Source organism: Hibiscus syriacus, unplaced genomic scaffold (assembly GCF_006381635.1).
Source record: "Hibiscus syriacus cultivar Baekdansim isolate YM2019G1 unplaced genomic scaffold, ASM638163v2 tig00112921_pilon, whole genome shotgun sequence".
Lineage (NCBI taxonomy): Eukaryota > Viridiplantae > Streptophyta > Magnoliopsida > Malvales > Malvaceae > Hibiscus > Hibiscus syriacus.
This window is the reverse complement of record NW_024063419.1, coordinates 1,136,499-1,208,587: the sequence shown is the minus strand read 5'-3', so window position 1 is coordinate 1,208,587 and position 72,089 is coordinate 1,136,499. Positions and strand designations below refer to the sequence as shown.

The following is a 72,089-nucleotide window of genomic DNA, read 5'->3' as shown; positions in this document are numbered from 1 at the left end:
TCACATTCTAAAATCAAATTCAGCATTCTAAGTTTTTAGTTCCAACATAGTACATCTTTTCTTAAATAATTTCACTTCAGTCCCTAAATTTTTCCATAAACTTCAAATAAGTCCTTATAATTTTACAAGTTTTCAATTTGATCCAATTCATCATCCAAATCAATATTCAATTTCAACCTAATACATCAGTTATTAGACATCTGCACACTAATCTCCATATTTCTCAAATTATACAATTAAATCCCTATAATTTCACAAATTTCCAAATTGGTTCAAATCATAATCTAAGCATGTAGAATCACTCATACATTGTTTCTAGTCCTTATAAAATCTTTCCAAAATTTTTTATTTATTTTCTTCCTTTAGGTCAAATTAATTAAAATATATCAAGCTTAATTTTCAACTTAATTCAAGCATAATTTCATCATCTACACATCATTTTCATCCATTCACAATTATTTCCATAACAAAAACAATCCAACGATTAAAGCATGGAAACAATGAAATATTATCATCAAATGATAGAGAATTTGATATGAATCATTTTCCTATTTCATAACTTAATCCAAAAATCAAAGGAAAAAGAACTAAAATGAAGAAAAAAGGAAGAAACATACCTTACCCTTTTTCTTCCATGGGTTCACGACATATATAGGAAAAGAATGAGAATTTCTAGACAAATCTACCAAAAATATCTATGTACACTTGTATGAATTCTATTAAAAATAAATTTTAAATTCATTTTAGTCCAAAAGTCATTTCTACCCTTAATGAATTAAAATATCTATAATTTTTCCATGCTTTCATCACCATACTTACATCATAATATTAATATAAAAATCATATTTATCAATTTCCATCATTGCCCTGGCACTTTTCCAAAATTTTAATTTAGTACTTTAATTTCCATTATTCAACTTTAACATGGAAAATTCACTTAATTCTATTGTTCCATGTTGATTTCTATTGATTAAAAATATAAATATAATATTTCTAACCCCATATTTCCATCCTTCAAATTTTTGTAAATTTATGATTTGATCCGATTATCCGAATATTTTACTAAATTGTACGCTTAATAGCTTTTTGCACCAATTCCAAATCGAAATTTGGATTACATAGAGAATCTATTCTTAAATATGGACTATTTCTTTACAGAATAGAATTTATTTTTGGGAAAATTACCTCTTTGGTCATGATTTTTTTTCTAAATTTCTACTTTGGACACTAAACTTTCAAAATTTATATTTTAGTCACTAATCAAATTTTTGAGGTATTACACAAAGAGACTTAAACCAGATATATTGATAATGTGAGGGACCATTTACCCTTAATTTTTAAGTTAGTGACCAAAGTCTGTCATATCCTAAACAAAAGAGACTATTCACATAGTTTACCCTTTAAAAAGTACCAATTTGGACCATCGTGAGGGTACTTTAACCTTTTACACGTATAACCGACTCATAAACTCAACTTTTATTTTGATTTCAAATGTGGACCTCCTAAATTGTCTTTTTAAATAATTTTTAAAAAATCTTCTTATAAAGGATATTTTTGTAGGTGTTAAATCATATCTAATCCAAAATAATCGATGGTAGCTCTATCTATAAAAATGCTTTTCTAAAACATATTTTTGATTGAAAAAACAGTTCCAACGAACATGATTTGCTTGATTGAATTTATCTACTTTAATTAGTATAGTAGGTGTACCACAGAGTTAGTTTCATAAATATTAACGTTCATATTGTCTTTAAGCACAAATTATAGTTTTTAGTTGGTGATGGGACAATATAATTGAATATATATATATATATGTGTGTTAAGACCCTTATTGATGTTTTGATATGTAGACTCCATTTTATTATGCATCGATTTTATATGCTTTGAATAAGGAAGTTCTGAATTTTGTAAAAACCTTTTGATACTTTGACATTATATCAAAAATTGTTATTTGATTTTTAATTAAGTGTTTCTCAATCAATTAAAATAGAGAAGTGTTATGTGTCTAAATTGATGGTTATTTTGGTAACCTAATGTGATTATCTGGATTTCATAAAATACAAAAAGTTTATTTTAGTTAAGTGTTTTACAAAATCTCTTTAAAAGCCATAAAACTTCAACGTACAAAATATGCTTCTTCTTTTTTTAAGTTTGTTGGGTTTGAGTAGATTCACTAAACCATTGTCAATGAAGATCATAACAAACCAAAGGTCAAAACTTCAACTTTTTTTTGTTGATTTTGTATATTTTTTTAAAAAAAAAAGGGAAAAGAAAAATCAAACCAATAATAAGAGGTGAACATTTTGATGTAACTTTTGTCATAAAAGACAAGTAACAATGGGTAGCATCAATCGTAGGGAGGTTAAAATTTTTATAATATTAAGCAAACTGGATCTCTTAAGTAAAGTCCAGGATTCAAATCCTGGCAATTGTCAATAGAGCAAATTGGATTAGGAGAATTGTCCTTGATTTTATAGTACTCAATCCGAATTAATCGATCAATAGAACGGATACACATGGTTATACTAAAAATAAATTTAATTACTTATTATGGTATAAATTCAAATATATAGAATTATATAAAATAATTAATAGAAATTCACTTTAAATATACAAAAAATTCAAATTTTATTATTGTCAATATTAACAAATGTGAAGTTTTATGGTAGGAAGTGAACTCCAAAACTTTTAGGAGCAAATGAACTTATAAAATTTTAGAGGATTAAAATAGATTATTAATAGAAAATATAATGAAAATATTTAAAATATAAGATAATTCGAAATTTTCGGAAGACAATTACTTGCATTCTTTCCTCAATACATACTGACAATACTCTTTTGATATTAATGGTTTTTTTAACAGTGATTCCATTTTCAATCCTCAATGACACGATTAAATTAACTATTATTGTTATTTTTAACCTCAGAGAATCAAATTACCTCGAAGAAGTAGAATAAAACTTGGTTTGGATGGTTGAGAAGGATGGCTATAATCATATCGATTCTGGCTCTCACCTGATGGAAATAAGTAAGTGTTGAAAACATTTTTGATGTTTCGATATAACAAATTAAGTTAAATGAATTTTAAGATTTTACAAATAATTTTCTAAGTATATTCGATATAATTATTTGAATATCAAAATATTACTCTAAGTCTTTCAAAGTTCAATTTTAATCCTTACTAAAGTGTAAAATTGTGTTTTATACTTAAACTATTTTTGAAACAATTTTCACAAAGCATTTCGAACCAAAAACGAGCCAAAAATCAAATTTGTGAAGGGATGCACCGATGCACTCATTGATACATCGATGCACACCCCATTTCGAATGCATTTTATGCATCGATGCACTCAGGATTTTATTAAAACATTAAATGCATTTTATGCATCGATGCACTCCAGGCTTGTTTAAAACATTTAATGCATTTTATGCATCAATGAACCCTTGGTGTATCGATGCACTATGTCTTCCAACGGTCGAAATATTTGAATTTTACACTTAATGCATCAATGCACCTTGACTATGCATCGATGCACATCCTAACTGATTTTATTAATTGTTTTCACACACTAACGGCTCTATTAACTCCACTAATGATCCCCCAATGTTCAGAAATGATTCAAGGAGTATTTAAACAAGCTTAGAAGCCATTGATAAAAAACAAGAAACAAAAATCAACAAGAATAAAGAGAGAATCAAATAAAAAGCATCAAACCTCAAGTTTGAGCATTTTCAAGCCTATTTCATTCAATATTCATTCTTGCTTTTAAGAACACTTGTTGTGCTCAATTATATTATTCTTGAGTGTTCTTTCTTTGTTCTAGAATTGTGCAAACATCTTTTCTTGTGAGGATTTTCTTGTAAGTTTGCAAAATTTGTATTGTTCTCTTTGGGAGAGAGTGTTCTCAAGAATTTGGGGTATAATTCTTGAGGGAGTTGTAAGGTTACTCTTTGTCCTCAAAAGAAAGAACAAATTAGTGAATTTGTTGGAAAATCCTTAGTGTGGTAGCTAAGGTAGTGGACGTAGACTTTGGTTGAGAAAGTCGAACCACTCTAAATCGCTGTGCAAATATTTTCTATTTTATGCAAAAGCTTCCACCAAAATTTTAATTGTCAATTCACCCCCTCTTGGTTATTTCGTCAATCGATTAACTCAACAATTGGTATCAGAGCCTCACTTATTAGAAGGTTTAATCGCCTCTTGAGTCGATTCGGGAAGAGTTACATCGATAATCAAGCCATCAATGGTCTCCATTTTAAACTCCGGCTTCGGTCTTGATTCATTGCCCGTCAACAAGCCTCATTTCTTCAATGGAGCTAATTATGCTTATTAGAAGAATAGGATGATGTATTTCATTCAAGCAAGGGACAAGGGAGCATGTAATATTATAGAATATGGATACATCAAATCTTCCACTCATCCAAGATTGTGGAGTGAAGGAGATACGAGAATGTTCCAGCTCAACTCCAAAGTTATCCATATTATTTTTTGTACTCTTGGACCGGATGAATACGAGAGAGTTTCATCTTGTACAACCGCCAAGGAGATATGAGACAAGCTACAAGTCCCTCATGAAGGCACAAACGAGGTAAAAAAATCTAAAATTAGTCTTCTAACTCATAGCTATGAAAATTTCAGGATGAAACCGGATGAAGATGTCAAAGCTAAGATGGGTAGATTCTCCACGATTGTTAATAGTCTCAAATCATATGGAGAAATTATTCCAAATGACAAGCTTATAAGGAAGTTAGTTTACTCTCTTCCAAAAGCCTGACAATCAAAGAAGACGACAATCGTCGAGGCTAATAACTTAAAATCTTTGACCCTCGATGAGCTTATTGGCTCTTTCCTCAGGCATGAAATGATGCTTAAGGAAGAGGAAGACCTCGAGAAAAGAGACAAGCCAAAGAAGGAGTCAGAAATAAAGAAGAACGTGAGAGTTTCTCTCAAATCAACAAAAGATGATAGTGATTCGGATGAAGATGACAAGGAAATGTCATTGTTTGCCAAATGGTTCAGAAAAATGATGAGGCCTAACTGAGGAAGAAAATTCAAACGAAATGAAGGCTTCAAGAATGATCCAAAAGAGAATGAGCCGATCATTTGCTATGAATGCAAAAAGTCGGGGCATGTCAAATATGATTGCCCACAATTGAAGAAAAATGGTCAATCAAAGAATAAGTACAAGGATCACGTGGCTATATGGAGCGATGAAGAAGGTTCCGAGGAAGAGGAACAAGAAGTTGTAAACTTGTGCTTGATGACTATTGGGGAAAACACCCAGGTAACCTCTAACTCATTTGATTTAGATGATTTATCTTATGATGAGTTAGTAGATGAGTATACTGGTTGGCTTCGGATTATGAGAAATTATTTTTAAAATATAAAAATGATATTTCAAAATTGAAAAATGAAAATAATCTCATATCCAAGATCAACAATGATCTTGAAGGTAAAATCAAACTAGAAGAGTTTGAAAAGAAAAATTCTGATTTGCAAAATTAACTTTCAAAGGTCAATGATGATCGTCAAAAGAAAGTTGATGATCTTAAAGCTTCTTTTGATAAAGTTGGAACAAAAAGTTTTGGAAATTGAGAGAGTTCAAAATCCAACTTTGTTAGAAAAAGTTTTAAAAACTACAATCATAGAGGTCCCCGAAAAACTTCTAATGGAAAAATTGTTAGAAGTATATGGGTTCCTAAAGAACTCATTACTACTAAAGATAAGGATATCCTACACAAATGGATACCTAAGGGGACAAGAATTTTGAAGACTAATGAATATGGACCCAAAAGAATTTGGGTACCAAAAATAAAAAATTAATCTATGTTTGTAGGGAAAGGAACATTGCTACAACGCACGGGAAACAAATTCAAATTCATGGTACCTTGATAGTGGATGCTCAAGACATATGACTGGAGATAAGAGTCAGTTTATAGAGCTTAACGTCAAAAATGGAGGAGATGTGACTTTTGGTGATAATTCAAAAGGTCACATTGAAGGTATAGGTGCAATAGGTAATACCTCTTCCATACATATTAAGAATGTTTTATATGTGAATGGATTAAAGCATAATGTATTGAGTATTAGTTAATTATGCGATAAGGGATTCAATGTCATGTTTAAAACTAATGGTTGTAAAGTCATTGACATTGCATCTAATCAGATTATGCTTGTTGGTCATATAATAGGAAACATATACATGGTGCATTTAGATTCTATAGACATGACTAATTTATGCCTAGTTGCTAAGGATGAGCATGATAATTGGTTATGGCATATGAGACTAGGACATGCTAGTATGAGTGTTTTGCAACGATTAATTCAAGGAGATTTAGTTCGAGGGTTGCCTAAACTAAAATTTGATACTGATAAAATCTGTGATGCTTGTGCCAAAGGAAAACAAAAGTGAATTTCTTTTAAATCCATTAATGACGTATCCACTAGTATAGTATTACAATTGATCCATTTAGATCTTTTTAGACTATCTAGGACTACAAACTTGGGTGGAAAACATTATGCATTTGTCTTGGTAGATGACTACTCTAGATATACTTGGGTTCTATTCTTAAGTACTAAAGATGAATCATTAGAAAAATTCATCACAATTTCAAAAGTAATCGAAAATAAAAAAGGTTTCTCTATAACTAGTGTTAGGAGTGATCATGGAACTGAATTTGAAAATCTTGAATTTACTGAATTTTGTAATTCTAATGGTATTAGCCATAATTTTTCAGCACTTAGAACCCCAAAAATAAAATGGAGTTGTTGAGAGGAAAAATCAAAATTTAGAAGAAATGGCTAGAACCATGCTTTGTGAAAACAATTTGCCAAAATATTTTTGGGCGGAAGCCACTAATACCGCTTGTTATGTTATTAATCAAGTAATGATTAGGTCTATTTTGAAGAAAACTCCATATGAACTTTTTAAAAATAAAAAGCCTAACATTAGCTATTTTCATCCTTTTGGATGTAAATGTTTTGTTTTAAACAACGGTAAATAAAATCTTGGCAAATTTGATGCTAAAAGTGATGAAGGAATTTTTCTGAGTTATTCTTAAAATTCGAAAGCTTATCGAGTATTTAATAAAAGAACTTTAGTTGTAGAAGAATCTATACATGTTGTTTTCGATGGTAATCCCCTTCCGAGGAAGGATTCTTGTGTGAATGATGATGTAGGTATTATAAACATAAATGACGTTGGACATGTCGTTGGAGAACCATCATCAAAAGAAGAAACGAAAGATGAGGAAACTCAAGATCCTCTCGAGAATCCAACCATTGAAGAAAGGAACGTCTCTTACCCAAGGGAATACAACTATATCAAGGATGGTGAAATAATAGGTGATCCATCCAAAGGGGTAACAACTCCATCTTCTCTTAGAAATATATGTAATTATGTTGTATTTATTTCATGCTTAGAGCCTAAGAATATTAAAGAAGCATTCAATGATGAACATTGGATTATGACTATGCAAGAAGAGTTAAATCAATTTGAGAGAAGTATACTATGAACATTAGTTGAAAGGCCTAGTAATAAATCTATTGTAGGTACTAGATGGGTATTTAGGAATAAGCTTGATGAAAGTGGTAATATAGTGAGAAACAAGGCTAGACTTGTTGCTCAAGGGTATACTCAAGAAGAGGGCATAGACTATGATGAAACATACGCTCTCGTAGCTAGGATGGAAGCAATTAGAATGTTATTAGGATTTGCATGTTTTCACTAATTTAAATTATATCAAATGGATGTTAAAAGTGCATTTTTAAATGGTTTTATAAAAGAAGAAGTGTAAATGGAACAACCTCTAGGTTTTGAAGATTCAAAATTTCCAGATTATGTTTTTAAATTGACAAAAGCACTTTATGGTTGTAGACACCAATTTTCGTCCATTTATATATATATATATATATTATAGTTTGAAATCATTTTGAAAAATTATATAATATATGGGATTTTGAATGTTTTGAAAATATATGATATATAGTTTTTGAAAACATTTTTCAAAATATATATTATATCGTTTTGAAAACTTTTTTATATATATATATATATATATATATATAATATAATTTTTAAAAACATTTTTGAAAATATATATATTATATAGTTTTGAGAATTAGTTTTTAAAAATATATATTATATAGTTTTGAAAACATTTTTGAAAAACATATATATTATATAGTTTTGAAAATTAGTTTTTAAATATATATATTATATGGTTTATATGGTTTTGAAAATTATTTTTTAAAACATATATTATATAGTTTTAAAAAATGTTTTTAATTTATTTATCTATTTATTTATTTATTTTATTTCATTTATTTATTTATCTATTTTCTTCTTTTTTTTCTGGTTCAGGTCCAAAGGTAGGGTCCAAATGGTCCAAGGATGAGCCTAACTCGGGCATCCTATAGTTTAGATTGGGGTTCTAATAGTGCCGTAGTAAGAGATTAGGGTTTACAAACCCTGAAACATCATTTGTTCAGGCAGATCTGGACCGTTGGATCTGACCCAATCCAACGGCCAGAAGCAATCTCAAGCATCATCGAGCCAACAACACAGTCAACACCCAACTCACTTTCCGTCCAAGCCAACGGGACTGAACCCCGAGGTGGCCGACGTGAAACAAGAAATCACAACAGCCCGTAACAAGAACAACCCCGAATAATCCAGGATCGACCCCAAGATAGCCGGAAACAGTCCCCGTCAGGGCATTATAAATACGTACATAGAACCACCAACACAAGAACACGGTTACCACCACGAGAGAACAAAACAGTGAACAACCACTGCCAACAAACCATCTACACAGAACCCACAAGGCACCACAACCAGGACATACAAATATCAACAATACACAACTAGAACGAGAGCCACAAAAAATACCATTGTAGCAACAAAGAAACATAACATAAACATATAACCCACGATTACGCCGAACATCAACCATCAACAATAAAAAGAAGACATTCGGAGTAACACAAAATCAAAGAAAAAACAGCAACACAGTCACCGGAAATCGCAAGGGTTCATCGGAAAAAAGGTAAAACCCGAAAGGGTTTTTTAGATCTTCTCTGATAGAGGTGTTTTTAGGACGTTTGAGGCTCGATTTCGGGTACACGGTAAGGCGGTGCGACGAGGATACCACCGGGCGGTGGCCTGAATTCGACCAAAGAAGGAGAAAAGGGAGAGAGTTCTCACACTCTCTGTCCTTTCAATTTTGAAGTGAGGAGAAAAATGAAGCAGGTTGGGCCATTTTGGCCTTTGTAATACAAATATACAATTGGAGTTGAAACGACGCAGTTTTTGGCCAACATGTACCCGTGTTTTCGAGACTTTAGGGGGTAATGGCGTTTTGGTCCCCGTATGTTTGTATACTTTTATTTCAGTCATTTCATTAAGTTTCATTCTATTTTATTTTGAGTCTTCATATTTCAATATTTATATTTTCGTCACAAACGTTTTTTTTCTTCAAAATTTAACCATTTTATTTATTATTTGTTCTTCTTTTATTTTTCTATTTTTTGTGTGTTTCTTTTTTATCATTTTTTTACTTAACTTTACTTGTCTTTGGTTTCACCTATTTATCTTATATATATATTAATATTTTTTTACCTTTTTTGTTTTCCTTTTTATTTAATATTTTTTTCTTCTACTCATTTTTTTACTTATTCCATTTTCCCTTTAATTTATCCAATATTTGTTTACTATTTGTTATCTAACATTTTTTACATTTTTTAGAAACTCCAGCCAATCAAAGGTGAACAATTCGAATCTAATACTTTTAAATTTTAATTTTAATTTTAAATTTTCACGATTAAGACAACCGACAAATTAATTGGTACCGAAAGGACGGTTCAAGGGTGCTAATCCTTCCTTGACCGTAACCGACTCCCGAACCCGACACGTTTCCCGTATAATGCAGATCAGGTAAGATGGTGTACAACCCACCTAAATTCGTTTTAAAGTGGTCGGTGGTGACTCCAATTCACTTAATTTAAGTCGAAGCCCAATTCCGGGGGTCCATCCGAAAGACGGTTACGATAATGGTTTAAAACAAGCTCCTAGAGCTTGGTATGAAAGATTGTCAAACTTTTTAATTGAAAAAGGTTTTTCAAAAGGGAATGTTGACACTACATTGTTTTTAAAGCATAAAGGTAAAGATTTATTAGTAGTTCAAATTTATGTTGATGATATAATATTTGGTTCTACTAATGATGTTCTTTGCCAAGAATTTTCTAAGCTAATGCAAAGTGAATTTGAGATTAGCATGATGGGAGAGCTCTAATTTTTCTTTGGACTCCAAATCAAGCAAAGAAAAGATGACATATTCATCAATCAAGCTAAGTACGTCAAGGATATGCTCAAGAAGTTTGGACTGGAAAATGGGAAACCTTATGCCACTCCAATGAGGTCATCAACAAAGCTTGACAAAGATGAAGGAGGTAAATGTGTGGATGTTAAATTATATAGGTCAATGATTGGCTCTTTGCTCTATCTAACAGCAAGTTGACCGGACATTATGTTTAGTGTTTGCTTATGTGCTAGATTTTAATCATGCCCTAATGAATCACATTTACTAGCTGTTAAAAGAATCTTTAGATACATTAAGGATACTCCTAGTTTAGGACTTTGGTATCCTAGAGACTCTAGCTTTAGTTTACATGCTTTCTCTGATGTGGATTATGAAGGATGCAAAATAGATAGGAAAAGCACCTCCGGTACTTGTCAATTCCTTGGAAATATGCTGATTTCTTGGTTTTCAAAGAAACAAAATTGTGTTGCATTATCTACCACTAAAGCGGAATACATTTCAGCTGGTAGTTGTTGTGCACAAGTTTTATGGATGAAACAACAACTTTTTGGTTATGGAATTGAAGTTGGTACCATACCTATCAAGTGTGACAATACTAGTGCTATTTGTCTCACTAAAAATTTCATCCAACACTCTAGAACTAAGCATATTAAAATTAGACATCATTTCATTAGAGATCATGTCGCTAAAGAAGATGTAGTTCTAGAATTTGTTGATACTTTGCACCAATTAGCGGATATCTTTACAAAACCTTTAGATAAAGAAAGATTTTGGACTCTTAGGAGAGAATTAGGTTTAACCAACCTACCTTTACTTAGTGTTTAGCATTTTTAATTAGAATTGAGAAGTTCTTATAAAAATAACACTTTTGATTGCATTTTCAATATATGAGTTGCCAATACCACTAGAGCTAAATAATTTATCTTTTTAAGTGTCTAAAACGGATTTTTGACATTTTTGTACATAATGCATCGATACACTATCTAATACATCGATGCATCCTTTGAATATGCATCGATGCATCATGAAGATGCATCGATGCACTCCTTGAATGTGCATCGATGCACTCAGCATTGCATCGATACACCCGTTGGGTTTAAATGCCTTATTTTCTTTTTTGTTTTAAAACCTCAACCCTAAAACTCACTCTATCATCGTACCTCTCTCTCACACCTCTCTCAAAATTACTCCAAAATCAACATTTTTGATCGAAATTCGTTCGCATTTCAACTCACAATCCTACTTCAATCATTAATTCGCGCAAAACAACCTCTCATTCCCACTCAATGCGAAATTTCAAGGTAAATTTGTCTAAAACCCCTGTTTTAATTTTTGATCTTAGAACTAGTTTTGTTTAGTTCTAGGATGAACATTACATCGGGCATTGTTTAGTGTTTAGAAACTACATTTTACAACTAATTTTATCAAAAACACTCAATTTTTCAAGGATATTTTTTATTTTCGAAATAAAAAAATCAAAAAACAATGGTTTAATTAATGTTTTTAATTCAATTATGTTGTTTTCATGAAAACTATTCATATTATGATCTTCAAACATAATTTTTCAAATAGTTTTCAAAACTTTGCCCATTAGGACTCGGTTTAGAGAACGTTGAAATATTGCGGACTCAATTGAGTTTTGAGATTGATTGAATTGCATACATGTGTTTTCAATATGCATGCTATATTCCTTATTTCGACTTCTAAAATCATGTTAAACCCTAAATGACCTAAATCCTCTTTGAGTTGATCAAACCATCCTCATCTTCCTCATCCACCACAAAATCAAACCCATAACGAACCCGAATTGACAATTCTCAACTCTTGCTTCAACCAACTCGATCGTCGTAGAGTTGAATTATATGATAGGTTCGTTAGTCATTTTTAATCCTACAAAATTCGAGAGGAACGTATCCCTTCCATTCAAGTAATGGAAGATATTGACTTCAAATATCTTCATGTCCTTCGTTCCTGGAAATTTGATAAGTTGTATCAAATTCAACCCATTGTCTATCAGCAATTAGTTCGCATTTTCTATTCTAATAGGATTTGTGTTCAAAATGCTCGTTGTACCGAAACTATAGGCATTAGATCATATCTTTTAGGCCAAACCATTTTTATCAATTCAAAAATAATTGCTGATATTTTTGGTTTAGATGATAATGGGATAGATAATGAAAAAGATCTTGTGGCAACATCCTATAAGTCTAATGATAGTGTTAGTACCTTACGAACTCATCATGATCGTTTTCTTCATTTGATTATCTCTTGGTGGTTTAGACCATCCGGAGGTAGGTACTCCAAACTTAGAGTCATAGATTTATGGTGGATACATTGTATCCAACATAATAAGAAAATTAATTTGCCACAAATTATCTTTGGTGAGCTTGTCGATACCGTAAACGTCATTCCTTCAAAAAATGTAGAAACTTTAGTTTACGGTTGTCTTCTTTCTAATCTATTTATCCGACTACGACTTAAGGTCTCGGTTGACATTCTCATGCCTCTCCAAAACCAAATCAACCTAAATTCCTTAAAGAAAGCCGGATGGAAACAAAATAAGATAACTGGTCAATGGGAATATAGACCCACTGAGCAAACTCTGGGAGTTAGTTCTTCACGAGCTCCTCCAGCACCTAGCTCTTCTCGTGCTCCACCTCCAGCCAGCACAGCACGAGGAACCAGCACAGCAAAAAGATCAAACGCCACCATATTTTCGATCATTCTTAGAGTCGTTTGATCTGAGGTTTGCCTCCATGGAATCTCAGTTGACTGAGTTTCAACGGGAGATGCGTGAACGTATGGATGCTCTCACACTTGAAGTACGAGCACATTATCCTCCTCTTCCAGATCCTCCTATGGACGACTAGACCCACCTTGCTTTGGTTTGCTCGATTTGATCTTTGGATAAATACTTTGGATTGTTAAAACTTTTGATGTTTTTGATTGATTGTTTTAATGTTTGGATATTATGGATGTTGGATGTTTGAACTTATATACTTGCCTTGGTTTAAATTTTCAATTTGAGCTTAATGTTTATTAATTTTTGCATTATTATGACCAATTTTGCCATTTCAAATTATGATTATTGAATTATGAAACTAATGGCTAACATTTCTCTTGATTTTGATCTTAGCAGCTTAAGCTATATTTATAAGTATCAATTGGCTATGTTTCAAAAAATTTCTTTAAAATAGTTTTAATAGAGTGTTTTTTATTTAACAAAAAGGGGGAGACGATGCATTATAGTAAGGGGAGTAATTTCAAATTTGATTTTCTTATAAATCTTAAAATTACTCAAATGTTTTGTTATATCAAAAAGGGGGAGATTGTTGAAAACATTTTTGATGTTTCGATATAACGAATTAAGTTAAATGAATTTTAAGATTTTACAAATGATTTTCTAAGTATATTCGATATAATTATTCGAATATCAAAATATTACTCCAAGTCTTTCAAAGTTCAATTTTAATCCTTACTAAAGTGTAAAATTGTGTTTTATACTTAAACTATTTTTTAAACAATTTTCACAAAGTATTTCGAACTAAAAACGAGCCAAAAATCAAATTTGTGAAGGGATGCACCGATGCACTCATTGATGTATCGATGCACACCCCATTTCGAATGCATTTTATGCATCGATGCACAACCATGCATCGATGCACTCAAAATTTTATTGAATCATTGAATGCATTTTATGCATCGATGCACAGACCATGCATCAATGCACTCCAGTCTTGTTTAAAACATCGAATGCATTTTATGCATCGATGCACCCTTAGTGTATCGATGCACTATGTCTTCCAACGGTCAAAATATTTGAATTTTACACTTGATGTATCGTTGCACCTTGACTATGCATCGATGCACTTACGCTCCCAACTGATTTTATTAATTATTTTCACACACTAACGACTCTATTAACTACACTAAAGATCCCCAACGTTCAGAAATGATTCAAGGAGTATTTAAACAAGCTTAGAAGCCATTGATCAAAAACAAGAAACAACAATCAACAAGAATCAAGATTGAATCAAAGAGAAAGCATCAAACCTCAAGTTTGAGCATTTTCAAGCCTATTTCATTCAATATTCATTCTTGCTTTCAAGAACACTTGTTGTTCTCAATTATATTATTCTTGAGTGTTCTTTCTTTGTTCTAGAAGTGTGCAAACATCTTTCCTTGTTAGGAGTTTTTGTATTGTTCTCTTTGGGAGAGAGTGTTCTCAAGAATTTGGGGTATAAGTCTTGAGGGAGTTGTAAGGTTACTCTTTGTCCTCAAAAGAAAGAAAAAGTTAGTGAATTTGTTGGAAAATCCTTAGTGTGGATAGCTAAAGTAGTGGACGTAGACTTTGGTTGAGAAAGTCGAACCACTCTAAATCGTTGGCCAAATATTTTCTATTTTCTGCAAAAGCTTCCACCAAAACTTTAATTGCCAATTCACCCCTCTCTTGGTTATTTCGTCGATTGATTAACTCAACAGTAAGAACCCATCATCTTCAACAACAATAAATTCATTGGATGTAAAACTAAATCAGAAAATAAAGTAAATAGATATTCTCTACCTAAAATATATCATAAAATTCAGGATATAATTAGCAAACCATCAAGGAAGAATGAGATGGAAATTGTAAACACCCGTTTTAGTCCAGATTTTACTTTAAATATTATTAATAATAATATTATTAAGTATTTATTATTATTATTAAAATTATAATTACATTCTTGCAGGCTTAATTTGAAGCCCAAATTATAACAACAACCAAACCAGATACAGAACCCAACTGGAGCCCAGTAGCAAGACCCGAGGCCCAAGATCCGACCTCGTCCAGACCCGCTGATGAGCCCAAATCAGCTAGGGTTTTTCACCTTTAATTCCAGTGGCCCCGATCTCCACCATTGGATCTGGACCCATCCAACGGTCCAGATCACCCCAAGGGTTTGGGTTTTTAACCCAAAATATCAAGCCAACCGCCGCCGCCAACAATGACTAGCCACCCATACCGGTGTGTGAACCTCACCGCTCATCTCCTCGCCGCGTGAGCCGCCGCTGAAGGATTCCCGAGCCGTCGCCGTCATCAAAACCGACCATATAGTAAAAAAATCCAACCAAATCAATCAATAACAAACCAAATCCTAAACCCTATTAAAAATAATCCTAAATCCCAAAAATCAGGGATTTCACCTACCAAATCAGGGAGGCCATGCCCCTACTACAAGATCTTATTATCTCACCCAAAATCAATCAAGATAAGATACAAGCAACCACCATTCAGGGAAAAGATACGCAGAGGGATAAAAAAGAAAACACAGAGAGAGATCTAAAAAAAGAAGAGGAGAAGCATTCGGGAAAAACAAAGAAAAAAGAAACCAATAAAGTGAGAACCATTCGAACAAAAAAAAAACTTACCCTTTCATCAAACCCAAAACTGCCCGGTTTCATCGGAGACAGAGAAAGCTCATTATCAAAGGTGAAGGTTTTTGTTGTCAGTAAGATAGGTCTTTGGGTGTTTTGAATTGAAGGGTTGTTTTGTTTGTGTTTTAGATTTCTAAAGGTCGGGTTTTTATGGGATAAGGAAAAAGAGAGTGAGAAAGGAAAAAAAGAGGCTTGCAAAGTGTTCTTTTACTTCCCGAGACCACCGATCTATGGTGGCCAGGAAGCCTCGGCTGTTTATCTCTCAATGGGGAGGAGAAAAGTTGAGAGAGTTTGTCTCTCTCTCAACAAAGAAGAGACGAAATGAAGCAAGTGGGAATAGGGATGACCGGTTTTGGCTCTTGAATTTTGTATATATATGGGGTTGGTCAAACGACGTCGTTTAAAGAGGACCTAAAGAGCAATTTTCGTGCATGGGTTATTTATAAGAAAGGTCCTCCGTGGCTTGTAACTTTCTATTCTGGTCAATAATGCAATTTTAACTTTCTTTTACTTTGAGCTCCTATGTTGCTTTATGCTATGATCTCGTCCTTATTTACTTTTAAATGTTGTTATGGTCTTATTTACGTTTGGGTCATTGTGTTTTAGTTTATTTATATTTCAGTAATACATGTTTCGAATAGTTCATTTTAGTCATTGTTCCTAATAGTTCATTTTAGTCATTGTTCCTAATTATTATGCTTCTAATTAAATTGTTGTTGGTGGCAGGATGTTTTATCTCTTTTTATTTTGGTCCTGCATGTTGCTTTGGGATTTATTTATGTTTTAGTACTCTTGTTACATGATGTTTGCACTTTAGCTATCATTTTTAATATGCTTATTATTATACCTCTAAAGTTACCATTCTTGCTATTTAGTCCTTATTTACTAGGTATGATTAGATTCTTTTATTGGTATTTTAGTTTATCATGTTTGCATATATGCATTTTGGTCCAAAGTTGTAACTTTGTTTTATTGCCAGTTATAATTTCATGTATGCATGTATATATAAATTATGAAATTGTTTTAAGCATTCTTTGTATGAATTTTTTATTTCTATGTGTTTTATTATGCACATATTTATTTATATATTTCAAGTTATATGTTTTAGTATCATAGTTCCTTTACATATTTAAATATGTATTTATTTTTAGCTATTAATTTTTACTCATTTATTTGTTATTACTCGAATGTTTTTCAAGAACATTTATTTGTAGAATGGGCGTAGAAAGCACCGCTTGATCGAAACAGTGCGATCTGATACGACATTCAAACGAAGGATGAACTTGAATTAAATCGATCATCTTTTAAATAATGATAATGCAAATTTCGATTTTTTTCTAAATAATTTAATTTTTTAAGAGAGAATATTCTTTTACATATAAGAAATAGGTGAGATAGCTTTCCCGATGGAGGATTGTAAATATCGAGATTTCTTTTCAAGTTAAAGAATTTTCTCTGATAATTAATTCGGAATAAATTATTTATCGTTCAATAAATGAATCATACTTTAATTATCAATGCAAATTCATGATTTCTACCATTTACGATAATATGTAAGCAACTAAGTACCAATTTTGGTTGTTGTGGGGATGTTAATCATTCCTCACGTGTAATCGACTCCCGGACCCATTAAATTGGATTTTTGGTAAACGTAGACTAATTTTTATCTTAAAAAACGATTTTAGGTATTCAACCTAACTAACTCAAAGGTCGATAGCGACTCCAATTTAAAATTTTCAAATTAATTCAAAATCGTCAATTTTTCAAATAAAAAGTCATAATTATTTTTTAAAATGTAATTTTTTTTTTAAAAGAAGAAGGTTATGACAGATTAAAGATAATATTCTTCCGGCAAGCATTCACTTTTATGTTTTTAGAGATAAGGTTAAGCCATGAAGTTTTCTCTCTCTCTCCAGCATCACTTCCTAAAGGGGAACACCACGAAACTGCCAGTAAATTCAAGATTTGGTTTAAGTGGTAAGTAATTTGATATTACTTAAGCAGATTTCAAGTTCGAGTTCTTTGGTATGTAGAAAATCACCATTAAAAGACTCACCCACCATAAAAAAGTGTGCAATACGGCTCATCCGAATTAATCAGGATAAAATCCTAACGAACAAAGAGGACAAAAAAAAAAAGAAAAATTCAATCATGGCTTTATCAAAGTGATCTGGTTTACTAGCAAAGTTTCATTAATCCTCAAATGGGCCTGGCCCATATACACCAATATGCCGCAACATTTTTAGCAACTGGCCATCCCCAGGGGATTATTATTTTATTCATCACCATTAAACTCCATCTTAAACCCCCATTTTAGACGAGAATAGGAACTGTTAAGTATTTTAATATTTCACCAACTACTAATAACGTTTAACAGTTTAAACAAAAAAATTAGATTGATAATTTTTTCAATATATAATTTAAGTTATCCGATCGATGGATAAGATATTATAATCATACCAAATATATTTATCAAACATTTTTATCCATTTATGACTTTGAAAACTCAAAAATAATATTCTAATTATACATATACTAAAAGAGATAATTCTTCATAGTTTAAGGGCACCTAAAGCTCTTGTACCTAAAAAAATCAATTAAACCCTTCATGAAAAACACATTCAGTTTAAAGGTTCAAATTCTAAAATTGCTTCAAGTAAGCACTTGGCTAATGAAAACCATCTTTGACGCAAGAATTATATTACTTTTCCATAAAATTAGATAATTTATTTAATCCTTAAAAAAAATTTAAAAATTATTACAATTCAAAATGATTTGAAAATCATTGGAACTCAAAAGAAATACTAAAAGTATTTAAAAAATATTAAAAAATATTTAAAATAAAATTACTAATAAAAATGATATACATACTGTCGTAACCGGTTTTCGCCAGGCATGAAATTTTACTTGACGGAAAAAGTAATGTGAATAAATAAATGGTTTTTTAAAGAAATATTTTGGAGTCGCCATCGGCCTTTTGGATTAGGTAGGTCGAATACCTAAAAATCATCTTTTAAAAGAGTTTTTAAGAAAACATCAGTTAAAAGATAAATTGGTCTGTGTTTAACCAAAAATTCGTTCTTTTTAATAATAAAAAGGGATTCGTGGTCGATTACGCTTGGGGAAGGATTAGCACCCCCACAACGCCCAAAATTGATCTCTGTCGATTATAAATTGTATCTAATAGTAAAATTTAAGAATTCGAATATAAATTTAATTTATGATCCTGTGATTTCAAATTTATTAGTATAATTCCAAGAAAATATATTAATTTTTATAAATATATATTTTTTATATTTTTATAAATAAGATATTTATTTACTTAGAAATATCAGAAAAGGACTTATAGTTGCTTTAAGATAGCCCCTTTCTTAATATTAAAAAATAAATAAATATTAATAAAATATTGTTCTAAAAAAATAAATTAAATTTATATATATAATTTATAAAAGTAGGATATTTATTTATTTAAAAATATCAGAAAATGACTTCTAGTTGTTTTAATACAACCCATTTCTTAATATTAAAAATAAATAAATATTAAAATATGATTATTGGTCCTAAAAGTAATTTATATAAAATTAAAGCAAATATATATATTTTATAAATAGGATTTTTATTTAATATATATAAAACAATAAATAAATAAATATTATTTATTATATATATGTTAATATGACTAAATAATAATAATATAATAATAATTAAATATATTGAAAATAAAAGGATAATATTAAAAATAAATTGCAATTTAAATAATAAAAACAAATAAAATTAAAAACTATATGATTAAAATGAAAAATATATAAAATTCATGGTCAAAAATGAAAAGAATAAAAAAAATAGTAACTAAAATATAAAATATAAAACCTAAAGGTCCTAATTTGAATTATTAAAAAGATATGTACTAACAGTGTAATTTAGCCTTAATTAGTTATTTCGGGGTTAAAATATTAAATATTAAAATCTGAGGGACTAAATATAGTATTTACCCTTAATTATTATATAAATATTCGATCAGGACTAAAAAGAAATAAAACCAAATTGAAATGCACAGAAAATCAATTCCAGTGACTAAAATGTAAAATTACGAAACCTAGAGGGATTACGAGTGTGGTTTAACCATGTGTGAAAAATTACACATATACTCTCCCCAAAACGACATCGTTTGGGGAGGATTTTATATACCCCAAACCGACCATTTTAGGCCTAAAATCTCATTTCTTTTTTTTTCTTCTCTCTCTAGGAGAGATTTACTCTCTCTTCTCTATAAGTTTCCCTCGTCTGAGGGAAACCAATCGCCGACCGACAACCGTGCTCCGAAGCCGATCGAACGATGGCCGAATTTTTTTTAACCTACCCCAAATTAAAGCCCTGGTTACCTTAAAGCTAAATTCGAGATTATCTTAACCTAAAACTCTACCAAACGTTGTGGATCTAGACTTTTTTTACCTTCGACTCTTCAGTTCTCTGGTGATGCCTGGAAGCTCCGATGATGTGGTAAGTTGCTCGGTATTTTTTTCTTTGTTTGGTTGCTGTTGATTGTTGCTTTCGATTGTTGCTTTCGATTATTGCTTTCATATCTCCGTTCTCTCTCTGTTGTTGTCCGTGTGGCTTGCTCTCCCTCTCTTTATCTTTGCAGGTGTGGTGGCTTTTATAGCCACCACCGAGGATGATATCGGACCGGATAATAGAGGGTAATTCGGTGAGTCACCGAACTATGGTGGTGACTCACCCCTAGAGCAGCAACGTGGGCAGCCATCTGGTGCTTCTGGAGAATTCAACGAGGCAACAACAGCTGGCTAAGGCACCTGGCAGTGGAGGCGACCGCTGTTGGAAGAGGCGAATGGAGATGATAACCTAGGGTTATGAAACCCTAGGGCCATCTGGGTTGGGCCTGGAATTATATTCGGGCTGTGGGTTTTTTTTTGCTTGTAATATATATTTTATTTAATAATAATAATAATAATAATATAATATAAATAATAATAATAATAATAATATAATATAAATTATAATAATAATAATAATTTAAAAAAATGGAAAAATTAGTGTCTACGCATACATATTTATATATTGGTACTTGAAGTTAGTCTCAAACTTCGACTTGTTACCTTTTTTTTTTATCTAATTAGATAACTTAAATTTAATCTCAAGGTTCAATTTAATATCTAAGATTGATACCGGACTTGGCATTTTTGCCTAAATTAATACTTACAATAAAACAATTAATTTGAACAATGAAGTAAAATTTAAGTACACAAAAACAAAATTCACATACTGATCGGACAAATCTTTTGTTACCATATTGAGCCTTGAGGTCAAACGTAGATATCTAATTGTGTCAACCAAAAAAGAAAAAAAAAAACTTGAGTATCAAATTGAACTTTGAAACCAAGTGCGGGTGTCAAAAATATAATTTACCTATTAAAAATTATTAAAAGTAATATAAAATAAAATAAAATTATAAAAAATGTTTTGAGTACTAAAAGTTATAAAAATATAAAAAACTAAACTCTTCACCAGACAAATCTACTAGGCCATTGATAGGAAGTATGAAGATTAAACTATATACGATTTTCACAAAAACGATATATCATTTTCTCAACATTCATAGATTCCAAAGACCCTAAAAAGAATCCTGATATACACTATCAATGTACGTCTAAATTTAAAAAATATAATTATTTCTTCAAGAAAAATCTTTCATTTGTTTAGTCGTTTATGATATGATCTTCACTATTAATGTACGTCTACAGCAAACTCTTGTATGGTTGGTGTATTATCAATGTATAAATCAAACATAAACTCCATTTCAAAATAATAATAATAATAATAATAATAATAATAATAATAATAATAATAATAAAGATATAACATCCAAATTTTCAATTCAATGTTTAATATAAGACATGATTTGTTTAACAATGTTCCCCCCACCCCTTCAATTGACCGTATAAAGCTGAAATTAGAATTGTTGGTGAAAAGGAAAAACAATATTATCTAGGATGAACTGCACGTTTAGAACTGTAATTATCACTTTTGTTATAATTTAATGACTCAATTATTTTTATTTCAAAATTATACCTAACATTATGTTTTAATTTTATTTTGACCACTCACAATTAAAAAAAATTAACGATAATCATAACAGGTTACCATAAGATAATATCACATCATTAAAAAATATAAAAATCTCACATCAACAATTATGTTAGTTTTTTTAACAATACATAATCAAAATAAAACCAAACCATAGTTATAAGTTTAATTTTGAAAAAAAATAATAATTAGATGATCAAAACAGAATAAATGTTATAATTAGGTACTAAACGTAACATGTAAATATAGACGGACGTGACTTCTGAATCTGATAAAATTCCAACCAAACCCGACTTGTAAGGTCGTTTTTTTTTAAAAAAAAATAGCAAGTCCAGATGAAGTTGGATTTTTTGAAGTGCAAGGTAGGATTCGAATTTAAAATGAAAAATTCCCAACATAAGATGATAATATAATTACTTCTTACATATTTGAAGATGTTTGCAATAAATAATATCCTTCTATATATTTTTTCAATTAAGTCTATTTTACCAAATAAAATTAAAATTAAATATATATATACACATATATTTGCATCGGGTCGGTACAAATTTTTATCCTAAAATCCAGGTTAGATTTCAAGTTGGGTGGAGCCTTCATAAAGACAGTTAAGTCATGTAATAAGTGAAGAATATAATACTCCGGTCGAGTTCAAGTCCACCAAAAACCTAACCTAATTCATGTCCATCCCTACCTATAAAAGGCACCAACTCATTTCAAAACAAATAAATTCAACCATTTTTCTAATTGAATAAATATAATTATTTTCGTATGCAATAAACAACGGTATTATGTGTAAAAAAATTAAATCATAAGTGCACATATCATATTTTATATGGTTCAAAATTCACATCTAATTTCAAGATTTATATACCCTGCCAAAAATCAATCCCAACGAGATGAACAAAGACTATATTACCACCAATTTTTGGAGCGAGGCCACAAAGTACTAATCAAAACGCTTCTTACAAAAATGCTTTTCCAGTTCTAGGGGTCTCCAGTTCTAATAATAATAATAACAATTTTTTTTTTTTGACAAACAATAAGAAAAAATTGTTTCTCAAATCCTAGGGGTTTTGGGTGAGGCCACAATGTACAAAACAAAACGCATCTTATCCTTATAGGGTGGAGAATATTTTTCCAACCCTAATGGCCTACAGTTCTAATAATAATAAGAAAATGCTTTTCAAATCTTTGGGATCTCTAATAATAATACTAAGATAGAGATACCTCAAGTTAAAATCTAATATTGCTAATAAAACTAGCAATGATGAGAGATGCAAATTCATGTCATAAAGAGAGGTAACCTTGACCATGACGGATGGCTAGATCTACTCGTGACCTATGCTTATAAGTTCTCAACTATATGTAAAAACTAAAATTATGATTTATTTCAATGTCAACAAGTTGGGAACATAATTGATTGTACACAATAAGCCGATTAGTGTTATTAAACTTGAAATTCAATTAAGAACTTAATCTAGTAAAAGATCAAATTTAGAAAAACTAATTGAATAAGTTCAAGTTTGGGAAGCTCACAACATCTCCCAAAAGGATATTGTGGATAAGATTATCTTCACAACATAATGTTCAACAATAAACATGTCTTAATATATCTCCTAGTTAAAAAATCTGGAGTTGTTCAAATTGGTTGGGGGGATTCTAAAAATTTTATTATCAATCTAAAGTCCTCTCATTTTTCACTAAATCAAGCATTGACTGGATCACGTCAAGTACAAGCCTGGGATTAAAGATTTAGTGTTTGACGAAGAGTAACACTTTGAAAAGTGCTTCACATGAGCAAATAGACTCTGCTAATGATTGAGAATCAAAATCTTGAGAGAGTAAAAAACGTAGAGAGAGAAAGAGTGAAAGGACAGTCTTCCCCAAGGAGAGCTGGACTGTTTTCGACGATAATCTTAGTAAGAGGGTTTCAAGAGGAGAGTTAGGGGAAATATTTCATCATTATGGTCAAGTTGAAAGGGTATTCATCCCAAATTTTACAGAGAAACCGATATATAAAAATTCTACTTTTGCGTTTGTTCAGTTTGCCAGTGAAGAAGGGAGAAGGAGAGCTATACAGTTTGTTAATGGAACTTGGATTGACGGGAAAAGAGTTACAGTAGGGGTAGAAAAATATCAAAACAACCAGAATGGAGAAACTACTGAAGGCAGGACAAAGACGGATGGATCAAAGTCAAAAAGGGTTGAGAAAACAGTCGGAGAGAGCCATGTTGAATCCTTGAGAAACTTGAGGGATGGTAGATCATACAAGGATGTGTTGAAAACGATTAACAGAAAGGGTAGTGAAAATATTAATGGGGAGAATAGGGAAAGGTCAATGAAGGCTGCAAACGGGTTAAGGAATGTCTGGGAGTTGCACATCCCCTCTGAGGATTCAGAGTGGGTGAAAAGTTCCTTAACAGGGATAATAGAGTCCTCCTTTGAGCAGGAATTGGTTCAGAAAGCTTTGGCGAATGAAGGAATTCAGGTAAAAATAGCGAGATGGGGTTATGTTCGGAATGCCTGTGTCGTTACATTTAAATCGATTGAAGAGTATTCAGAAGTATGGACACATAAACAAGATGATTTGTTCTTTTGGTTTGACTGGCTGGCACCATTGCTGAACGATGAGGGAGTGCCATTGGCGTTCTGTCTTGTGGAATTAATGGGATTACCATTATTATGCTGGAATGGGGAGTTTCTGGAGAAGCTTGTTCAGAAATGGGGGAAGTTCATAAGCATCAATGATTCTTCAAAGAACAGGTCAGACCTATCATCGGCGAGAGTTCTGATCAGGGTGGCGGGTCCATTTGATGTCCTCGAATCGGTCCCAATAGGGTCTTACGGTAGATCATACAAAATCAAATCGGTTATTTCAAAATCTGATGATTTTTCCGGGGAGATGGTTGGTGAAATTTCAAAATACGGGTACAGTGAAGATGATTTTTCCGAGGAAGAGAGAGGCCGCCGATTGACTCTGGAAGAAGTTGAAAATCAGAAGCTATCTGAAGGCTCTAGGCTGAAGGTAAATACGAGGCTTGAACAGGAACAGAGGAGTAGTTTGAAAGTGGGGGATGAGGGACAGTTTCTGTCAAAAAAGTCAAACAATCTAATTATGGGCTGTCAGATATTCTTGGAAAAGGAAAATCTCCTACAGGGGATCACGTGGTACTTGGGTTGAGGGAAGAAATGGGCCTAGATTTTCAAGCCCAAGAGGATGACAGTTTGGGTTCTAATTCAGATTTGCAGAAATTGTTACCTGCAGGGCCTGCTTATAATTTAAAATGGATTGCTAGAGGGTCCAAGGGCAGATTTCTGCCCCAATTAAACTGGAAATTATATAAGTCAAATGATGAAGTTTTAGAGGAAGTAGTGGACTTGGACAACAAAGTTAGAAGAGTGGAAGAAACAGAGGAGGAAAGTGAATCCATACCAGTTCAGCCGGTTGGTAATCAGGTGCTGGAAATCAATAGGGAAATGGTCTCAAATGGTCTAAGGAGTTGGAGTCCTTTGGATCATCTGTCTAGAAGTTTGTCTATTAGAAGTGTTCCAGTTGGAAGGTGGAATAGAGGAACTTTCTCTAGAGTGTATAGAAGATCTAGAGAAAGAAAGGTATGGTTTAATCCGAGTAGAGAAGAAGGGTTATTGCAAATAGTGGAGTCGACATACCAAAACAGAAAAGCATTTAATCCTATTTCCAGCATTCAATCCTTCCCAACTTTCTTGGAGGAAGGTCTCACTTGTGTTGATGAGGAAGATGGTTTTCTTCAGAATTCAGCAGGGGACCAAGTACAGCATTCTGGGAGTGCAGAAAAGTTTAGAACAGGATGTCAGTCTGGATCAGTGGCAGGGAAAGAGAGTAGAAGAAAGAGAAGGATTTTGATTAGGGAAGCTTTGGATGTGGTCAGTTGTCCTACAGTCTCTTCATCTTTCTCGGTGTTTTTGGAGGAGGCTTTGGCTACGTGGGAAGTCAGTAGGATGCTGGGGATTTCATTCAAAGAGGGAAAGAAGGCCTTCTTGGAAAAAAATTTAAATCTTGAGGAGGGTCTGGGTGATAGTAGGGAATTGTTGAAATCAGGGGAATAGGATTCCTTTTGCTTCTTTGCTCTGAGGCTTTTGGTTTTAATTTTGTCTTTATGAGAAATATTAATATTATTTCGTGGAACATAAAGGGTATTGGGAAGAAGGAAAAATCCAGAGTTGTAGCTAATATGGTCAAGAACAACAAGCCGTGCATCCTTCTCATTCAAGAAACTAAGCTAGAAAACTGTTCTATGGTTCTTAGGAGAAGTATAGGGGGGAGATTTCTTAAGGGAGGAATTTTTTCCCCAGCTGTTGGGTCTGCAGGTGGCTTACTGGTTATGTGGAATGATAATGAATTTGAAGCTTTCCTTTAGCAGCTAGCTCATCAAAGAGTGGCAGTCAAAGTAGAGTTGGTTAACAGATGAATGTTCCTAGGTGAAGATATCCTTTGTCCATTTTGCAAGAAACATGAGGAATCAGTGCAACACTTGTTTATTTCATGTTACGTAGTTTGGGAATTATGGAATAAATTAGTAAGCTTTTGGGATTTATACGTTGTTTTACCACAGGACCCTCCTTTTCTTAGCTCTTGGAGTGATTTGAGGGTGAATTCGTTGATTTGGAAGTTTATTCAGGGAATCCTATTTTGGTCTATTTGGAAAGCTAGGAATGCAATTGTGTTTGAAGGATTATCTCTTGACAGGCTGTCTCTTTTTTTCATTGTCAGATTTAGGATATCTAAATGGTTTCTAACCAAGTTCCCTAAGTTTCCTATACAGGAGGATGTGCTGATTGGCAATCCATCTCTTGCAGATGGTATTTCAGTTCCTAAAACTAAGGGTTGTTCTGTGCTTTGCTGGCTCCCCCCTCCTGTTGATTTTTTTGAAGATGAATGTTGATGGAGTTGTAAGGTTAGATGGTTCGGTTGGAGGTATTGGAGGTATTTTAAGAGACTGGAATAGCAGCACTCTTCTGACTTTTTCAGAGAATATTGGCCAAGGTCCCCCACCAGTTGCTGAATTAAAAGCTATTAAAATAGGCATTGAAATCTTTATGTCTTCACGTTGGGTTTCCGGTGGTAGGTTGATTGTTGAGAGTGACTGTAAGTCTGCAGTGGAGTGGATTCAGTCCCCGTCTTTGGCTCCAGTTTTCTTCTCGCCTTTAGTTAAAGAGATTTTGTCACTCATCTCTGAAAAGGTGTTGTTAGTTAGGTTGATTCCAAGAGCTTGTAATGGGGAGGCAGATAGTTTAGCAAAGAAGGGGATTGGTTGATTGTAAGGTTAAATTTGTATGTTATTTTCTTTTCGAGTTAGTAGGTGTTTGTTGTGGGTGGAGTTGTTAAAGTCTTATGTAATTCTGTTTGGTGTAATTGTTAAGTCTTATGTACTTCTAGCATATTAATAAAATGAGGTATTCTTTTCCTCTTTCCGCTAGTTGATTCTTTCTTTCGGGAAAGGGTATCTATGAGGGAGGTTTTTAACGAGGCCTCCTACTTCTATAAAAAAAATGACCAGCTTTAACCGTTAAAAATTTTAGTTGAATTGTGTAACTTAAGGTGAAAGAATGCCCTCAACTAAAACTTTCATCTTAACCCAAACTCATACCATGCTTATCAATGGTAGCAAGATTTGATCTTTATAGGGAAGGTTTAAACAAGCTTTTAGAAACTAGAACTTGGGGCAAACCTCTACATAGGTCATTGCTAGTTTAAACAAGCTTTTAGAAACATCCTTGAGTAAACATGAAAACAAAACAAAAAAATATACCGACTAAAACATCTCACTCAACCCAAACCTTACATTGGTTACCAAGCACCTACAAGAAAATTGAATATCTAAACTCCGATGCATAACATTCTAGTAGCTAAGTTCACTAAAGAATATAAATTTATAACTAGTAACTGAAAGAAACAAAGATAAAAACAAAAAGAATAAATATACTCCATGAGATAACATATTAATATATGAGACTTCAATTCTTTTTACTGAAAATGAAAGATTTCCATCCAAACTTCATATATCCCATTTGTGTGAAAAAATAATTCTCTATTCAGTTTTAACCTACAGAAAAAGATGCAATCATAAATATACAAAAGAAACAAATACAACATTTTAAAGGGAGTGAAATTATGAAATAGTACCACACAATGAAATGTAGTATTCATAAACAAACAATGATGGGACCCGAGAAATAACTTACAAGTTACAACATATGCTATCTTTAGCCCTTCTTACCCATAACTCTACCACCTATCTTGTTTGAATAACTACAATTGTTCAATCAATATTAAGTGCGTCATGTAAGAATTTTACCCTCATATAGCAGTCGTAATAAATATCAGTAAGAGGGATAAGAAATTGGGTCACTTGTTTCGTAACGTCGTGACCTAGGGCGACTAAAGCTATCCAATGTTGCCCCCAAAACCCTTCGACTGTATTCATAATTGGTATCATTGAAATGTGATCCATACCCATTAGAGTGGTGAGAAACACCAGGTGGAGGTAACACTGGATCAAAACAAACTTCTTAGCACTCATGGAGCTAAATAGGCAATCAAGTGACATTATCTCTAAAACAAAGAAGATAACAGACACAACAAACAAGAGAAAAATTATCACCTTGGGTGTAACGAGCGCGATAATCTGAAACCCTAGAAGGGATTGATGACCTCTTAAGTTGCTGAGAGACTTCCATGTGGTTAACTACTTCATGGTGATGCCTTGACTTGTAGGATGAATTTGTAGCAGGCATGGCTGCATAGGGAGGGTTCTGTGAAGTCTTGTCTTGCCCAGAAATCTGTTAGGGATTTCAGCCACTATTTAGATACTTATACAAACAAACTAGGAAGATCAAGATTATGAATCACACAGGAAACAAAAATATCTCCAATTACACAGTTTAATAGCTAATTTGCACTAAATCTGGCGTGCACTTGTTTAGGCACAAATTCAACATAAAAAAAATGAACTTACAGCAAATTTCAAGGTTCGTTTACAGAGAGTAACAAGGCCAGAAAAAAGCCTGACAGCATAATCAGCAACTTCCCCATTTTCGAATTCCACAAAGGCAAATCCTTTGGGCTTATCGGTTTCCTTGTCTCGAGGGATATACAAATCTACTACCCTCCCTGCTTGGATAAGAATATCATATAGAACTCTGTCGCTTACCCTCTCATCCAAATTACCTTTCATTCCCCCAACCCCCAAAGAAACAGGTAAGTTCAAGACCTAAATTAAAAAAAAATATATACATAAATAAATAATAATAAAGATACTGATTCTTAAAGCAAAAACCGACCTATGTATACGCTGCAGCTAGAATTCCCTGACATAGTTACTGGAAATACCTACAGAATCAACGGCAAGCAATTTCCAACTGCAACACCACAATAATAATAACCTTAGGGATGTTCCGATGTGGAGTATGAAAGGGGACTATTGAGATAAGCTTTATAGGCCGTAATCGGAGACTTGAGTAGGAAGCAATACCAAACTTTCAATCGAGATCCAGGGCATCTTAGGGGTTTTTTCCTGGAAGAATTTATCTGGATCAGGTGAGAAGGGAGGACAATGCGATTCGCTGGATGGAATTTGGTAAATATCCCAGTTAGAGGCAACCGGAGACGGAGACCAGCGATGGACGACGGTTCCGGTGGCCGATCTATGGGATTTCACGCTGATTTTGATGATTCAACGCTAGGAGGGCTATAGAACGAGGGAGAGAAACAATAAACAAATAATGGAAGGTGAAGGGGTTCGAAGTTTTGACTTCGCTAACCGAAACTTTTTCTTTCATTTCAATTCCTAAAATAATAGTGTCAACAAAAAAGCCTGAGCCAATGACAATGCACCACTCGGTAATCTATTAGAAAAAATTGAAAAATGATAAAATGTATAAAACTTCTAGGGTAAATTATATGTTTAATACCTAAACTATCATTTTTGTTCTGTTTTAGTAACTAGATTTTATTATTATTTTCAAAATCATATTTAATGTTTAGTTTAGTTTAGATTTTAATTTGATATCTTGAGTTAAAAACTTAACAACACCAGCGATGTGGAATTTACATTACAAGACACGTGGAATATCAAAAAAGGGAAAATAGTTCCACGTCATCACTATCACTAAGTTTTTAATGATAGGTACCAAATTGAAACTTAAACTAAATATTATGTATAATTTTAAAAAATAAATTTTATTACTAGAATTGAATAAAATTGAAGTTGAAGTACTAATATGTAATTTATCCAAAATTCTAAATATATACACATTGGAAATATGAAAAACCATTAAAAAGGGGAAAATTGAAAGAAAGAATCCAGATTTTATGGGGATTCAACTTGTTAAAATTGAAAGGAAATTATTACAAATCAAATATTGTGCGGTATCACTCTTAATTTATTTTTATCATTTAATTATTTTTAAAAATATATATATTTAAGATTATGTTTTAATTTCACTTTGATCATCATCACTAAAAAATTAACAACATTATTTAAGATTATGTTTTAAAAAATATATTTTATTTTTTTCAATGGTGATATAATATTATTTTATGGTGACATATCAGTATTGTAGACACTCATTTTCATCTGGGACTTATTTAGTATATATAATGAAATAATATAGTTTTTGAAAATATTTTTGAAAAACATACAATATATAGTTTTTAGAAAACGGTTTTTGAAAGCAATATAATATATAGGTTTTTAAAAATTGGTTTTGGAAAACATATAATATATAGTTTTAAAATATTTTTGAAAACGTATATATAATATAATTTTTGAAAACGTATTTTTGAAAACATATAATATATAGTTTTTTAATATTTTTGAAAACATATAGTATATAGTTTTTAAAATGGTTTTTGAAAATATAATATATGTTATATGGTTTTTCGTTATTATTATTATATTATTTATATTATTATTTATTTATTTATTTAACCATTTCAGGTCCAAATCAAAAGTAGGATCCAAGTCCAACAGTCCAATCGGGTCCAACAATCCAAGAGGCCCAGCAAGGAGCACAACCGGGCAGGCAAGCCTGACCCAGCAAGCCAACCTGGTGAGCCCAACAAAGCTAGAGTTATGATGTTTAGCAAAGGGCGTCGCAACACGTCAACCGTTAGATCTAGCCCTCGTGATCTAACGGCCCAGACCACATCAGGAGGGCAACGGGTAATGCGTGAGAACCAAGCGCCAAAAAGGTCGGGATTTCCGTCACTGAAATTCAAAAAATCACAACACCCTGGGACTAAAACATCCCTAAAATTTTCGTCCAACAAACCAACATGAAGAAATCGAAGCCCTCAACCCCGAATAAATTGGGAAACAGGGGTAAACGACCCCCGAAGCGAACGAGATTAACCCCGTAAAATCATTTTGAGCATGGCTATAAAAGCCCCTGCAAAGCACGAAGGAAAACACGAAAAGAAACTACACAACAAACAAAAAATCAACCAAGAGACACATTCGAAAACAACAAATAAAGTAAAAAACAATTAGTGCTTGTGTCAGTTTTGGCTCGAGAGAAGAGGAGACGCCGAAACTTGAAGGGACGCCGGTTTCAAGGGGCAATTTTTATCAATCAAATGAAAGTAATTTGAATCAAATATTTAAATTTCAATTTAACTTTTAATTTTCGCAATTAAGACAACCGAGAAATTAAATTCGTACCGAAAGAGCAATATAAGGGTGTTAATCATTCATTGGCTGTAACCGACTCCTGAATCCGACATATTTTTGGTAAAATGCATATCAGGTAAGATGATAAATTAAGGTGTCCGGTCAATATAATTTTAAAAACAAATGATCGGTGACGGCTCTAACATGTTTTATTTAAGTCGAAGCTCAATTCTGGACCCAACCGAAAGACAATTACGACAAGTAACAATAATGATTTTTTAATAATAATTTACAAAATTGAAATCAAAACGTAATATTAAGTATTGTAAAAAAAGTTAAATGACCAAAACTAAACAAAAGTAATAATTGGATACTAAAACTCCTAGTATACCTAGAAATGTTAATTTCATTAAAAATTAAAATATTTTTTTAAATATAAGAAGGTGTAATCCAATGCCCGTTTATGTAGAATCAGTGTCATTGACGGAAAAAAATTAAAATGAAAACGTAAAAAAGAAGAAGAAAAGAGATCCTGTTTCGTCTTTCTCATTGATGTGTTGCTCTCAGCGATCCCTTTCTTTTCTCTCCTCTCCTCTGCTTTTGATTTTCTTAAAAGAAGAAGGAAAACACAGGTAAATAAATTTCTCCTGCCTTCTTTATCCTAACTCTCCACGTCCTTCTCTTGCGAGCATTTGTATTAATAGCTTGATGGATCATAAATCGGCTAGTTCATTTTTTTATTCGATTTCCCGACTTCTTTATCCTAAACTCCTAGTTTATCTAGAAATGTTAATTTCATTAAAAAATAAAATATTTTTTAAATATAAGAAGGTGTAATCCAAGGCCCGTTTATGTAGAATCAGTGTAGGCTAATCGCTGCCCATTGACGGAAAAAAAAATGAAAATGAAAACGTAAAAAAAAAAAAAAGAGATCCTGCTTCGTCTTTCTCATTGATGTGTTGCTCTGAGCGATCCCTTTCCTTTCTCCCCTCTCCTCTGCTTTTGATTTTCTTAAAAGAAGAAGGAAAACACAGGTAAATAAATTTCTCCTGCCTTCTTTATCCTAACTCTCCACATCCATCTCTTGCGAGCATTTGTATTAACTGCTTGATGGATCATAAATCGGCTAGTTCATTTTTTTTATTCGATTTCCCGCCTTCTTTATCCTAAACTCTTAGTTTACCTAGAAATGTTAATTTCATTAAAAATTAAAATATTTTTTTAAATATAAGAAGGTGTAATCCAAGGCCCGTTTATGTAGAATCAGTGTAGGCTAATAGCTGCCTATTGACGAAAAAAATGAAAATGAAAACGTAAAAAAAAAAAAGAAGAAAAGAGATCCTGCTTCGTCTTTCTCATTGATGTGTTGCTCTCAGCGATCCCTTTCCTTTCTCTCCTCTCCTCTGCTTTTAATTTTCTTAAAAGAAGAAGGAAAACACAGGTAAATAAATTTCTCCTGCCTTCTTTATCCTAACTCTCCACGTCCATCTCTTGCGAGCATTTATATTAACAGCTTGATAGATCATAAATAGGTTAGTTCATTTTTTTATTCGATTTCCCGCCTTTTTTGGTTCTCTTTTAATTATTCAATCTTTTGCTGTTTTATGTTTATCGTAGTCTTGATTCTTTTTTTCCCCTTTTCTGTAAATCCGAATCCCCGAGAAAGTTAGATTCTCTTGTAGAAAAGTAAGAAGCGATTATTAATTGGAATTTTTGTTTGCTAGTGTTTTTTTATGTTAATTGAATTACATAGCTTTTTCCAGGATGATTGTAGTATTTATTGCATTTGCTTGCATTTTCTCTTTTGGGAGAGTTAATGGTCTTCAAATGGTTATAGTAACAACAACTTTATGCGTTGAATTCTTGAAATTTGAAATAAGGGAGGCTGTGCTTTTCATGCTGATAAGTCCCTATTCTTGTTGTAAATGAATTAAATTGATTTACTTTGGCTTGAATTTGTACCTTGTCAGATGGGGTAGTTGTAAGTGAGATTAGCAGGAGGGATAATGAAACAATTGCCATGCAGATCTACTACCGTGGTTGGGTTATTTCGCAGATCCAGTAATTGCACCTTTTATCGTGCGGAACTTGCAAAAAGGCGTTATCAGCTTACTGATATAGAGTCTTTTGGTCCTTTCAGTTAAGTTGGTATCGTCTTTACAAACATGCCATATTATATACAGAGGCTTTATAATACTTGCAGAACGTCATTCTCTCCCAATGGCCCTCTTTCTGATGAAGCTCTTGAAAGAGTTCGTACTATGCTAGGTATTCACTGTTGATTCTTTCTTTGTTCCTGTTTGTTCTTTGAGCTTATGATTGAACAAGCCTGCTATGTTTTATTAGTTATTATAACTGAGATATAATCATGTTGAAAGTAATTCTTAATTTTCTGTATGTTATTGGAACTAGTAGTTTGTAAATACTATGGAAGCTAATGTTTGTAGCATTTAGCTGCGTTGTTATTTTCCAACAAAATTGAAACATGTGATTTATTATCAGGTTAATTAATTTAATTCAGTTGGATCTTTCTTTGGATGACATCAGCTAACGAAGTTGCTTCATGCAACTCCTAGTATCTTAATTTCTTGGAAAGTGCATGATCTGCCTAGAAATAGTCCCACACCATTTTGCCGATCAGAATACCAAGTTTCCATGTGCCTTAGTAATTAAAACCAAAAAAATTTATCCGTCATTTTTGGGATGTTAAGCTTGTTTTCTTTTAAGTTCAAAATTTTGTCCTAGGAAGATACTCTGACATAATTTAATTGGTAAAATGTTTCCAGATTTCCACCAAATTTAATTACAAAACCACGGACTTTTATTGACAAAGTTAATTTTAGTAGTGTGAAAAAATTGCTATCCCTCCCAACCAGACCTATTTCAGAACTTCATTATGCTTTTAAGGAAGTAATCTTCCTTTCTATTATTAAAGTTATTTTTTTATAAGAAGGAAGGCCTCGTTACAAACTTCCTTCATAACCGTCAAGCAAGAAAGACTCAACAGACATTGGAAGGAAGAAAAGAGTGCCTTAGAAATTTTATTGCATAAGAACCAAGTACAATAAGATCAAACTACCACCCAAAAACGATGGCAGCTCACTCAACACAGTGCAAAACAACACTACCTACATGAATATGTTTATACCCTACAACAAAACTACCTTATAGGTTAATCAACCAATTACAAACAAATATCATTCCTTATTGTTCCCGATATACCAATAATAGAAAAACAACAACCCAATTAATTCCCCATCATTTAACCAATCCCTTGTTTGGCAAATTCATTCGCTTCACAATTAGCTACTCTCGCCACATAACCCGTAAGAGGAGGAGACCAACTGACTACCTTTTGTGATATTTTTTCATTGAACATAACACGATCAGCTAGTACCAGATCCCCCACAAGACTATCGAAAGAGACCATTAATTTAGGAAATTTTGAAGAAAATCATGATGCCACTCTATACCTTGATAGAAAAGATAACAAAGTGCAATCTAATTTCCTATTATTAAAAATAATATCATTCATCATTTTCCAAATTGACCACAAAACCGCTCCTGGGATGAAGGCCCAAACGCATGAGCGTGGAACAAGATCAAACCAAACTAAAAATAAGGCTACAGGGCACTCTGGAATTGCAAAAGAAACCTCCCACTGGCGTAAAAAGCTAGCCAATAACCCCCAAGACACTTTGCAAGAAAAGAATAGATGAGAAACCGTTTCTTGAACCAACCCACATAACAGACAATAAGGATCTCCTATACCTTGTAGCCCACGTTTTATTAACTCTACCTTGACCGTAACCTTATTGTGCACCACTTTCCAAATAAAATATTCAACCTTAGGAGGAGTTAAACTGGCCCAGACATTTTTTTCCCAGGGAAAACTATCGAACGAGGTTCCAAGAAAAATTTCAAGACAAGATTTCACTGGAAACATCCCATCTCATTCTCCCGCCCATAGAAGACTATCATCCATCGATGACGAATGATTTAAATTATACAACAATGGCATAAGCTTATTCCACTGCATTAACTCTTAATCGACAAGGTTTCTCTTCATGGCAATATCCCAGAAACAGCCTGACGAATTAATTTTCCTGAAATCGGCGATCTTTCCCTCTTTGTTGATTGATAATGTGAGCAAGTGAGGAAAATGTACCCTCAATGAAACTCCGTCCAGCCAAGCGTCATGACAGAATCTTATTGAGACCCCATTGCCCGCCTTCAACAGAAAGTTACTTCGCAAATATTCCCCAAACTCGTCATCAAAACAAAAATTCTTCGCAACCCCTTTCCATATCCAAGAAGCTTTGTAAGAGGTCGAACTATCCACCCCCATAGTATTTGAATTAATATTGTTTTTGCAACAAATTATCCTTTTCCACCATGAGTTTTTCTCGTTGACAAACTTTCAGATCCACTTTCCTAACAAAACTCTATTCATAAGCTCAAGATTTGGAACCCCAATCCCTCCCAGTGCATTAGGCTTGCAGGCAATCTCGCAATTAACCTAATGATTTTTTTTAATACACGACTTCCCCCAAAGAAAATTTACCATAATTGAGTTTAGCCTCTTCAGAACACACCTCGGTAATCTAAAAATCGACATGAAGTATATTGGTAAAGAGCAAAGAACCGATTTAATCAACACCACTCTACCAGCGATGGATAGGGAGACAGACTTTCACCCGGTCAATTTTTTGTAGAACTTTTGAATAATCGGATCCCATAGAGAAACTGAGTTTTTCTTCAGCCCAAGAAAAAGCCCCAAGTATTCCGTTGGAAAAGAACCCACTATGCTCCCTATTGCAGCAACCCACTCAGAAATAATCTCATCGTTCACGTTGATACCGAATAACCTACTCTTTGAAAGATTAGTCTTCAATCCTGACATCAACTCAAAAATCAGAAGCACCCTTCTTACTTTTTTCAATTCCCCAATAGTTACATTACAAAAAATTAACAAATCATTTGTGAATTGAAGATAAGAGAGCTCAAAAGAATCTCCCGGACTCCCAATCTCAAAACCTCTAAACAAGCCTAACCTCACAGCTTTTGACAACATCAAGCTCAATAGTTCGGCAACCAAATTGAAAAGGAGCGGGGAAAGAGAGCAACCTTGATGAAGACCCCTCGCAATCCAAAATTCATCTGATGGAGAACTATTCACCAACACCGAAATGGGAGCCGTAGAAACATATTTTCATCCAAGATCTCCATCTCTGACCAAACCCATGCAATCCACTAATTTCAATAGCAAATTCCAATTGATTGAGTCATACACTCTTCGGAATTCAACCTTAAACGCTACTCCTTGAAGACCTTTCCTCCTCCAACAATATATCCCCTTATTCGCGATAAAGGAACAATACGTGATTTGCCAACCCGGAATGAAAGCAAATTGGGAAGGGCTAACTATTGCATTCATACATGGACTCAATCTTATGGAAACCACCTTTGACAAGATCTTATATAGTTCACCCACAAGGCTTACCCTTTATCCCAACTTTTCCCTGCAAAGAAATCACAAAAAACTTCATGTATCCTCTTTTATTTCCTGCTAAAACTTTTTGAAGAACCCCATTATCAGCCCGTCTGGTCCCGGTGCCTTGTTGCTATCCGACGACGAAATTGCATCTCAAACTTCTTCCGCTGAGAAGAGTCTCTCTAAAAATGAATTATAATCTACTGAAATCCTGGAGAAATTAAACTCCATCGCCTCCACCTCCACTGTAGGGTTCTTATTGAACGCTTCTTTGAAATAAGCAACCACATTTTCTTTAATCTCATCAGGATTCGACGTCAAATGCCCCCCCCCCCACTTTCAACACTTTAATAACATTCACCCTTCCTATGTTTGATACACACATATGGAAAAATCTAGTATTGCGATCACCCTCCAAGCACCACTTAACGTGATTTCTGTAACCACACTGCTTCTACGTTTTTTATATAGATCCCAAAGATTCCTTCTAGCCGGACCCAAAGATTCTATAGAGATAGTAGTGGAACCTTGTTGCATTTGCAGCTCTGATTCATGAATTATTTTTTCCAACTCCACAATTGATCGTTGCATACTGTTGAAACTGAATTTTGATCATTCCTTCATTACCGGTTTGGAACTTTTAAGAATACTGTATATTCCTTTCATTCTACTTCCCAGCCTTGCTCTCTGGAATTCCTCAACCATTCTATCCTTGAAGCCATCTTCGTCCAGCACGTAATTGAACAATCTGAAAGGTTTTGGGCCCCAATCCAGGTCGTTACTTTCCAAACTAATTGCATTATGGTCCGATAATGATCTCATGAGCAAAATCTGATTCACAGATGGAAACACCGACAAGAAGTTAAAATCCACTAGAAACCTGTCCAATCTGAAAAATGTTGGATAATCCTTATTATTGCTCCAAGTAAAGTTACCACCCGACATAGGGAGATCATTAAGGCTAGCCTTTTGTACAAACTCATTTAAAATGGTCATTGAGAACCTATTGTGTATCCTCTCCCCATTTTCTCTTCTTCTGACAGGTATGCATTAAAATCTCCTCCCAAACAAATAGGACATTCCAATTGCCACACAAAGTCTAACTACGCCTAAAAAAGATTATTTTTCCATATCAACAGACGGTCCATAAACTTTAATAAACCAACAAGAAATAGACATTTCTTTCAGATTACTTTTAACTGCAATAAACCTGTCATGTACATATTCAGTCTCCACCTCCAATTTACTTTCATCGCAAAGCGTTAACAATCCTCCTGATGACTCGACTGCTGGAGATTTTACAAACCCGTTCAAAAGATTTCCACCCAACCTCCTCCTTAAGGAAGGAATGATACTCTCCAACTTCGTTTCTTGTATGAACATTAACGTTGACCTCTTCCCTACGATGATATTCCTCACAGACCTAGACTTTTCTTTCCTGCCCAACCCCCGCACATTCCACGTTATCATACTAAAACTCGACATAAAAAGAAAAAAAACACCTACTTCCCACAAAAACATCAGAGTCCATCCGCCATCGTCTTTTCCTCAAACACTGCCTTCACATTTTCCATGAAAGCTTTTCTTCCTCCTCGGAACGTAACACCCATCAAGTTGCTTACTTCCCAACTAGCCCGAGCTTCTTCCTCCTCATCCGAACAATGCCCTAAGGACTTTGCTTTTTCCTTCATTTTCTCTCTCGAATTGCTCCTTCCCCTGCTTCTACTATATACTCTCTTATAGAATTTATTTTCGATTTTGCTACTTGACGCCTTCCTTTCTATCGAGCGACCACGATTTGGAGGAGAGCCTACTAACCTGAATTTCTTGCGAGCATCAAGCTTAATTGAACCTCCTTCAATGTATCCTAGAGCAGTCCGCAAGTTGGAAGTATTTTTATTAGGAGAATTATTCTGATAGACCCAATCTCACTATCTCGAATATGCTCGTTATTCTCCTTATTTGAACCCGACAGTTTCTGCATCATTAGGATTTCATAATTGTCCTGATTAGTTATATCCACCTCCACCGAATTTAGATTTCTTGGAACCAATTCCTCAATAATTCTAGTAGCAGAAGCAAGGATGCCACCTGTTAGCAAATCTGGATCACACGGAACCAAGCTCGCCTTGTTCATCACTCCAACCTCTTGGGCAACATCGTCCCTCAAAACCTCAACATCGCATTGATTCTCCGGTGATTCTTCAACCCATTCATCAGAAAAGTCTCCATCGCTCTCATCATTCGTTACCTCTGAATATCCATCAATCGACAGCTTAACTTGGACTTTTATCACTTATAACCTACCATTGGTGTTTATTGAAATTGACTCCGGGAGATCAAACGGACTACCCACCCTAATCAACATCTTCGTTGTTGTGTAGTCCAGCTTCATCAAAGTTTTCTTCCTAATCTCTATTAACTCCCCACGCCGTGAGGCCAAGCTTGAAAAGAAGACCTCATTCCAGCAATTTAGAGGAACTCCGATTAACGAAACTTCACAAAAGGCCAAAGGGCCTCCCCCTTCCGATAATACTTGTCTCAACCAGTTGAACCAATAGTTAAGCTCCAAGGCTTTTTCACTCAGGGCCTTCAACTTGTCCTCCTCCGACAGAAAAGAAACTAGGCAGGAGTTCCTAGCGTACCCCCATTTCGCAACATTAGCGACAATACCTTCACTATACAACGCTCTCTGTATTAATTCCGTGTCGTACTATTGCTTATGAATTCCAGTCATCGACCTCCTTAACCATTTTTTCTCCTCCACCGGCATGAAAACATAATAGGGCTCTTTTGCAGCTCCATCTGGACCATCTCCTCTCATTTGCTTGTTCGACACGAAAACCTATTTGTACGATCTATTATCCCTGAATCTTCTAAATTACTCTTATCCCTTCCTCGAATTTCCTATCGCGCCACCACCAATCTTCTATGTAATCCCCTGAACGTTTTCCTTAACCTCTACCGCCTTCCTAATTCTCTTATATTTGGCGACCCCACAGAAACTCTCAAACCATCAATCCAAGTACCATTGGTTTTCTCAATGGCATTCCTCATATCATTTTCAGTCGCAAATTGGATGAACGCAAGTGTAGAAGTTTTATACCTTGGTTTATTCAAGACATTTGGGATAAAGATCCTAACAACAGGACCACGACACATGAACAAATCCCTTAATTCTCTTTTAGTTACTCTCTTGGAAAGGTTGTTGACAAAAATTGTCCATTCTTCACTAGAGGAGGAACGACTTTTCATACGACATACCGCTCTTTCTCTATTATGCTCACTCATATTAAAACTCAGCAACCAAAACTTAGACTAATGCACCACCCATGGAACAATCACAAGAAAAGTTATCCTGTGCGCAGCCAACCACCAACAATAATGTCGGACGACGAAACCGACTGCAATGGATTACCGATTCAGACAGATTATGAGCGGACAGCAATGAGGAATTAAAATGCAGTTACAGTGTGGCGAAAAAATCAACTGATCTGTCGGAAAAAGGGGAAACAGTACGACGGCTAGGATTCCGACGAAACTTTAACGGCTTTTCTACGGCAGACGGCAGCTCTGTTCGGCAAATCAACAAAGGGGTTTTGGTCGGAATGCACCGGCGTTTCGAATGGGAAGGGCGGTGACTGCACCGCCGGCCGGAGCAAGGAGGATCGGATCCGATGAGAAATGGTCGGTAATGGGTTTTCTAGGGTAGATCTGCGCCGATTTAGTGATTTTCTTTAAAAACTAAGCTTGAAAATGGATTCACTGTGACCAGACGAAGTTCCCTGTTAAAAATGTCGGCGAAAGGTTGTCGGAATGTGGCGGCAGACGACGGACGGTGGACGACGGATGACGGACGACGGACTGACGATGATTGACAGGTGAACGTTGCTTGCAGTGATGGAATATACCTGACAAAAAGCTTTAAGAAATTCAAAGTGATTAGAAATATGGTAGTTTGAGTTCAAATTCGTAAATGACTACAATAATGCTATTTGTTTCTGTGAGGGAAAACAATGAGTACATTATTAAAGTTAATCATATCATCTATCATGTCTGATTGTAAATTATCACTGCTAGACGTCTTTAGGCACTGAAAATCAACCTTCAAAATATGTATCACGAGTATAAAAGCTTGCTGATTGACAAGTTAAATTTTTTCTGCTTTCTTCACATTGAGTAGCAGCTCCGTTATGGTGGAACATTCTGGTTTTTACTTGCTAGGCATATTGACAATTATTTAACTTTTAAGTGCTTCTAGATGTAAAATAGAAAACAATGATTGCGTTGTTCTTTATTTTCCCTTTTCTCATGCGGTCTGAGGACTACACTAATTGCAATTCCTTTTTTTCCTGTAATAGACGTGCGTCCTTGTGAGTATTGAAACTTATTGATATTCTAATGGAATCAGATTAAGATATCAGTGAGAGTGATTATATTATCCTAAGTTAGTGTCAAGTACCGGGGTATAATATAACATTAAAGTGCACTTCTTGGTAGGTGTTATTATTACAACTTTGGTTTTATTTGATTAACTGTACAAAATTTTAACCCCAGAATATGAAGCCCCCAATTTTTTTTTTCTCATGAAGTGATGAAACCTAGTTCCATAGCATATTCAATGCATTTGAACACAAAATTTCATTTTATTTCAGATAAAATTAAGCCTTCTGATGTGGGTCTGGAACAGGAGGTGCAGGTGGTACGTAATTGGTCTGGTCCTGTAAATGAGCGGAATGGAAGCCATCCGTCATTGTCTCCAATCAAGTATATGCACTTGCACGAGTGTGATAACTTCTCTGTAAGCACAAACTTTATGTTACCTATCACCATTATTTGTGAAGATATTTACTTACTATTGAGGACATAACATTTTAGAGTTTTAAAAGCGAGGAAGTTGCATTTAGCTGGAAATGTCCTAGAATTGATTAAAATGAACACATACCTCGAAAATAAATTTAAACTTTTAAAATTGAAGTTGCATTACTAGCTATCATCAGGCCTTCATTTTTTTCTCTTTCTCTGCAGATAAGATTTTTTTGTATGGCACCTTCCTCTATCATACCTCTGAACTATCATCCAGGAATGACAGTGCTTAGCAGGCTTATCTATGGCTCATTACACGTAAAGTCATATGATTGGCTTGACCCAACAGAGCTTGAAGATCCACTACAAGGTGTGTGTTTTCTTACATATTTTTGTGTCTTCGATGCATGTTGCATGTTAACTAAACCATAACCGAGGATGTCCATAAAATAATATGTTCTTATGTATAATTTTGATAGCAAATTTATATGTTTGTTTCCCGTTGACCCATTAATGATAGCATCCTTTATATTCCTTGAAACATTATGAATCCCATTTTTAATAATTATTCTTTTCTAAATACCTTTGTTTTAGGGGTTTTTTTTCCTGGTAATTTGTTCCAGAAGATTTAGTACATAAAGTTCTGTTAATCTTCTGATGTTAGAAATCCTATGTAACTGCCGTTCTTCCCAAATATATATTATAAGATTAGTATTCATATAAGACTTGATAGCGAAATGAACTTCCATTTAAATCTATATTTGCTTTGTGATATACAGCTTTTCTTGTATAAGCTGCATTTAATTTAGTTATGTGCTGGTATTTTTTGTTGTTGAAAATAACAGAAAATATTTTGTGATCAAAATTAACTTGATTGAAATGTTGGTTGGAATAAGAGGAAGAAGACATAGGTAAAGTGTACCCGTCGGTGGCTGTCTCTTTGTTACATCTAATGACAGTTTAAATATGGTAGATGTGAAGAGCCTTTTTGCTAGCATCTAAGGAAGTGAGAGGCCTATTCAATTCTTAATCTTTGTGTAGATGTAGTTACTTCCTGCATATTGAGAATGCTAGTGACATATCTCAACTGGTTTGGTGAAATATTTGGAGGCTCCTGTACTTAGCTAGGGATGTGTACAGTTATATTCAATTGGAACTTTCATATATATAAAAAGGAAACAAAAAAACTGTTTGAAAGCAAACCAGAACAAATTAATGACTATGGAAGCCAACTGAAGCTTATCTTTTGACCTTTGATGAGATTTCAACCGAGTTCTGCGTGGGTTTCATATTACAAATTTTAATGGAATTTGGTATCGTCCAAATATTTCGACCCTAAAGAGAATGAACAGAGGATGGGGTTGGTTTGGTTGCGTGGTGGTAGTAGGTGGTGGTGCCACAATTGAGCTATTTCAGTGGCCAAAAAGATTGTGGCCTTGAATTAGCATAGATACCTAGGCTTTCCAAATGGTGATATTGTGACTGTCAGACTACTTGATTGGTAGTTGCGATGCTGGATGAAATTCTACCACTCTGTTGTTCTTGTGAATGCCTGGTGTTGTCAGCATTGAGAACAATTGAGTTGGAGTCCATATTTAGAGAGTTACCTCATCTATATCACAACGAAACTACTACTGGAAAAGTATGCCAATAAACTGAAATTACAAAAACAACAAACTAACTAAATAGCTAAAATAAAGGAAATCAAATGAAAAGAGATCAGCCTTATAAGATACCAGGGTACATCTGTTAGACCCCCAATTCAAATTAGAATAATTCACTGAAACAGGGATACAGAGATGTGTCGGTTGTAAATTTAGAGTCAAATAGTTTCTTCTTAAGGTACATTTATTTGATTTCAACTTGGTGCTCACAAAGTGAGTGCAGGGAATTTGATGAAGAAACTTGCTAATGAAGTAATGTTACTATTCAATTGAGGTGTTTTATGATGTAATCTGACATTTCATGGGGTGGCTCCCCAGTGAATGCTTCTTTTATTTATTTAATATTTAATTAATTTATTTTGCTTGATGTCTGGTTTGCTTAGCATGCAAAATGGAGAGGAAGCTTTTGAACATATGGGATCAAATAAATAGGACGTATTAAATCTGGACTAGATCTTTTTCTGATTAGCTGAGATCTGTCTCCATTTGTGACTAATTTAGTGGCTTTTCAACAGATGTAGTAATATTGATAATTTATTCATAGAGAAAGGATTGAGATATCTCTGATTTTGAATGATGCATGTTCTCTTCACCCTTCCAAGAGTATAGGGAACTAATTATATAATCTTCAATCTTTGACTTGGATTTTCTTATTCTTGGTGGTTTGTAGCAAGAGCTGCAAAGCTTGTCAAGGGTACTGAGATGACAGCTCCTTGTGCGACAACAGTGCTTTATCCCACAAGAGGAGGCAACATTCATTGTTTCAGGACACGGACTCCCTGTGCCAATTTTTTATGTTTTATCTCCATCTTACTCTTCGGAGCATGGATGACACTGCACTTACTTCCAGAGATCCCCAAGAAAGGATTTACCTGGTAAGAAATATAGTTTTGAACCTAGTTAACAATGGTAAGGCTCTAAAATATGCTGAGACATGAAGATGAATGCAGCATGCTAGTTTCTTATTCATTTGCTTGTTTAAAATGAAGGCGAGATCAAAACGAATGAAGAGACGTTCTCCGAAGTGACTTGGTTAGAAGAGTTTCAGCCTCCTGTCTACTTTGTGATTCGGAGAGGGCTGTACAAGGGTCCTGTTATTAGAACTTGAAATATTCTTGTACCATGCATCCAATATTCTTAATGAACTACACCAATGCAAACCTGCGATTTCACTGACCTCACATTTTGTTAGTGGGACAGGGTAAGTTGAGAGGAACTTGGCACATAATGACTTTTCTTTTTTGCTTTGTTCATTTCAATTTGTTTGCCGAATGGTAATGAGAGTTCGTGATTATATCTTGTTTGTTGCCTCTTTGTGGTAATATAAACGCAAGCACGCATACATGTTCGATTTTTATCTTCCAATCCCTTTGGAGGAGACTCCTCACTTCCAGGTTATCGACCTCAGCACCATCCTCCTGACAGTCCCTTAAGGACCCCCCAACGTTCAGCCTCTAATGCCGAACACGAACATATTGATTTAAAAAATCCCATCATCTATCGACCTCGTTTCGCGGCACATCTCTTCAAGAAGCCATTCGATTTGCCCTATTGCTAGTACTGATGTTCAGCTTCAACCATCCTATCGGAGGCGGCTGCCATCGAGCTTCACGTCTTTCCAAAAGTTGATGCTCTCGCCATCCTTTAAATCAAAATCATTTACATTATTCTAGTCATTTTTTGTGGGCTGCGACATCGGCCTTGGTGCTGGTTGTTGTCGTCGGTATTTTTTTCCATTTCATATCATTGTTTTTCTTTATTTCTAATGACTCCGTGTTTGCGGCAATATTTTCTTTGTATTTTGGCACGCTTTTTTTTTTTAGATTGTTTGTTGTTTATTTTTCAGGGTTGAATTTAATGTCATCACGACTAATCAAGATGACGCTATTTTGTTATATCGCTGATCTTCCCTGCTTTGGATCCTCGAATTGGATTTGAATACGTAACGATCGTAAATAGTTATCTCATGATACTCGACTCTGCTTTACGTTTTGTCGGTGGTGTTTCGGTAGTTTAATCTTTTGTCGTGGTTCATTTACTGTAACGGTGAGATCTGTTCATATCTACCTTTTGCTCGAGTTTATTTGGATGAGACTTTCACATTTTCCTTGTATAGTCCTTATATGATCTTGAAGCAATGTTTCATTTATTATTTTTTTAACGATATATAATAAGACTGATTTAAAGAAAACTCATTTTCAGATTTAATAACTATAGCCCTTAGAATTATATCTGCCTCACTCTAAACAATCATTTCAATTTTGGTTGATAAAGAATTTTAAGTTTCATTAATGGTTGCAATATGTATACTAAAGTCAGCATGCCATACATATACAAAATTATGATGACACATTATGGATTAAAGTTTTAAAGGTACACACATGCATTAATACTATTAACCAAAAAAACTATAATAAAAAATAGTTTTATGAAAAAAATTTATGTCACTGTTTAAAAATTTGTTTGAGACGATACAAAAAAAATGCTCGAGTTTGCATATTTTTTCCTCAAAGTGCCACAAAACCCGTAGGTTTCTCCAAGTAAATTTTCTCATGTGTCACACCATTCAAAAAACCAATTTTGGCTCATGCTATGTACAGGCTCATCTAAAAATATATATAGGTTTTGCGCTATTTTTTAAAATAAGACCTCTACAATATTTTATAATAAGGATTATTTTGTCAAATTTAAAATTATGAGGGATCTACAAGATCTTTTTACTAAGATTAATCATGAAAAAAGATTAAAGATACTATCAAAATCTTCGTTTGTAACTTTTTCTCCCACTTTCCCGAAAACCAAACGAAAAATTTATTTTCACTTCGAAAAAATGATATTTGGACACAAATATTGTATATTAACGGACATGAATATCATTCAAGTGTAGGACCCCTTAAGTTTTGGGGTCCTGTAACATTTCACAAGCCACGTGTCGACAGTCATTTTCGTCCGAGACTATATATTACAATTATTATTATTATTATTACAAATATTACAAAACCGGGGCCCAGTTACAAATGAAGACCTGAAGGCCCAAGACCCGTACCAGGCCTAAAATCAAAGCAAACTCGAGAAGCCCAAACCCGATTAGGGTTTTCACGTCTCATCTCAGCCGCCAGCATCTACAACCATTGGATCTGGAGGGATCCAACGGTCCATATCCAATCTAGAAGAAACTCTAGGGTTCATCAACCCTAGAGATATTCCGGCCACCGCCTCCAGGTACCGTCCATGGTCCCTATATTCTATAATCTTCCATTATAGTCACCAAAATCAAGTTCTTATATCTTTTAATTTTGTCTTCACATTTTATTTATTTTTATTTTAGTCACCACCCGTATATTTACATATATTTAAATAATATTTTAGGATTATTTACACTTTTAATATATATATTTTATAATATTTCAAATATTGACCAATAATTTATATATTTTTTAATTTAATCCTATATTATTATTTTGGTTAATTATTTAATTGCAACTTTATTTTATTTTTATTATTATCTTTTATGTTTAAAATAAAATAATGAATAATTAAAAATAAAAAAGACACAAAAGTAATACCATTATTAAAAGTAATAATAAAAATTAGAAAGTGGAGCACTATAATTATGGATGTTTCATTTTAAAATGTATTTACATGTCCACTAAGTTTTGTCCGCAAATATTTTAATAAACCCACGTTTTTTATTTTAATTAATTATAATGCTTCATTTTATTTTATTTTCTTGAAATATGTATTTTATTCTCTTAATTTTAATATTTCTAATATTTTCATATTATTAGAGGATTATTTACAACTATAGTACTTTGCATATTAAGTAGTTGTAATAGTAACCTTAATATTTATATTTTCTTGATTAAATCATTAAAATTATAATATGTAATTGGGTTATATTATTTTATACAATAAGTCATAAAATATTTTCTTAACTGTTTAGGAAAGTATTTTAAAAGATTTGTTGCTATAAAATAATATCCTTAATATTTTCATGGGATCATAAATTGAAATAAAATACAAATTTGTTAATTTATTGCAAAGACATTAATTAATAAACAAAGATACCAATTTTGGGCGTTGTGGGGGTGATAATCCTTCCCCACACGTAACCGACTCCCGAATTCATTTTCTGGTAAGCAGACCCTTTTTATGTTATTTTAATATTATTTTTATAAATTTTATTAAGATAACATAACATTTTTGGTGACCAATCACACCTCGATAAAATGATTGGTGGCGACTCCACAAATTGTGTTTTATCTTATACCAGAAGAAAAACACTTACTTTTCGAGACGAGATTTAGAAAGCAACGACACTTGTTTTCACCGGGCGAAAAACTGTCTCGACAGCTTAGCGACTCCGCTGGGGACATTTTTTTAAAGTGAGTCAAGCCATCAGTTTATTAATTAATTGTCTTTGCAATAAATTTAAATTTGTTTTAATCTAGTTTTTTCCCTTGATTATTTTAATAACCATTTTCTGTATAAATAATTGTACTAATTAATTGTCTTTTTATGTTTTTCCTCACATACTGAGCATTGCATTCATGACATGAGCTAAAACCCCGCTCTTATCCTATTTAGCTTGAATGATAAACTACTCCCTCGTGTGGTTTTCACCTCCGTATGGGATAGGTGACCATTCTTCGAGCTCACACCTTATTTTCCTCGTGTGGTTTTCACCTCCGTATGGACATAAGGAAGTGTGTTCCTTCGATTTGAACTTAATCCGAAAGTCTGTAATGGACCATGATTGAGGGTTTGGCAGTCCAAGGGGACACCAACAAAGGACAATTCGTTGACCTTTTTTACCCTAGAGCCAAAACCCAACATATAATAAAGCCTAGAACTGGAGTCTAGGTGGAGCCTAATCTGATTGAGTTTTGTAAGATTAAGTACACAAGGAAAAACATGTTGTGCCTTTCAATTTACGCATTATTACTTTATTTTCTGAATAAATGCATGCAAACTAGAAATCATGCGGTTTAGGTTATTTTTCCAAGACAAAGTATGTAACTAGAAAGCATGAGGTTAGGATATGATTTTTCTTACTAACCAGTTTTGTATATATTCTGAAAATGCATATATTAATTGTTTTGTTTGCATTTGCATAATCATGACATATTCAAGGGTGTTGATTCAAGAGTGGTTATCAGAATTAAAGGTATTCATTATGAACAAAAAGTTTCATGATCAAATAAACTGTGATGCAGCCAAAGAAGGATATCTTGAGGAAGCTTTTAAAATCATGGAGGGGTATGCACATAAAAATCCTGTTAGATTGGTACCGAAAGCTTTTTATGGTAAAAGCATCAATAGGAGCAGTTACAAGGGAGAGAATTTTTATGAAACTCAAGCCCGTTTTGGAAAGACAAAAATAAGAAATTGAGAACAGAGGTTGAAGTCATGCTTGACGATTTCCGAAAAGTCAGTCAAACCTTTAAAGATGTTGGACTAGGAAATACTCCTGAAGAATGGATGACAGAAATTATTAAATTAATGTGTGATGCTGAGTATTGGAAAAAGATACATGAAGATCAAACAAAGAAATTCTCCTATGATTTTCAAATTGTTGAAGAAATGTACAACGCAACCATCACCAATTTAGAAAGATGTCAAGCTGAAAACCAGATATTGAAGAAGGATGTAGCCAACATGGAAACTTCATATCTAATTCGTCAAAACAAGATTGATGCTGAACTAAAAGTTATTAGAATTCAGAACCACACATTACTGAAAATGGTGGATGATTATGGAGATCTGGTACAAAAACTCATTGAACATAAATGTTCATTGATAAAGGAAAATGAGCAATATTGTCTGCAAATCCAAGAATTAACATGCAAGATGAAGGAAAAAGACAATGTCATGGAAGAAGTTGTTGTCCAGACAAGCAATATGGCTCATAAGCTGATAGACTTAGCTGACTTTACACGGAATTGAAACAAATTGATAACTCAACTTTTGAGCATGAATGGAAACTAACTTGGCTTTAGAGAAGTTAGGAGTAAAAGTTTTCCCTATATGTAAAGTTTTGTTTGATGTACCGAAACTTTTATGTTCAATGAAGGCTGTTTTAAGATGATCACTCTTGAGTAACACCTTTTTCATACATGCATTTGCATTTTGCATCTTTGCATTCATATTTTTATGTTTTCTTTTACATTGCACAATTTGCATTCTTATTTTTGTATTTCTACATTTTTTGCATTTTCATTCACATATTTGCAGTTGCATTCGCATTCGCATCTTTGCATAATTACATTTTGTTTCAAACTATTTTACATGCATTTAATCATAAAAATATGGGAATAATTCATGGAGGATTCCATGACAGAATTTTCGAAATCAAATTGGAGCTAACTTGGTCTTCCTAAAGAAGGATAAGAGTCATGAATGAGATTTTAGCAAGGGTTGGTAGAATCGAGAAACTGCAAGAGCAATTTATCAAGATTCAACAAGAAATGACTGATCATGCAAAAAAGTTACAGGATGATTCAAAAGAACAAATGACCATGTTAATGGACCTGGTGAATGTTGTTATCCATGGAGAGAAACCCTTAGAGGATCCCGCTGTAAAGGCTATGAATGAGGTTCTGAATGATAATGATGAGTTCGAAGTGATATTATCTAATGATCAAGAACCTATTAGGGAGTATAGTAATTCAAGATAGCTTCAAGATTTGGTCCCAGGGGGCATTGGTGAATTAATGGTGAATGAAGAATCAATGAAAGAAAAAAGTTCCCTTGTGAGAGATAAGCTTTACCCAAAGAAGAGGGGCATAGAAAAGGGTCAAAGACTGATCAAGAAGAAAAAGAATATGCAGGGTTTTCAATTCCATCCCTTCCACTTTTCGAGTGAAAAACTGCATTAAAAAATGCTCTCAGCAGAATTAATTACTCCACAATATATCCAACCATAGTGGCCTCCAAATGAAAAGTGGACCTATAGGAGGTTCCTTGGATAAACGAGACTGGAACTCCAAATTGTTTAGCTAAGGTTTCTAGTAACCTTGAGGGAAATTTCCAAGATCCTTTAAAGAAAGCAATTCAAAAGTGCAATGTAGAAGAAATGGTTAAGTTCAATGCTCAGAAATCATTGCCTCGATGGAGACTAATGTGATCAAATCTTGTGAAGAATATCATATGCAAGAAAATGAGAAAAGAAATCAAAGTAAAAAGGCTCTCATGGATGTAATTCGAGATTGGCACATAGGTTTAAAAATAAACTGGGAAGATGCCATCATGAAAACATCTCAAACACCCATATCAGACTTCCCGAGGACAGGTGGGGCTTTGGGCAGTTTAGAGAACATGACGAATACTACGCCCATCACAGCTGCAATATGTGTTCAGAACAAGGACAAAACTATTGTCACAAATGAGAATTGTTTTGAGCCCAACTTCCAACTGATAAACGAGGAGATGAGATCTGACCAAAAAGCTGCTAAGAAAGAAGTAGAAACTGGTGCGTCTGAGGAATCATCCAAACGAGCCCAGATAAGAGAAATGATCAAAAGATGGGGGGCAAGTGAGGACAAAGACGCTGTTCCAATTATAAACCCAACATTCTAGGAGTAATGGGGCGCATTATAAATAAACAAGTGGAAGTTGTTATATACCACTGTAGTACTCTCTACTTTCAGCATTTTGTTTAAACATATTTTTTGTTCCTTTCTCCGCCTTTTTGTGATAAATAATTTTGCTTTTATGGTTATGAGCAATGAATCAAATTTTAATATTGAAGTTTTGATTATCAAGTAAATTAAATATTCTTTTAATTTCTCAAGAATCGTAGATCTTTGGCAAGTGGTAAAATTATATCTTTCATATCCCGTCCAAAGCCAGAAATACAGAAATGACTATTTTTGTCCTTACAAAATCCAAATCCTGACACTACATTTATCTGAGACTCTGAAGTAATGTCTCTACCTGTTTTTGAGACACCAAATCCAGATGTTTACCTTCTTGGGTAGAGTTGATTAGTTTATAACATTCCACCATATACACGACTTCAAAAGTCACACATTTTCCCTTCCAGATACAAAATCATCATACTGGTAAAACCAAAAGACCTCAAAAGAACCAAAATTTTAATTATCCGTGAATCTTCCTGCAAGAAGAGATGAGATGAGGCATCATGGACGAACTTATCGAAGATAATTGCGAGTAATTGGGGCATGCTCGAAACAAGAAAAAGAATAATAAATAAAGATATTGATTTAAATAAATTATATCATGCATTAATTATATTGTTTTCATGTACATAAAAGTTAATTCTGAATATTCATCCCCCTATGGATACCTCTTTTTACAAAGGTTTCTGTGTATGAAATGATGAATGGCCTTCTTTCATTTTCCCTTTTGCAAAAGAAGAAAAATATATCATTTGTTGTCCCCATTTGAGCCTGAATGATTTTTCTTCTGATTCAACCATAACCAAGGATCACCCTCCACATTGGGGGGCAAGGTGAATGATATCTGCTCACATGAATAAAGATAATCAATCCAATTTTATTACAAAGACAAATATCCATGAAGTAAAGAGAGTTTTGAACCACAAGGAAGATCAAATATGAGGTGCTTAAAGATCAAATCCAGTCAAGAATAACAAATGCAAAAGGAGGTACTCAAAGCAATTGAAGTTTTATATTCATCCATTAGAAAAAAAGAGAAAAAACAAAAAACAAAAAAACAAAAAAGAAAAAAGAAAAAGAAAAAAGAAAAGAAAAAAAGATGACAAAAAAGGAAAAGAAATTGAATCAAGATGGGTGATTCATTGAGCCTCAAGTTATAAGGTTGATCAAGTGCAATTAGTTCAAAGATTCATATTCAACAAGAAGCGCAAGAAATGCTGGAAACATAAGAAAATGAAAATGAACCCAAAAATTGTCAGTCTAGATGGATCCAGAAAAAAATGATGAAATACAAGTAGCAAAGCAGATCCAAGTCAACAAAGGCAAATTGAAAGCATCAAAATGAATTGATCATTGGTTCAATTACCCTTAAACACTTGTTTGAACCTTTTTATCCCTTTCTTTAATAACCATAAACCCTGGCTAACGTTACGTACCTGAAAAGTCCATTCTAATAATACATTGATTTCTATATGAAAGAGACTATCTTCAGATTTCATTCCGCTTCTCAGAATTGATTTTTTATTTGCTAAAATTGGTTTTAAAATCTTTAATGCATGATATGTAAATGAAAAAAGGGGTTCAAGATGTAAAATTTCTAAATAACATTTTGAAACCGAATGAGGATTTGAGTTGAAAACCTGAAAAGGTGGCTCGAATATTGAATGGTGTAACAACGACATAAGAGATGATCTTAAGCTCTTGATGAAGCACCGCACGTCCCAAAAACGTTCCTGAGAGTTTGGAACCAAGAAGTATCTCTATGAGATAAGCATAACAACCATTTCTTCAAGTTAGTGGACACTCAAAAAGACATATATTCTAGACCAACCTGAAAGACCTTACTTTATCAGAATCAACTTACACCTTAAATCAGTCAATAATTTTGACACTTGCCATAGGACTATGATTTTTGAATGATTTAAAAGAGTAGTTGATTTATTTAATATTCTTTGAACTCATGCTTATGATTTGATTCAATTGTGAACCTGTAAGGGGCAATATTTTACAAAATTCTTCCATTCTTTGATAAAGAAATGAGAAAAACATTTTTAAACAGGACAGTCTCAAAGGAGAAAGGTCTTTGAAGCAAGTTGATGCCTATTCTACCTCTATTGGAAAAAAATAAACGATTCCAGAATGATGAAGCATTTCACATTTTTGAAAGCAAGTGATCTGAGAGACCAAAAAGTCTGGAGAATTGAACTTGTAACACTCTCTTGTGACATTATCAGCAATTCATCAACAAGGATCACCTCATTCAAAAGAGGCACATATCTCATACATTTTTGTCAGAAGAATTGATCACCTCTTAAGTTTGTGTCAACATGAAGAGAATCCCTCAAGTTACTTGACAACACTGCTATATAGTAACACTAGAACGAGAGCATTCAAGATTAAGAGATTCGACACCAAGAAAGCCACAAATACCCACAATGGGGCATTATCAAAATTGGACCTTATAGGAATCATGAGATTCAAATTAAACAGACATTGAGAGCAAGCCTTACAATTTAGAATGTTCAAAAATTTTGAAGGCTCACATTAGTATGGAAACGCTGGGGCATGCTGAAAGTCCATTTTAATCAAGAAACGAAAATATGGGGCATGCTGAAGGCCCATTTCAGACAAAAATGATCCATGAAGGGCATTGTTGAAGGCTTATATCAACAAGAAGCAAATGATGGGGCATGCTGAAAGCCCGTGTCATCTTTAAAAAAGTTGCATTATTCTGGTAATTCGATGCTGGCAAGCCAAAGTATTCCACTTGAAGTCCTATTGAGTTTTGTTCTCGTGACATCACACAAAAGCTCTGAACCATGCAAAGAGTTTCCCTGATTGAAAATCTAGGCATAAGCCACAAGAAAGGATGAACGTGTTATCAAATGTTTTACAAACCAATGATTATGGTGCTAAACCAATAGTATGATCATATGGTTTCAATTTGTTTGTCTTCTACAATCCCAAGGATAAAAGTGAGGAATGATGAAGATTTCTTTCCACGAAGGGGCGCTGAAATTTTAATAACAATAAACTAATGGAGCCAACTAAGGTTGAACGATAGGTTGTTGTTAAACATCTCGACATGATATGGTCTGAATGGCTTGCTCGAGATCTGATTATATGTGGAGACATGAAAGGAATTAGGATAAATCCTCCTTGTGATGTGTTTCAAGAATCAAATTAGAACAAACGACGCTCTCCTAATTAATCTCTGTTGAGTTTGGCATAGTTATATCTACATTCTTCAAAATGATAAATTTTCTTTTCAAAGATGAAAATCTTTATTGGATTTCTACATAAGTTCAAATAAAGAAAGTCGGTTTTATCATAGACAAAAAGAAGCAACAAGGTCATAATTCTGACTACAGCTAGAGCTTCGTAAATGAAACATTTCTTCTGAGACTTTAATGCAAATTGAGACAAGGAAGACACAAAGATACAAGTTGATCAGATGTTTTTTCAGAAATGCATGTCTGATAGCATAAGTTGCTACACTGATATTTGGAGAAAACCCTGAAAAGAAATTATTAAATGGAAGAAGATTGAATTCGTCACTCTGAAGTCAAACGAAGATTGAATCGACATTTTGCATTCATAAGAACATTATTTGCATAAAAGATCATGCATTACATTTGATTGCATTTGCATAAATACATTTTTCACATGAAGATGCAATGACAAAATACCTTACAAATGTAAGGTAGAATTCAAATCCCAAATACAGGAACATGTTAGGAGAGACAAACATCTGAAGAATAGATGAACGCAATCCACAAATGAAGCATTATTTTGAATTGGGGCATGGTACCCAACCAACAAGTTTCTCATTTAATCTTTTTTAAAAAATGAAATTCTTGAAAAGTAAGAAGTTTATTACCAGTAAAGTATTTCCCACAAATTTGTAAATCCTTCGGGTCATCTGTTAGTCTTTCGAGCATGATGCTTAAAACCTTCGGGTCATCTGTCAGTCTTTCGAGCAAGATGATAAGTCCTTAGGGCCATCCGTAAAGCCTTTGGGTAGGATGTTCACATATGATTTTCACATGAAAATGAGATAGCGATTTTCAAAGTTTCTCATTTAATGTTCTAGAAAATCAAATACTTGAAAAGTAAGAAGTTTCTTACCTAGTAAAGTATTTCCCACAAATTTGTAAATCATTCGGGTCATCTATTAGTCTTTCGAGCATGATGCTTAAAACCTTCGGCTCATATGTCAGTCTTTCGAGCAAGATGATAAGTCCTTAGGGCCATCCGTAAAGCCTTTGGGTAGGATGTTCACATATAATTTTCGCATGAAAATGAGATAGTGATTTTCAAAGTTTCTCATTTAATGTTCTAAAAAATCAAAATTTTGAAAAATAAGAAGTTTCTTACCTAGTAAAGTATTTCCCACAAATTTGTAAATCCTTCGGGTCATCTATTAGTCTTTCGAGCATGATGCTTAAAACATTCGGGATATCTGTCAGTCTTTCGAGCAAGATGATAAGTCTTTAGGGCCATCCATAAAATCTCAGGGTAGGATGTTTTAGCATGAAAATAAGAAAGCGATTACCAAAGTTTCTCATTTAATGTTCTAGAAAATTAAAACCTCCGGGTAATTTGTAAATCCTCCGGGTCATTTATAAAACCTCAGGGTAGGATATTTTCGCATGAAAATGAGAAAGCGATTACCAAAGTTTAATGTTCTAAAAAAATTAAATCCTCCAGGTCATATATAAAACCTCAGGGTAGGATGTTTTCGCATGAAAATGAGAAAGTGATTACCAAAGTTTCTCATTTAATGTTCTAGAAAATTAAAACCTCCGGGTAATTTATAAATCCTCTGGGTCATCTATAAAACCTCAGGGTAGGATGTTTTCGCATGAAAATGAGAAAGCGATTACCAAAGTTTCTCATTTAATGTTCAAGAAAAGTAAATCCTCCGGGTCATCTATAAAACCTCAGGGTAGGATGTTTTCACATGAAAATGAGAAAGCGATTTTCAAAGTTTCTCATTTAATTTTCAAGAAAATTAAAACCTCTAGGTGATTTATAAAACCTCCGGGTCATCTGTAAAACCTCCGGGTAGGATGTTTTTACTTTAATTTCCTTATAAAAACTTGCCAACAGGACGAATTTTTTTTGTCATTTTGTCTTTGCTCTATTCTTGTTAACACAAAAATGGGCAAAGAGTGACAGCTTTTTACAGTCATTTTCGTCAGAGACTATAAATTACAATTATTATTATTATTATTACAAATATTACAAAATTGGGGCCCAGTTAAAAATGAAGACCTGAAGGCCTAAGACCCGTGCCAGGCCTAAAATCAAAGCAAGCTTGAGAAGCCCAAACCCGATTAGGGTTTTCACATCTCATCTCAGCCGCCAGCATCTACAACCGTTGGATCTGGAGGGATCCAACGGTCCATATCCAATCTAGAAGAAACTCTAGGGTTCACCAACCCTAGAGATATTCCGGCTGCCGCCTCCAAGTGCCTCAACCAGTGACTGCCACGACGTCGCCGCCTCCAACAGAAGGATCCAGAAGAAACAAGGAGAACCGCACACCTCGCTCCCTATGGTGAATCACCATTGTAGATCCGGTGACTCACCAAAATGAACGGTTGTTCGAGGCCTTCCGAGGCCTATAAAAAGCCGAACCTGTAATAGAAAAAAAGAACAAGGAAGGAGACACGAAGAGAAGCAACGAACGACTGAAAGAAACAAACAGAGGAAGCACAAGAAAGGAGAAGAGATCTTACCTCCGTTGAAGCTCAAACATCATCGGAAAAGTGATTTTACCGAAGGTAAAATCTCAGATCTAGTCCGATTTACTAGATTTTAGCAAAAAAGAAGCTTAGATTCGGGTCGAAGGAAAGTCGATCTACGTTTTGAGGTACTTTTATTTTTTTGTCCACCGTGAATAGTGATCGGTGACCGGAATAGTGCCCGGCAGTGGCCGGACGGTGGTCAGCCCTCCCTCCGGTGAGGGAATTTAAAGAGAAGGGAGAGCTTCTCTGAGAGAGAAGCAAAATGAACAAATGAGAAGAATTAATGATTTAGGCATGTTTTGGCTTATTTATACCCAAATCAAAACTACGTCGTTTTGGGGAGGGAGTGTCTGTGTAATTTTAGAATTGGTTTAACCTCGTCTGTGGTCCCTGTATTCTGTAATCTTCCATTATAGTCACCGAAATCAGGTTCCTATATCTTTTAATTTTGTCTTCACATTTTATTTATTTTTATTTTAGTCACTACCTGTATATTTACATATATTTAAATAATATTTTAGGATTATTTACACTTTTAATATATATATTTTTATAATATTTTGAATATTGACCAATAATTTATATATTTTTTTAATTTAATCACATATTATTATTTTGGTTAATTATTTAATTGTAACTTTATTTTATTTTTATTATTACATTTTATGTTTAAAATAAAATAAATTAATGAATAATTAAAAATAAAAAAGATAATATCATTATTAAAAGTAATAATAAAAATTAGAAAGTTGAGCACTATAATTATGGATGTTTCATTTTAAAATGTATTTACATGTCCACTAAGTTTTGTCCACAAATATTTTAATAAACCCACGTTTTTTTAATTAATTATAATGCTTCATTTTATTTTTTTCTTGAAATATGTATTTTATTCTCTTAATTTTAATATTTCTAATATTTTCATATTATTAGAGGATTATTTACAACTTAGTACTTTGCATATTAAGTAGTTGTAATAGTAACCTTAATTTTTATATTTTCTTGATTAAATCATTAAAATTATTATATGTAATTGTGTTATATTATTTTATACAATAATTCATAAAATATTTTCTTAACTGGTTAGGAAAGTATTTTAAAAGATTTGTTGGTATAAAAAATATCCTTAATATTTTCATGGGATCATAAATTGAAATAAAATACAAATTTATTAATTTACTGCAAAGACATTAATTAATAAACAAATGTACCAATTTTGGGCGTTGTGGGGGTGCTAATCCTTCCCCACACGTAACTGACTCTCGAACTCATTTTTTGGTAAACAGACCCTTTTTGTGTTATTTTAATATTATTTTTATAAATTTTATTAAGATAACATAACATTTTTGGTGACCAATCACACCTCGATAAAATGATTGGTGACGACTCCACAAATTGTGTTTTATCTTATAGCAGAAAAAAATACTTACATTTTCGAGACGAGATTTAGAAAGCAACGACACTTGTTTTTGCTGGGCGAAATACCGTCTCGACACCACGTTCGTACATGAACGACTCTGATGATGAACAATCAATTTTTTAATGAAGCTAAAGCTAATATTATATGAATGGTTAAAAAATTATGAATTTTAGGCGATTTCATATATTTTTTGGCTATAAAATATGGATTTGGATGAACAAACGATTTTTTTTATGGTCCGTTAATCTTAAGGGTAAAATTATGATAGAGGAAAATTTGAAGGGATAATTGAACAAAAAAAACTTTAGGTTAGAAAGTAGAAAGAAGGGTAAACTTGGAGGGGGTAATTTGTAAGAAACGAGCAACTTATCTCATGGAATTTTATGATTAAATTTAAACTTTAAAAAATATAAAAAGAATTTGTTTTAGGCAAAGGGGCAGTTAATGTAAAATCGAGGTGATATAAGCTAATCGCAGCCTCCCCCCTGCTTCGTCTTTTCTCACTGTTGCGTTGTTCTCATCAGCGATCCCTTCCCTTCCATTACTTTCTTCTTTCCTCTTCTCTTCGTCCTAACTCTCTACGTCCATTTCTTGCAAATATTCATCAGAGTTTGATGGATCTCAAATTGGTTAGTTCCTTTTTTTTTTCCGATTCTCCATATTGTTCTTCTTTTGGTTTAAATTTTTGCGCAAGTATTTTTCAATTCATATATTTGCTATCGTATCCCCCATTTTATGTTTATTGTTTAAATTAAAAGCGATAATTAATTGAAATCTGTTCACTAGTACTTTTTAGGTTAATTGAATTACTTTTAGATTTTCTCAGGATGAGTTTAGTATTTGTTTTATATGATTGCATTATCACTTTTAGGGTTAATGTTCTAGTAATAGGAATATTGGCAATGAACATATGCATTGAATTCTTGAATTTTGTAATAAGGAAGGCTCTGTTTTTTATACTTGTTTATTCGCTTCTTTTTATTGTATATGAATTAAATTGATTTACTTTGGCTTCAATGTGTGCCTTGTCAGATGGGGTGGTTGTAAGTGAGATTAGCAGGAGGGATAATGAATTAATTGCCATGCAGATCTACTACCGTCGGGTTACTTCGCAGATCCAGTTATCACTGAATTGCATCTTTTATCGCACTATCAACTAGTGTGGTGCTTGCGTAAAAGGCGCTATCAGCTTACTGATATAGAGGCTTTTGGTCCTTTCAGTTAAGTTGGTACCGTCTTTGCAAATATGCCATATTATATACAGAGGCTTTATAATACTTGCAGAGCGTCATTCTCGCCCAATGGCCCTGTTTCTGATGAAGCTCTTGAAAAAGTCCGTACTATGCTAGGTATTCACTATTGATTTCTTCTTTCTTCATGTTTGTTCCTTGAACTTATGGTTGAAACAAGTCTTCTATGCTTTATTAGTTATTATAATTTATAACTGAGATAAAATCATGTTGAAAGTTATTATTAATTTCTACATGTTTCTGGAATTAGTAGTTAGTAAATATATGGAAGCTAATTTTTGTAGCGTGTAGCTGTGATGTTATTTTCAATCAAAATTGAAACGTGTGTACTCATTAACTAATTTAAGTATGTTGGATCTTTCATTGAATGAAATCAGCTATTGTAAGTTGCTTCATGCAACTCCTTGTATGCTAGTTTCTTGGCATGTCCATGAGCTACCAATAAATAGTTCCATTCCTTTTGGCTGATTTGAATACCAAGTTTCCATGTGGTTTCGTAACTAACAAAAAAAAAACTATCCTTCATTGTTCAGGATGTGCAGGTTATTTACTTTTAGTTCAAAATTTTCCCCTTTAGGAAAAAGCTCTGACATAACTTAATTGGCAAAACATTTCCAGATTTCCAACAAATTTAATTACACAGTCATAAACTTTTGTTGACAAAATGAACTTTAGTGGAGTGAGAACTTTGTTATCCCTTCTGCCAAGACCTATTTGAGAACTTCACTATGCTTTTAAGGATTTAATCTTCCTGTTCTCTACTTTTAAGATCTACTTCTTTTGATTTGTATTAAATTTTATAATTTTACCTATCATCTCTGATTGTAGATATACCTTCAAAATGATTGCTGCTAGTTATCTTTGAAGCACTTGTATTTTGACCATAAAAGCTTGTTATATGACGAGTTAAAATTGCAATTTGTTGTGCTTTACATTGAGCAGCTGCTCCATTATTGTGGAACAGTTTCAGGTTTCTACTCGCTAGACACCTTGACAGTTATTTAGCATTGGGGTTCTTCTAGATATAATATAGAAAACAAGTTGTTGGGGTGTTCTGTATTTCAACCTGTCTGTATACTAATGGTATTGGATCAAGACATCATTGTGAGTGTTTACAATTATTCAAATTTGAAGTACTCAGTACAAGGGTATGCTATAACATCGAGAAAGTGTTCTGCTTGGTAGAGGTGATTATTACAACTTTGGTGTTATTTGATTAACCATGCAATTTTCTAAACCACTGCGCATGAAGCTACAATTTTTTTGGTTTTCTAACGAAGTCATGAAACCAAGTTCCATAGCATATTAACCCCAAAATGTCATTTCATTTCAGAGAAAATGAAGCCTTCTGATGTAGGTCTGGAACAGGAGGCACAGGTGGTACGTAATTGGTCTGGTCCTGTAAATGAGCGGAATGGAACCCATCAGTCATTGCCGCCAATTAAGTATCTGCACTTGCATGAGTGCGACAGCTTCTCTGTGAGCACAAACTTTATATTAACTCACTTTTATTAATAATGATATCTCCTACATTGAGGACAGAACTTTTCAAGTGAGGAAGCTGCATTTAGCTGGAGATCTACTAGAATTTATTAAAATGGACACTTCTCTTGAAATTAGATTTAAACTTTTTGAAAATTGAAATTTCGTTATTAGCTATTATCAGACCCTCATTTTTTATTTTCTCATTTTCTGCAGATAGGAATTTTTTGTATGCCACCTTCCTCTATGATACCTTTGCACAATCATCCAGGAATGACAGTGCTGAGCAGGCTTATCTACGGCTCATTACACGTAAAGTCATATGATTGGCTTGACCCAACAGATCCTAAAGATCCACTACAAGGTGTGTTTTATGGTCCATATTACTTTGATGCATGTTAACTAAACTATAACTAAGTATTTCCATAGAATAATTTGTTCTTATGTATAAATTCGATAACAAATTTATATTTTGTATCAAATTGACTTACTAATGATACCATCCTTTATATTCCTTAAATTGACATGGACTTTTGGAGCCATACCCCAAAAGCTAGTTATTGAGATTGGAGAGCTTAGGTGCATATAAACCCCACAAGAATATCTCATACTTTCCTATGTGGGATCAAAGTCCCATACCTTGCAATCAGGCACATATAATTCTACCATGCTTTGCAACCCCAGCGCCCATGGGAGTCAGCTTTGCTAGGGTACTTGATTGAACACTGCAGTACCAATGTTACCACTCTGGGTTACTAATTAGCTGGCTTTGATGCTAATTGATATTAACCTTTGGCGAACCACATCCCAAATTGGAGAGCCTAGATCCTTACAAACCCCCACAAGAAAATCCCATACTTATCTATGTGGGATCCAAATCCCGTAACTTTCAGTTGGGCACTCGAAAACCTCACGAGTCCCTTTTTTTTTTAATTATTATTCTTTTCCAAATATCTGTTTCACGAGTCCTATTTCACTTCTGTTCTTTCTCTTTAAATTATAGAAGATCTAGTATCTTTTTAATCTATATTTGCTTTTTTATATGCAGTTTGTTTTTTGTATAACCTGCATTTAATTTAGTTATGTGCTGGTAGCTTATTTGTTTAAAATAACTGAAAATATTTTGAGACTGAAATTTACTTTATTTAAAATTCGGTTGGAATAGGAAGAAGAAGACATATGTAATACTAAATGTGGCCGACTCTTTGTTACAGATAATGACTCTTTAATAGGGTAGATGTTAAAGCGTCTTTCTGCTAGCATCTAAGAAAGTTAGAGGCCTATTCAATTCCTTATCTTGTGTAGATGTAGTTTACTTCTGGCTTATTGAGAATGCTTGTGACATATCTTCCCAACTGATTTTTGTGAAATATTTGGAGGCTATATTGTACTTAGCATGATGTCTGGTTTGCCTGTATCATGCGAAACGGAAAGGAAGCTATTGAACACATGGGTTGAAATAAATAGGAGTTATTAATCCTTATTAGATCTTTTTTCTGAGTAACAGGAGTAATTATTGGTGGCCTATGGCAGCTGAACCTTCCTGCCTGTCACCGGCTAAAGTAGTTGTTTGTTCAACAGATGTAATAATATTGATAAATTATTCATAGACAAAATGTCGATGTATCTTTGATTTTGAATGATGCATTTTCTCTTCACCCTTCCAAGGGTATAGGGAACTAATTATATAATCTTCAATCTTTGACTTGGATTTGCTTATTCTTGGTGGTTTGTAGCAAGAGCTGCAAAGCTTGTTAAGGATACTGAGATGACAGCTCCTTCTGCAACAACAGTACTTTATCCCACAAGTGGAGGCAACATTCATTGTTTCAGGGCACGGACTCCCTGTGCCATTTTTGATATTTTATCTCCACCTTACTCTTCGGAGCATGGACGACACTGCACTTACTTCCGGAGGTCCCCAAGGAGGGATTTACCTGGTAAGAAATAAAATTCTGAACCTAGTTATAGATGGTAGGTTCTATAATATTTTGAGACATGATGATCAATGCCACATGCTGGTTTCTTATTCATTTGCTTGTTTAAAATGAAGGCGAGATTGAAATGAATGGAGAGACGTTCTCGGAAGTGACTTGGTTGGAAGAGTTTCAGCCCCCTGACAACTTTGTGATTCGTAGAGGGCTGTACAAGGGTCCTGTTATTCGAACTTGAAATATTCTGGTACCATCCATCGAACTTATATTCTAATATGAAAATTGGGCCATAATAATAAGACACAAGCATGGGGGCTGTAGAAGTTAGGCATTTGGGGTTGTACATATTACTACACCAATGTAATCCTGTGATTTTACTGACCTCACATTTTATTAGTGGGATAGAGTGGAAGTTGAGAGGAACTTTGCGCTTAATGACTTTTGTTCTTTTCGATTTTGTTTGTTGAATGACAATGGGGGAGTTCATTATTATCTTGTTTGTTGGTTTAGTAATTTGGCTACTTCATTTATTGTGGGTCTTTCAAGGACAATATACGTGTATGTGTAGAATCCATTTTTTCTGCCTTGATCGATGGGAATAATGCTGCCTAGGACGAAGTTTATTATTTGGGAGTTGTAGTTTCATTCAATGGGATTAAATACCAATTTGTATAAGCAAAACCTTCTATTAATTAAATTCAATTTTACAGCCACCTTTGTCCGGGGTTAGGGATTGTTTTGCAATGGGCGGTTAATAGGGCTTATAATTGACCTAAATAAAGTCTAGAATCGTTGTGCATTATGTAGATGCTCGGTTTTGTCCGGGGCTAGGCTTAAAGAAGAACCCAAATCAGTGGGAGCTCAAATTAAGTCCAATGACCCAGCAGAAATAGATTCCAGTCCACATGAATCCTGGAAAACAAAGTGGTTAGGAGTTAACAAAGGGGAGAAAGAAGTTAACAAGGAATCAGGAGCCATTATTGGTAGTGGAGGAGAACGCTACTTGAACAACTAAGAAACTGTAAGGAGTCAGTTTTTTTTGGATGGATATCAACCACTGGAAACTACAAAGGAAGTGGGGGAGAGAGAACAAAAACAGGGATCACACAGTAAAAAGAAAAGGGGATTTTAGAAGAAAAAAAAGCACAAAAATTGGCCGAGAGAGATACTGGGAATGAATGTAGAGAACAAAAGCTAAAAAAGTATACCCTCCCTTAGTGATTTTTACAGCAAAAAAACAACAATAAAAACGAAGCATTACTGGCATTGGTAATTTTTCAAGGCAACACACAAGAAACAGAAAGAACCAGAAACGAAGGAAGGCATTTCAAAAAAGAAGGGATTAGGAGCCGAAGATCTTGTTAAATATCAACAACTTCATAGTGCAAAGATAAAAAAGAAAAACAAGGGTGTAATTTCAGAATTCGAAAAAACAGAGAAAGCAATTAAAATACACTTTTTTGAGGTATTTTTTTCCATCTCTTTTCAATTTCCAATCTGTTTTTTTTGTGTGTGTGCTAGTATTATTTTAAAAATAAAATAAGAATAGAGGAAGGTTATTTACCTATTAGTCTTAGAGGTCATCCGTTCGTGTCGTCGGGATTGAGATGTGAGCAGTTAGGCTTCTGTTTCGAGTGACCTGGGGGTTTTCATTCGGTTTGCTAGGCTTCTAGGTCGAAGAGGGCAAAGTCTTGATGTGTAACCATCATGGTGGTGGTCGCCGAGCTTCTGTTAGGGAGAGAGGCTTGTAGTTGATGAAACGACATGGAGAGGAAGAGTTAACAATACTATGTTTTTAGAGATTTGTTTGTAAACACCTTTTAAGATCCAGTACTAAGGTTCTGCCGTTTTGTGCTAACATAAGACAAGGGTAGAATGTTCTTTAAATTATTGGGCTTATTATGTAGAGGCCGCTTGTTTCTACTTTTAATACAATTTGGTCCTTGATTTGAGATTATTATAGTTGTTGATTTAGTTCCTTCATTTCACATTATTATGTTCTAGTCCATCTTGTTTTTCAACGAATGTGCATGTTCCTCTTGTAAATACGAATAGGGTTATAATTACATTAAAATATATATGTAATATGCCGCATGTATGTCTCTATTTATTATCATTTTTTATGTTTTATATGTTGTATAATTTTTTGCTGTTTAAATAATAAAGGTTATATATATACACAAAAAAAGAGAGGCTTTAATTCATTAAATATTCCCTATGTTTTACGTTCATGTCACAAATATATGTTTTTAAAAATTATCTAGATTATTTTATTTGCTAGATTTAGTCTTTAAGTTTAAATTTATTTTAATTTAGTCCACTTGTTAGGTTTGTTTTCTTTAATTAGTTGTTTATATTTATTTCGCATGATGATATGTTTATATATGTATGAGTATGCAAATAATTCATCAGTAACTCGCATGACATTATTTTCTACACAACTTGTATGATATCTTCATGTGCGTAACTCGACATATTACATAATTGGATTAATGGTAATATACTTTTAATTTAAAATCGTTTTAAGTGGGCAGTCATAACTGATTTGAGGTCCGCTTTTAATGATTTTAAAATAAGAGTGTATCCCGAAAGTGAAACCAAAAAAATTGATTCGTCACCTAAAATTTTGAAACGAAAGAAAAGGAAATGTTCGTTTATTTAAATTTATCGAGAAAAGGTTGTTATAATTTTTAAGATCTGGTCTCGATATTTGTAAATAATCGAACATTCTTTATCTTTCTAAAACGACTTGGTAATTTTTAATTTAATTATTTTGAGTGCTTTTTGAATGTTTTTAAATTTACATCTTTGTTTTATGGGATCAAAAATCAAATTAAATTAGAATTTGTAAAATTCATTGCAAAGACATTAATTAATCGACTAGGTACCGTTTTAGGGCGTTGTGGGGGTGCTAATCCTTCCCCGCACGTAACCGACTCCCGAACTTGGATTTTGGTAACGCATACCTTAATTTGTTGTTTTAATTAAAATTAATTTTTATTTAAAATAACAAAACATTTTTGGGTGCCCAATCACACCATAATCAAATATTGGTGGTGACTCTTTGAACAATATTTTTTTAACGTAAAGAAAATTTCAAAATTTTCGAAACGAGAGGTTTTTAAATCGTATTTGTTTTTAAATTAAAAATCAATTGAAAGAGATAAGTTAAAAATTGATGTGGTTTTCAAAATCTCACCTTTTCACTTTTAAGGAAAAATCATTTCGACAGCTTGGCGACTCTGCTGGGGATAGTGGATCGCTCCTAGAGCTCACGCCTTATGGTCCTTGTGATGGTAATCACCTCCGCATGGACATAAGGAGGTGTGTTCCCTCGAAATTGAACTCGATCCCCTAAAGCCTGTGATGGGCAAGGATTGAGGGTTCGGCAACCCAAGGGGGAATCGACAAGGACAATTCGAGAACCTATTACTTTAGAACCTAACCCAGCATATAGTGAATATAGAGCCTGAACTTAAGTGGAGCCTAACCCGAACCTTAAGAATCCCCGTGAGGAGGGTACACAAGGAAAAGCTTTTTTGAGTCATTTATTTTCGTTTTTTCGAATAAATGCATGCGAACTAGATATCATGCGGTTAGGTTTATTTTTTGAACAAGCATGCGAATTAGATATCATGCGGTTAAGATTTATTTTTGTGAATAACAAAGCATGGGGGTAGATATCATGTTGGGTAAGATCTGATAAAGCATGATTGGGTAGGATTCTTGAATAAATTATTATCCCGACTTAATTGCTTTATGTTTACTAACCGATATTTTGTTGTCTTTGTCTTGTTTCTTTTCTGTTTTGCATTGCACTATCCATTACATGGTGTTGATTTGGGATCGATGTCCATATAGAAGGCCAGTAATATGGAACGAACGGTTCAGAAAGAGGTTGAAGACAATGCAAATGTTTTGAGGTGGTCGGAACAGTCCCAACTGACCAATGGGGACAGCGTGATGCTTGGATACGTGTCAGAGTTATTTGGTTATACTCATATCAACGTGCGTCAGAATGATCTAAGTGAGCTAAAGGAAATATGGGGAAGATGGACAGTAGCCGATAAGGAGATATTTTATCAGTTGTACGGCGATATTCCTTATCTTCTGGATGTTCCTATTGACCGAAGTCTGTTTAGAGCATTGGCACAGTTCTGGAATCCGGCTTACAGCTGTTTCACATTTGGTAGAGTGGATATAACACCAAAAATAGAGGAGTATCAAGCTTTGGTCCGTTGTTCGAGGTCCCAGATGGATAGAGCATATACCAAGCTGTCAGTCACTCCTTCGTTTAAGAAGAAATTACTATTGATGACCGGAATGAGTGAAGATTGGGTAATCAGAAACATTAAGAAGAAGGGAGACAGTGAGTGTATCTCTTGGGCTGCTTTGAAAGAAGTAATCGATCATCATCCTAATAAGAGAAAGAAGCTTGACTTGTTTGCTTTAGGGATTTATGGGCTCGTTATTTTTCCAAAGGTGCTAGGATATGTAGACGTATCAGTCGTTGACCTATTTGAAAGATTAGACAAGCACGTGGATCATGTTCCAGCCATTTTAGCTGAGACATTCCGGTCTTTGAGTTCTTGTAGGCGCGAGGGAGAATGACGCTTTATAGGATGTGCGCCTTTACTGCTAGTGTGGATTCTGAGTCATTTTAAACATGTTGAAAGAGCACCAGGACGAGTGTTTCTAGAGGGGTTTTCGCCTTTGAAAGATTTTCTTTCTAAAGAATGGCCTGGGGACTTCACCGAAGAAAAATGGATGGTCATCTTCAAGGATATCAGAGATGGAGATATTTTGTGGCGAGCTTCGTGGAATACCTCTTCGGATATACTTTACCGATGTGGAGAGCGAGATTAGGTTCCTTTGCCAGGTATATGGGGTTCTGTTGGGTATGCACCGCCGCTACTAGTTTCCAGACAGTATGGATCGAGGCAGTTCATTCCAGCCACGTGGGACTTGGTAGGATCGGATTTTGCATTCAAAGGAGATCAGTATAAGGGTAAAGTTAAAGGGGTTGCTGAGGCCTGGAAGCAAACTCGTCGCGTGAATTTGTTCACCTATGATCTCGAGTTATCTCAAGAGTACGAACAGTGGAGAAGCGGTCGAGTAAACGATAACATCCCGATAGTGAATCCTGAAAATATTCAGCCGGTGGAGGAACAGTTGAGAGTGGTGCCATCTCCATTAGAGTTAGCCAAGCGCGATTTCGAAGCAGAACGGAGACAATGGAGAATGACTTTACAGAAGCTAGAAGATGAAGTGTATCAAAAGGGATTGGAGATTGACATTCAGAAGAGTAGAGCAGATCGAATTGAAAAAATAGAGAAGCAACTTCAGCTAGATTTTGACGATCTTCGGTCAACTTATCAGCGAATGGTAAAAGCTCAGACAGGTTCTAGCTCGAGTAAGTTTGTCGAATTGAGGCAAGAGGTGGCGAGCCACAAAAGAGTAGCCGGAGAGAGTCAAGAAGAGCTCAAGCAAAGCAGGCACCAAATGAAGATTTTATCAAAAGAAAAGGATTCTTTAGAGCAGCGATTACAAAAGAGTCAAGCTCAGAATGAGAAGTTGAAGGAGAAAATTTCAAATTTAGAGACTGTATTACGACGATATCGAAACAGGGAAGGTAGCTCGAGCCAGGGGGAGGTTGAAAGTCTGAAAAAACAAGTGAGTGAGCTTGAAGCCATGGTTCAAGATTTTCAGAGGCAAGGAAGTGAGCTATTGATAGTTCCTTATGAGGGGGATATACAATGGCGTTTTCGATGGGAGCGAGCTCAGGCAAGAGTTAAGCAAAGAGAAGATCTTATTGCTTGTTACTTAGGACACGCGCAGAGAATAGCTCAATATTTGGTCATTTTATCCGAGGAAGCTGCTGATGTGACTGAAGAACTGGATCCCGAGGCTGAAGAAAACCAGAAGATCGTGGAGTTACTTGCACATGTACAACAAATAGGAGAGATGGTGCAAATTTATTTGTGATATGTTTCAACTTTGTAATTGAACGTCGTTCTAATATAAAGAGTTGTTCTAAGGAGTCGTTCCAGGATCAACACCCTGCATTTTGCATATGCATTTTTAATACATTTAAATTTTTGCATCGCATTTTATTCATTCATAATCATATATCTCATATTCTTTAATAAACAATAATGTTAACAAAATGACTCTGTGACAGAGTAATACTGGAAAATCCCAAGCATATCTACAGAACCAGAAAGAAAGTTATGGAGGACAAACTTGCCCAAATTGAGAAGGCTCAGTTGGAGTTACAAGATAATATCAAGAAAATGCAAGAAGATATGATGAAGGCCCAAAAAGAGATGTTTGCCAAGTTTGCGAGTATGTTGGAAGGAAGAAATCCAGAACATGGGAAAAGCCCTATGCCAGAAGGTGTAACTGAGGACCCACTTCATCATCCAGGGTTAACCCCAGAATAATCTCAGAATGTTCAAGTGACCCCTGTTCATGTTGGGAAGGTGCACATTAATCCAGTCGGTGCTTCTGTTAACGTACAACCTGGATCTAGTTTATATCAGGAAGAACATCAATATCATCAAGTTCCGGACCTTGATGAAGAAGCCAAGAAGGACCAAAATAATCCGTTGGAAGAGAAATGGAAACAGCTAGAAAGAGAAGTCAGAGCCATGAAAGAAGATACTAGTGTCTATGGATTCGACGCAAAGGAATTAAGTTTAGTTCTGGATTTGGTTTTACCTCAAAAATTCAAAGTTCCTGACTTTGAGAAGTTTGATGGTACTAGGTGTCCCTCTGCACATATCACAATGTTTTGTAGGAAGATGACCGGATACATAGGGGACGATCAATTGTTGATACACTGCTTTCAGGAAAGCTTAACTGGCTCGGCAATCCGGTGGTATAACCAGTTGAGTAGAGCTAATATTAAATCATGGAAAGACTTGGCTAAGTCATTTCTTGAGCAATACAAACATGTAAAAGATGTTAGACCTAACATGATGATGTTACAAGGAATGGCAAAGAAGTCTAACGAGAGTTTTAGACGATATGCTCAAAGATGGAGAGATGTAGCACTGCAAGTCCACCCGCCATTGGAAGAGGAGGAAACAAATATGCTTTTTGTCAACACCTTAAAGGCTCCTTTTTTTCTCGCATCTTATCGGTAATCCTTATCGAAGTTTTACTGATGTAGTTACGGCGGGAGAAATGATTGAAATGGCAGTTAAGAGTGGAAAGTTCGAGGGAGGAGAGTCTAGTAAGAGGCCACCAACGAGGAAAAAGGAAAACGAAGTCAGTAATGTGAGGCAGTACGATTCTAATAACATCACTGTTTCCCGTCCTCAAGGAGTAGGGTCATCAACACAAAATGATAATAGACAAGGGGCAAGGGACCAGAGGAGAGAGAGGCCTCAATTTGATCCCATACCGATGACTTATAAGGAATTGTTTCATATTTTGTATGATCGGTACGTGGTTTCGCCGTATCACGTGACACCAATGCAACCTCCTTTTCCCAAATGGTATGATGCTAGTGCTCACTGTGAGTACCATGCAGGGGAACCCCGGGCATTCCATTGAGAATTGTACTGCTTTTAAGAAGGTTGTCCAAGCTTTGAGAATGAGGAATGTCATCAACTTTGGTGATAGTGAGCAGCCGAATATAGCTCAGAATCCGTTACCAAGCCATGCAGGGGCAGGAGTTAACGCGATTACTGAAGAGAAAGGAAAGAGAATTGTAAAAAATATTAGTGAGGTGATATCACCCATGAGTTGGGTGTGGTGCCAGATGGTCAAGGTAGGATTGTTGAAGCCTAGTTTGATGGGTGAACAGTTTAATAGCGGAGAGGTATGTCAGTATCATAACAGTGAAGGACACAGTATTCAGCAATGTCCTGACTTCCTATCTTTGGTACAAGACATGATGGACAGTAAAAAAATTGAGTTCTTTAGAGAGATTGTTGAAGAAGAGGAAGCGGAAGTTTGCGCTTCAGAAGGATCATCTAAAGGGGTATACAATGCCAGTTGTCCTAATTATTATCCCAAATCGAGTTGCTGAGAAGGTAGCCCCGAAATTGGTTATTACACCTCCATCTCCATTCCCATATCGGGATAATAAACAAGTGCCTTGGAGATATGATTGCCAGATGGGAGATGTAACAAAAGAATGAGAAGTAGATGAGGTGGGACGTTTACTAGAAGCGGTAGGTGTTATTCTCTTAATCCACCTAAAGAGTCTGAGAAGAAGGTTGCAGTTGATAAGGGAAAAAAGGTTGATGTGCAGATAGAAGAAGATAAGCCTGTTATCAATGAACCACGGTAGAATTTTTGAAATTTCTGAAACACAGTGAGTACAGTGTTGTTGAACAGTTACACAAGTTGACTGCCCGTATTTCTGTTTTATCATTACTTTTGAGTTCAGAGGCCCATATGAATGCTCTGTTAAAGGTTTTGAACCAGACTTTTGTTCCAAAAGAGTTGCCCATTGAAAAGTTGGATCGGTTAGTTTCCAATGTACAAGCTGATAATTTTTTATCTTTTTCTGAGGATGAAATCCCTTCTGGGATGATGGGTAGTCAGAAGGCTTTGCACATTACAGTTAAATGTAAAGGGCATGTGTTATCCGGTCTTGGTTAATAATGGTTCAGCTTTGAATGTGATGCCCTTAGTGACTCTAAAGAAGCTTCCATTAGATAGTACGCTTATGAGAACCTGCCAAAGTGTGGTTCGAGCTTTCGGGACTAAAAGAGAAGTGTTGGGCAAGATTGATGTTCCTCTGAATATTGGTCCAGCTACTTATGAAGTGGAATTTCTCGTAATGGACATTATGCCAACGTACAATTGTTTGTTGGGAAGGCCTTAGATTCATCAGGCCGTTGCAGTTCCGTCCACATTGCACCAGAGACTGAAATTTGTGATTGTGGAAGGTTGGTATGTATTCATGCTGAGAGGATTATTGCTTCTGTTTCTACTACTGCTCCATACATTGAAGTGGATGAGCAAGAAGTCGAGTGTTCTTTTAGATCTTTGGAGTTTGTCAATGCTACATTTGTGGCTGAAGGCAGGAAGATACCAAAGCCTAGACTGTCAAATTGTACCAAAATGGGACTCAAATTGACTCTCGGAAGATGAGCAAAAGTTAGAAAGGGGTTAAGAAGTCAGTTATAAGGACCAGTGAAT

General features: G+C 34.2%; 3 protein-coding genes and 1 long non-coding RNA gene across 8 annotated transcripts; 2 read left to right on the top strand and 2 right to left on the bottom strand.

The window, feature by feature from the left end:
* Positions 1–27,945: 27,945 nt before the first annotated feature.
* Positions 27,946–29,621, bottom strand: LOC120184497 (splicing factor 3B subunit 4-like). Its single transcript, XM_039188945.1, has 4 exons — positions 29,158–29,621; positions 28,833–29,044; positions 28,479–28,656; positions 27,946–28,367 (listed from the first exon to the last, which is right to left on the bottom strand). Exons 1-4 carry the CDS (start codon positions 29,189–29,191, stop codon positions 28,198–28,200), a joined length of 594 nt encoding a protein of 197 aa, XP_039044876.1. The 5' UTR covers positions 29,192–29,621; the 3' UTR covers positions 27,946–28,197.
* Positions 29,622–32,121: 2,500 nt separating this feature from the next.
* On the top strand, positions 32,122–63,422 carry LOC120184545 (plant cysteine oxidase 4-like). 5 transcript variants are annotated; one of them, XM_039188975.1, is made up of 6 exons: positions 58,738–58,893; positions 59,297–59,613; positions 60,848–60,993; positions 61,213–61,360; positions 62,733–62,936; positions 63,050–63,422. In XM_039188975.1, exons 2-6 carry the CDS (start codon positions 59,511–59,513, stop codon positions 63,166–63,168), a joined length of 720 nt encoding a protein of 239 aa, XP_039044906.1. In that variant the 5' UTR covers positions 58,738–58,893; positions 59,297–59,510; the 3' UTR covers positions 63,169–63,422. The 5 variants fall into 5 exon arrangements, with proteins under 5 accessions (XP_039044909.1, XP_039044907.1, XP_039044908.1 ...); XM_039188978.1 differs by lacking the exons at positions 58,738–58,893; positions 59,297–59,613 and adding an exon at positions 32,122–32,210; XM_039188976.1 differs by lacking the exons at positions 58,738–58,893; positions 59,297–59,613 and adding an exon at positions 32,497–32,612.
* LOC120184547 (plant cysteine oxidase 5-like) lies at positions 33,582–44,699 on the top strand. The gene is made up of 5 exons (XM_039188980.1): positions 33,582–33,755; positions 41,637–41,782; positions 42,010–42,157; positions 44,122–44,326; positions 44,441–44,699. Exons 1-5 carry the CDS (start codon positions 33,653–33,655, stop codon positions 44,457–44,459), a joined length of 621 nt encoding a protein of 206 aa, XP_039044911.1. The 5' UTR covers positions 33,582–33,652; the 3' UTR covers positions 44,460–44,699.
* Positions 38,667–60,460, bottom strand: LOC120184548. Its single transcript, XR_005522036.1, has 3 exons — positions 60,349–60,460; positions 41,006–41,086; positions 38,667–38,679 (listed from the first exon to the last, which is right to left on the bottom strand). It is a non-coding gene; the product is annotated as an uncharacterized LOC120184548 (long non-coding RNA).
* Positions 63,423–72,089: the final 8,667 nt, after the last annotated feature.

What these genes read in the sequence shown, in the direction of transcription:
- LOC120184545 (XM_039188975.1), top strand. Translation starts at nt 59,511, where the DNA reads ATGCCATATTATATACAGAGGCTTTATAATACTTGCAGAGCGTCATTC. An exon ending in TCCTAAAGATCCACTACAAG is followed by an intron (nt 61,361 to 62,732) that starts GTGTGTTTTATG and finishes GGTGGTTTGTAG; the next exon opens with CAAGAGCTGCAAAGCTTGTT. An exon ending in CCCAAGGAGGGATTTACCTG is followed by an intron (nt 62,937 to 63,049) that starts GTAAGAAATAAA and finishes TTTAAAATGAAG; the next exon opens with GCGAGATTGAAATGAATGGA.
- LOC120184547 (XM_039188980.1), top strand. Translation starts at nt 33,653, where the DNA reads ATGCCATATTATATACAGAGGCTTTATAATACTTGCAGAACGTCATTC. An exon ending in ACGAGTGTGATAACTTCTCT is followed by an intron (nt 41,783 to 42,009) that starts GTAAGCACAAAC and finishes CTTTCTCTGCAG; the next exon opens with ATAAGATTTTTTTGTATGGC. An exon ending in GCTTGAAGATCCACTACAAG is followed by an intron (nt 42,158 to 44,121) that starts GTGTGTGTTTTC and finishes GGTGGTTTGTAG; the next exon opens with CAAGAGCTGCAAAGCTTGTC.
- LOC120184497 (XM_039188945.1), bottom strand. Translation starts at nt 29,191, where the DNA reads ATGTCAGGGAATTCTAGCTGCAGCGTATACATAG. An exon ending in AACGAACCTTGAAATTTGCT is followed by an intron (nt 28,657 to 28,832) that starts GTAAGTTCATTT and finishes AATCCCTAACAG; the next exon opens with ATTTCTGGGCAAGACAAGAC. An exon ending in TCGCGCTCGTTACACCCAAG is followed by an intron (nt 28,368 to 28,478) that starts GTGATAATTTTT and finishes GTTTTGATCCAG; the next exon opens with TGTTACCTCCACCTGGTGTT.